Here is a 72,089-nt window from a genome sequence, read left to right on the forward strand (position 1 = left end):
TCTGAGAAGCTGTCAGATTCTCTCTGGCTAACTCACATACTCTGTTGAGCTTAGTACGAAAACTTGACACATACTGTAATAGGTTAACATTGTCACTATCACCAGACACAAACTTTTCCTTGAACAACTGTAGTGGACCACGCACAGTATGGCCAAACACAAGCTCAAATGGACTAAATCCAAGTGACTCTTGTACAGACTCTCTTACAGCAAACATTAACAAAGGTACACCCTCGTCCCAATCTTTCCCTGTCTCAAAGCAGTAAGTTCTTATCATACTTTTCAGTGTCTGATGGAATCTCTCTAGTGCTCCTTGACTTTGTGGGTGATAAGCTGAGGACTTATACTGGCTAATACCTAGCTCATGCATAACTTGTTGGAACACACCAGACATGAAATTTGAACCCTGGTCTCGGTGAATATAATAGGCTCACATCTTCCCGGTTGTGTGAGAGGCAACCGGGGAGCGACCTGTTTGCCGTGGGTTGCAACCCGTAATCTACGAGGACGGGATCCTGGTGGCTGAGGGCGGGTTGGTCTTGCGAGATCCTCACGCCCAACACGCCACTTTGGCCCTTACTTGGAGAGAGACGGGAGGTCGGATGGGCCCGGTCCGATCAATCGGCTTGGTCATGTCTTGCCTCTGCGTGATCCCAGTTGCCTCTATATCAGCACATCATTTAGAGAACAAATGTTATTTTTGAAATATCGTTTGCGGGACTACGTTTTGAGGCGGTGGCTCATGGGTCAATCGAGTAGATTGAATTTAACCTGTTGGTATAAATCAATCTGTTCGAGTATACCTCATATGGAGTCCTTGGTGTCTTTCCTGCTGGGTATTCCCAGGTTCAGGCATCGCCCTTGTTGGCACTTCGTGGTGGGTGGGGAACATATGGGGTGAAATTTACAAATATATGCCATGTCTACTTCAAAACTTTCTTTAAATGCTTCAAATGTATGTAACCGGTCTTCCTCTCAGCCGACTTTGTCTTTAAGTGCTGATAAAAAGAGGAAGTTATCAGACTCGCTTGATAATGAACAGAACAGTTGGCCGGCTTTCATTGTTCTCTCAACTAAGAGTGAACAAAAGCCGGCTTCAAAAATTCATCCGTTTCTGTTGCAAAGGGCTCTCCAGGGTGCAGCTGGAACTCTTAAAAATGTTAAAAAACTGAGATCCGGAGACATTCTCATTGAATGTTTCCGGCAACAACAATCAAAAAATTTACTTAAATAAAATATCTGATATATCTGTTTTCACCTCCCCTCACCATTCCCTGAACAGCTGTCAGGGAATCATTCGTGACAGGGATGGCGATATAACTGACCTAACTGATGAAAAAATCTGCCAAGAACTAAATTCACAGGGTGTTATCAGAGTAAAACGCTTCATTATGAAGAAATCTGGTAACATCCTTAAACTTAATACTTATCTGCTAACATTTAACACTACCTCCCTTCCGTCGCATATTTACGTTGGCCCCTATAGGGTTAATGTGGATTTATATATCCCTAATTCTATACGTTGTTTTAATTGCCAACGATTTGGTCATGGAAAGGGACAATGTAAGAACAAACTCATTTGCTTCAGATGCGGCAGTGAAGGGCATGATGGTTTGGGCTGCAGCAACACAGTTAAGTGTTGGAACTGCAGTGGTGATCACATGGCTTCATCAAGGGATTGTCCGCTTTTCGTGAAGGAAAAACAAATTATCAACCTGAAAATTAAAAACAATATCTCCTATCAGGAAGCCCGGAAATTAGCCTCACTTAGTAATACTTCTCCACAGACTTCGTTTGCCAATGTGGTCAAGCGAGTGGCAAACTGTTGCTACTCAAACCTCTTGGACTTGGCCCATTGGAAACGACAAACTTAGTTATGTTTCTTTGCAAATTTCGTCTCAACCCTCGTTAAATTCTTCCTCAACTCAGACTACTTCAACACACCAAATAAAAACAGTAAACAATACAGAGCATCCTGGTAAACCAGCTGAGCCCAATTCCTCTAAAAATAATGACAAAAACAAATCCAAAAACAAATCTCAAAATAATAATAACCAAACAACTGATAAACCTAGTGGCCCAACAGAGCGTCCCTCTAAGGCCACTAGGGATCCTATCCAAACTTTTAATAAGTTTGGATTCTTGGAGGACGTTGGTCCTTCAACATCAGATGCGGAGGTGATGGATATATCACCCGCACAAGGGAGATCTAACAGCCGATCTCCACGAAAGGGTCGCCCGCGGTCCAAACACAAAGAGAAATCTCCGATACGTCTCCCTCCATAACCCCCGTGGGGTTTCCGGGGTGATAAGAATAGGACCTCAGCCCTCTAGGCAAGCTTGTCGTAAAAGTCGACTAACCTAGAGCTCTCCTGTGTGAGCCCGGTGAGTATAATAGGCTCACATCTTCTCGGTTGTGTGAGAGGCAACCGGGGAGCGACCTGTTTGCCGTGGGTTGCGACCCGTAATCTACGAGGACGGGATCCTGGTGGCTGAGGGTGTGTTGGTCTTGGGAGATCCTCACGCCCAACACTCCGCTTTGGCCCTTACTTGGAGTGAGACGGGAGGTCGGATGGGCCCGGTCCGATCAATCGGCTTGGTCATGTCTTGCCTCTGCGTTGTCCCAGAATTTCTCCATAACACCACTCAATAACGATAAATGTTATTTCTGAAATTTCGTATGTGGGACTACGTTTGGAGGCGGTGGCTCATGGGTCAATCGAGTAGATTGAATTTAACCTGTTGGTAAAAATCAATCTGTTCGAGTATACCTCATATGGAATCCTTGGTGTCTTTCCTGCTGGGTATTCCCAGGTTCAGGCATCGCCCTTGTTGGCACTCCGTGGTGGGTGGGGAACATATGGGGTGAAATTTATATATATATATGCCATGTCTTCAGTATGACTAACAGGCCTTCCTCTCAGCCGATTTCAAGTACTGATAAGAAGAGAAAATTAGAGGTTTTGGCTGACTCAGTTGATAACGGACAGGACAGTTGGCCGGCTTTCATCGTTCTCTCGACAAAGAGTGAACAGAAACCGGCCTCAAAAATTCATCCATTTGTGCTTAAAAGGGCCTTGCAGGGATCAGCAGGTACTTTAAAAAACGTCAAAAAATTACGATCCGGAGACATTCATTCTTATTGAATGTTTTCGGAAACAACAATCCATTAATTTACTAGCTTTGAATAAAATAACTGATATTCCTGTGTATACATCCCCCCATAATTCCCTGAACAGCTGTCAGGGAATTATACGTGACAGGGATCAGGATATCATTGATCTATCAGAAGACGAAATCTGCACAGAACTGAAATCGCAGGGTGTTACCAGAGTAAAACGCTTCACTATGAAGAAATCTGGTAACATCATTAAACTAAATACATATCTTCTAACATTTAACAGTAAATCTATTCCGTCGTATATCTACATTGGCCCCTATAGGGTTACTGTCGAGTTGTATATCCCTAACCCGACACGTTGTTTTAACTGTCAAAAGTTTGGTCATGGCAAGGGCCAATGCAAAAATAAACTGGTCTGTTTTCGGTGCGGCAGTGATGGTCATGATGGTTTCGACTGTAGCAGCAAAGCAAAGTGCTGCAATTGCAGTGGAGATCACATGGCCTCCTCTAAGGACTACCCACTTTTCGTCAAAGAAAAACAAATCAGTATAAAAACTAAAAACAATATATCGTATCAGGAGGCCCGCAAACTAGTCTCGCCTCCTAATACTACACTGCAGACTTCATTTGCCAATGCGGTCAAGCGAGTAGCATCTGTTGCTACTCAAACCTCATTGACTTGGCCCATTGGAAACGACAGACCTACTTCTCTACAACCTGCTGCTCAACCTGCCTGTAATTCCTGCTCTACCCAGACGACTACAGTAACTCAAAACAACCCAGTAAATATTACAAAACAAACTGATAACCCTGAGCCTGATCAAAGCAAAAACAAACCTGCCAGAAATAAATCTGAAAATAAATCTCGTAATGAAAATAATAAACCTAGTGGCTCGTCGATTTCTCAAGTCCAAGAGACGATCTTGTTGGCGGAACTTTGTTTCGGGCATTACATCAAAAACACCCATGCGTAAGGTCTGGAACATGGTTCAGAGACTTAAGGGCAAAAATAATAAAGCAAAAGTTCAGCATTTAAAAGATGGAGATAATATAATAACTTCTCCACCCGATATAGCTAATAAACTAGCTGAAACAATCTCAAAGAAATCTTCTTCTGAGAATTATACTAAAGAATTCCAACATATTAAAAACCAGAAGGAGAAAATTAAATTGCCCTTTTCTTCTAAGAATTTAGAAGATTATAATCATCCTTTTAATATTGATGAACTTAAAACTGCATTAAAAAAGGCCCACGATACTGCTTGTGGTCCTGATAATGTATATTATAAGTTTCTGAACCATTTACCACCAGAGCCACTGGAGACTCTCTTGGACTTGATTAATGATATTTGGATAACTGGTAATTTTCCACCATCATGGAGGGAGGCGTGTATTATCCCGGTTCCCAAACCGGGTAAGGATCATAATGATCCAAATAATTACCGTCCCATAGCTCTTACCAGCTGTGTCTGTAAGACTATGGAACGGATGATTAATGATAGACTTGTTTGGTTTCTTGAAACCAACAAGCTTTTATCTAATATTCAATGTGGTTTTCGGCAAGGTAGATCTACCATGGATCACCTTGTTCGATTTGAAACCTTTATTCGTGATGGCTTCATCAATAACGAACATGTGGTGTCCATATTTTTTGACCTTGAAAAGGCCTACGACACCACATGGAAATATGGTATTTTAAAAGACCTCGCGAACATGGGTCTTAAAGGTCGATTACCTATATTTATATCTCAATTTTTATCTGATCGTCAGTTTAAGGTACGGGTGGGGTCCACTCTTTCTGATTCGCATGAGCAGGAGATGGGTGTTCCCCAGGGCAGTATTCTTTCGCCAACACTGTTCAGCATAAAAATTAATAGCTTAGCTAAAACGTTGACATCTGGCACTGAGGGTTCTTTATACGTAGATGATTTCCTCATATGCTACCGTGCTAAAAATATGAATAACATCGAGCGGCAACTGCAGCTTTGTCTCAACAAGATTGAGAAATGGGCAGTTGCCAACGGTTTTAGATTTTCTACATCTAAAACCGTCGGTATGCATTTTTGTAATAAACGGAAACTTCATCTAGACCCTGAGATTAAATTTTGTGGAGAACCAGTGAAGATTGTTGGGGAAAATAAATTTTTAGGGGTTATATTTGATAAAAAATTATCCTTTATACCTCATATAAAAATGCTTAAAGCTAAATGTACAAAGGCTCTCGATATAATTAAGGTCGTGTCTAGTACCGATTGGGGTGCTGACCGATCAGTTTTACTTAATTTATATCGTTCCCTGGTGAGGTCTAAATTGGACTATGGGTCCATCATTTATGGTTCTGCAAAGATATCCTATCTTAAAATGTTGGATCCCGTCCATCACCAAGGTTTGAGGCTCAGCCTTGGTGCTTTTAGAACTTCACCAGTAGAAAGTTTATACGTCGAAGCTAATGAGCCTTCTTTACATCTCAGACGTATAAAACTATGCCTTCAATATACTACAAAGCTTAAAGCACACCCAACAAACCCTGTATACGACTGTGTTTTCAATCCATTGTATGTAGACAAATATACTAAATGTCCCAACAAGATCCCTTCGTTCGGTCTTCGTATACGGGACCACGTTGTGGGAGCTAACATCAAGCTGGAAGATATAGCTCCGGTTTCTTTTCCGGAGTCTCCTCCATGGCTTCTCCCACAACCTAAACTAATATTTGATCTACGTAAATATAATAAATCGAATATAAATCCTCTTATAATTCAGCAAGGTTTTGCTGAAGTTAAAGCTAATTATATGGATTATAAATTTATATACACTGACGGGTCGAAGGATGGGGACAGGGTTGCGACTGCGGCTGTCATGGAGCAGCGGGTCTCTTCCTTTCGTATTCCATCCTCTTCTTCAATATTCTCTGCCGAGGCCAGAGCTATACTCCTGGCCTTATCATATGTTTCTTCTGGGTGTGCCCAGAGGGCAATGATATGCACCGACTCGTTGTCTTGCTTACTGGCAATACAGAATAATAAATTTAAAAATCCCTTGATCCTTCAAATTTTAGCTATACATAGGAAATTAATTAGAAGAGGTAAAGATATTATATTCTGCTGGATACCAAGTCATATTGGTATCCATGGAAACACAGTCGCAGACAGGGAGGCGAAAGCTGCCCTAAATAAACCCATATCAAAGATAAAAATCCCTTATACTGACATGAAGTCGAATATTCTTAAATATATTTGTTGCCTTTGGCAGGGTGAATGGAACTTGCAGGTCCATAATAAACTGCATGCTATTCATCCGGTCATTGGCTACAACAATTATACTTGCGAAAAGTCTCGTAGAGACCAAGTAGTTTAAACAAGGTGTCGTGTTGGGCATTCTCGTCTAACGCACAATTTCATATTAGATGGGAGCAGTGCTCCCGAGTGCGTTGGATGCGATGCCCAATATAGCATCAAACATATCTTGGTTGACTGTGTGGACTTTGCCCACGTTCGGCAGAGATTCTACACGGTCGACTCTATATATGATTTGTTTGACAACATCTCTGGCGATGTTGTCATCAATTATTTGAAGGCCATTGGCCTTTATCATAAGATATAATTTATTACCATATAAATATTTATCACAAGATATAATTTGTTAATATAAAAATGTTTATCTATAATGTTATGTATACATTTCTTGATATATTATTTTTAAAATATGAGGGTTTTCGAGATTTAACTGTTTTTGGTTATTCTAATCTGGTTTTAAACATGTGCAAACATTTGTTTCCATTTTTAATGTTATCACCACCATATCGGAAACCTCAACCGCCTCGTGTTTCGACCTTGTTCTCGCCACGATATGGCTGAAATACTGCCGATGTGGCGTTAAACCATAATCATTCATTCATTCTCCCTCCATAATGGCGATATACGATAAAATTATACAGTGGAATTGTCGAGGTCTTAAAGTAAATTTTATTGAAATAACACAGCTAGTTCAATTACTAAATCCTATTGCCCTTTGTCTTCAGGAGACTCACCTGAAGACATCTGACAAAGATAAATTATCTCTTAAAAATTATTCTTTATATACTACTAATTCAAATGAAGAAGAGCGAGCTGCAGGCGGCTCCTCAATATTCATAAATAACAATATTATCCACAGCCCTGTTTCTCTGGATACAGAGCTTCAGGCTGTGGCCGTCCGTGTTTCGTTGTCTGAAGCAATCACATTATGTTCCGTTTATATACCTCCAAATACTTCTCTGTCAGCTTCTCAGTTACATAATCTTACAGAACAATTACCTAAACCGTTTATTATTATGGGAGATTTTAATTCCCATAACCCTCTATGGGGCAGTAATAACATAAATAATAAGGGCAAGATAGTCGAAGACTTCTTATCTAACGATGAACTGTGTTATTTCAATGATGGTTCTAATACCTATTTACATCCGGGTAATGGCACTTATTCTGCTATCGATCTCACTATCACAGATCCATCACTTCTTCTTGATTTTTCTTGGAGGGTGCATGACGATCTTTGTGGTAGTGACCATTTTCCTATAATCCTAGAACATATCACTTCTAATTCTTTAGAACGTGTAGCTAGGTGGAAATTCGATAAAGCAGATTGGATCGCATTTGAGATGTTCTGTGAGGCTGACATCACTCCAGAGAATCTCAATGCTGCAGAAGATCCTCTTTTAAAATTTGATGAACTTATATTAACAGCAGCTGATAGAACCATACCTAAGACCTCGACAAATCCAAAATCCAAAAGTAAACCCTGGTACGACGATGACTGTCGCAAAGCCATAAAGGATCGCAAAAAGGCCGAGCGCAGATTTAATCATTGTCCTGATAATAATAATTTAAACCAGGTCCGTATATTCGGAGCTAAGGCTCGCCGATTAATTAAATCTAAGAGACGTACTTGCTGGCGGAACTTTGTTTCAGGTATTACGTCAAAAACACCCATGCGTAAGGTCTGGAACATGGTTCAGAAGCTTAAGGGCAAAAACAACAAAGCCAAAATTCAGCATTTAAAAGATGGCGATACCCTATTAACATCGCCATCTGAAATAGCGAATAAACTAGCTGAAACAATATCTCAGAAATCTTCTTCTGAGAATTACACTTCTGAGTTTCGACGTATTAAAATACATAAGGAGAAAATTAAATTGCCTTTTTCTTCTAAGAGTTTAGAAGATTATAATCGACGTTTTTCAATTGAGGAACTTAAAACTTCTCTTAAAAAGGCCCACGATACTGCGTGTGGCCCTGATAATATATATTATAAGCTTCTGAATCATTTACCATCTGAGCCACTTGAGACTCTCTTAGATTTACTTAATGACATTTGGCAAACTGGTAATTTTCCGCCGACTTGGAGGGAGGCGTGTATTATCCCGGTCCCTAAACCGGGTAAGGATCATACTGATCCAAATAATTACCGTCCCATAGCTCTTACCAGCTGCGTCTGTAAGACTATGGAACGGATGGTAAATGATAGGCTTGTTTGGTTTCTTGAAACCAACAAGCTACTATCTAATATACAATGTGGTTTTCGTCAAGGTCGATCTACTTTAGATCACCTTGTCCGTTTCGGAACTTTTATTCGTGACGGTTTTATTAATAATGAACATGTGGTGTCGATATTTTTTGACCTTGAAAAGGCCTACGACACCACATGGAAATATGGTATTTTAAAGGACCTTTCTGATATGGGTCTTAAAGGCCGCTTACCATCATTTATATCTGAATTTCTATCTGATCGTCAGTTTAAGGTACGGGTGGGGCCCACTCTTTCTGATTCGCATGAGCAGGAGATGGGTGTTCCCCAGGGCAGTATTCTTTCGCCAACACTGTTCAGCATAAAAATTAATAGTTTAGCTAAAACGTTGACATCTGGCACTGAGGGTTCTTTATACGTAGATGATTTCCTGATATGCTACCGTGCTAAAAATATGAATAACATCGAGCGGCAACTGCAGCTTTGTCTCAACAAGATTGAGAAATGGGCAGTTGCCAACGGTTTTAGATTTTCTACATCTGAAACCGTCGGTATGCATTTCTGTAATAAACGGAAACTTCATCTTGACCCTGAGCTTAAATTTTGTGGAGAACCAGTGAAGATTGTTGGGGAAAATAAATTTTTAGGGGTTATATTTGATAAAAAATTATCCTTTATACCTCATATAAAAATGCTTAAAGCTACATGTACAAAGGCTCTCGATATAATTAAGGTCGTGTCTAGCACCGATTGGGGTGCTGACCGATCAGTTTTACTTAATTTATATCGTTCTCTGGTGAGGTCTAAATTGGACTATGGATCCATCATTTACGGTTCCGCTAGGAAGTCGTATATTAAAATGTTGGATCCTGTTCATCACCAAGGTTTGAGGCTCAGCCTTGGTGCTTTTAGAACCTCACCAGTAGAAAGTTTATACGTCGAAGCTAATGAGCCTTCTTTACATCTCAGACGTATAAAACTATGCCTTGAATATACTACAAAGCTTAAAGCACACCCAACAAACCCTGCCTACGACTGTGTTTTCAATCCGTTGCATGTAGACAAATATAACAAATGTCCTAAAAAGATCCCTTCGTTCGGTCTTCGTGTTCGGGACCACGTTGTGGGAGCTGGCATCGAGCTTGAGAATGTAGCTCCGGTTTCTTTTCCGGAGTCCCCTCCTTGGCTTCTCCCCAACCTAAATTGATATTTGATCTACGTAAACATAACAAAAGAAATACGAATCCTCTAATAATTCAGCAAAGTTTTTCTGAGATAAAGGCTAATTATCCAGATTATAAATTTATATATACTGACGGGTCGAAGGATGGGGAGAAGGTTGCGGCTGCGGCTGTCTTAGAACAGCGGGTCACTTCTCTTCGTCTTCCATCCTTATCTTCAATCTTTTCTGCAGAGGCCAGAGCTATACTTCTGGCTTTGTCATATGTTTCTGCTGGGCATGCCCAGAGGGCTGTGATCTGCACGGACTCGCTCTCTTGCCTTTTGGCAATTCAGAATAATAAATTTAAAAATCCTTCCATTCTTGACATATTAGCCGTACATAAAAATCTAATTAAAAGAGGTAAAAATATTGTATTCTGTTGGATACCAAGTCACATTGGTATCCATGGAAACACAGTCGTGGACAGGGAGGCGAAAGCTGCCCTTAATAAACCCATATCGAAGATGAAAATTTGTTACACTGATTTTAGATATCATATTCTTAAATATATTCGTCGCCTTTGGCAGGATGAATGGGATTTGCAGATCCACAACAAACTGCATGCTATTCATCCTGTCATTGGCAATAATTCTTATACTCTTAATAGGTCTCGTAGGGACCAAGTAGTTCTAACAAGGTGCCGTATTGGGCATTCTCGTCTAACACACAATTTTATCCTAGATGGGAGCAGTGCTCCTGAGTGTGTTGGTTGTAATGCCCAGTACGGCATGAAACATATTCTCGTTGACTGTGTGGACTTTGCTCATATTAGGCAAAGATTCTACACAGTCAGCTCTATATTTGATTTATTTGACAGTGTCGCTGGCGATACTGTCATTAATTACTTAAAACATATTGGATTATATCATAAGATATAATTTCATTTTATTTCATAGATATTTCTAGTTCATATATACATATTTGTGGTTTTCAAGTTTTTAAAGAGCTTTGATTGTTTTACCTAGTTTTAAACATGTCTGTTATTTTTCATGTCTTTTGTATGTTCATACTTCAGTCTTGAAAACCATATACTGATTCCTGGTTTTAAACATGTTCTCGCCACGATATGGCTGAAATATTGCCGATGTGGCGTAAAGCCATAATCATTCATTCATTCATTCATTCATTCTCCCTCCATAATGGCGATATACGATAAAATTATACAGTGGAATTGTCGAGGTCTTAAAGTAAATTTTATTGAAATAACACAGCTAGTTCAATTACTAAATCCTATTGCCCTTTGTCTTCAGGAGACTCACCTGAAGACATCTGACAAAGATAAAATAAATCTTAAAAATTATTCTTTATATACTACTAATTCAAATGAAGAAGAGCGAGCTGCAGGCGGCTCCTCAATATTCATAAATAACAATATTATCCACAGCCCTGTTTCTCTGGATACAGAGCTTCAGGCTGTGGCCGTCCGTGTTTCGTTGTCTGAAGCAATCACATTATGTTCCGTTTATATACCTCCAAACACTTCTCTGTCAGCTTCTCAGTTACATAATCTTACAGAACAATTACCTAAACCGTTTATTATTGTGGGAGATTTTAATTCCCATAACCCTCTATGGGGCAGTAATAACATAAATAATCAGGGCAAGATAGTCGAAGACTTCTTATCTAACGAAGAACTGTGTTATTTCAATGATGGTTCTAATACCTATTTACACCCGGGTAATGGCACTTATTCTGCTATCGATCTCACTATCACAGATCCATCACTTCTTCTTGATTTTTCTTGGAAGGTGCATGACGATCTTTGTGGTAGTCACCATTTTCCTATAATCCTAGAACATATCACTTCTAATTCTTTAGAACGTGTAGCTAGGTGGAAATTCGATAAAGCAGATTGGATCGCATTTGAGATGTTCTGTGAGGCTGACATCACTCCAGAGAATCTCAATGCTGCAGAAGATCCTCTTTTAAAATTTAATGAACTTATATTAAAGGAATACTGTCAAGGTCTTATGATCATCGGTATTTATTTAATAATTACCTCATAATCCCTCATTATAACGAACCTGGAACCTGGACTCGCTTCCCACGGCGATAGTCGGCTCTCACGCTAGGGAGCCGTCAGCCAGAGTGGAGTTAATGAGGTGCCCGTCACGTGATCCCAGTGACGTCACCGTAAGAACGGGCCCATACTGAACAACACTGTTTCACATACCACATACGATCTTAGGCGCGAAAATACCAAAATAAAATAATGTCAGACTGTGAAACGGACATACTAGAAATTCCAATGTGTATACCACCTATAGACCCGTACATGTATGATCCTATACGAACGGATTCAGCGCGTGGAACCCATGAATTCAGCCCAGTAAACCGTTCCCCTCACTCATCCGACAGCGAGTCTGACCACGTCGACAGCTGTCAGAAACCAGAAGATTTTCGGACCGACAATTTGACCTGGTGACTACATTTTATCTCAGTTAATTCCTTGCTATTTTCCGATTTGCTGGCACTATATGGCCTTATGCTGGCCGCCGTGGCAGAAATGAAATATTCTTGAGTACGGCTTCAACAGCCTATCAGATAAATTGGTCGCAGGTATCCTGGCATTTTCAAAATATCACGGGAGTTAATACAGACCTTTAAATCACAGCATTTTAAGTGCAAAACTAGGTTTTGTTGAAGTTCACAAACAGAAAACGATAAGCATACTGTAATTTCTGGTTACTAGGCCTATAAGCCGTAGCTCTCAAATTATGGCCCGGTGTTTGTCACTTTTCTTTCCCTTCCTGTGTTATTTATCACTTTGTCCCTGCCGGTGCCTCAAGCAGGTTAGTGCCCTAATATCCTCGGCTTTGAGGTAATGCCTTGATTCAGAGGTCTGTGTTAACCCACATGTCAAATATTACGATTAAATCATAAGATTCAGTCTTTTGAGATTCACGTAAACTTGGTCTAAATGTCCGAATATGTAAGTAAAAATTTATCGAGGTGCATATTTGTACAACAGCAAATATGTTACGCCGACAGCTGAAGCTTTGAATCCGCTTCTCATCGTATCAAGGAATCTGTACCAACATATGTACAGCCCTCGACATAAGGATAATTATGGTGATCGAGAAATCGATCCCCCGACCTAACGTTCAGGTGATCGGACATTTGATCTCCCCCAAATTCTTTGGTAACCGATCGATCCCCTGTATCGATTACGTAGGTTTCGAGAACCAAAATTGTTCCTTGTAATATACAGGTATGCCGTGAAGTTCATGTACACAATGATATATATGTATGCTCTGCATTATTTAATTTTGTTAGAGGGCTTCCCGTCTGTTTTCAGAAGTAACTAGTCCCAGTCTCGCTGCAGTTGCTGGTACGCCGTCCATGAAACCCACTGGCAATCGCAGCGAAGTCCGAGTGGTGGGTTTAACTGGCGAATTGATTGGAGCAATGTCTATGGTGTTTGACGTACTGATCGTGTAAAAAATGAAGAATTTATCATTGTCACTACTGATCACATTATTGTTGTATTTGTATTAGAAATAAACGTACCCAGTACTCCAAGCAGGTAATGAAATAATACAAATCCTGCTCTGGAAGGCATAATGTCTCCAGCACGTTCCCGCGCAAAGCTGACTGCTGCGAGAGGGTCACACGGGGTGGGTAAGTTTTGAAGTTGCGTAAAGAAATGTCTTTCGAAAAGTAATGATACAACTTGTAAATGTTGCTTGAATATTCTCAATTCACTATTTCTACAAAACATGACGTGTCCCGATTGCTGCTACCACAGAAAATCAGCGGAACCAAGCATTAAATAATAATGACATTAGTTCGAGTCGAAAACCCCCTACGCTAGCATGCTTTTGGACTCGCCCACACTTCCAGTCAATCAGTTACAGGCGGGGACTGCCACGGTGAAATTTAACCACTCAAAATTGAAAGTTTCGTATTCCTAACTTGTTATGCGATCTGTCTAAAGCAGACTTATGACTACCAGCCTGCGGTATATACGCATAAGTTATAGAACGTAATTATTGAATTTAAATACAAGGATTGATTGATGCATGTAGATCATGGCGATGTCTACAAACATTTCACTCACGCCATGTGGATTCGCAGTCAGTATTTTGGCAAGATAGGAGGTGAAGGAGAACATTGACTTTTCTACAATGAGGATAAATATGCATGACATATCTACCTGGCGTATCCGTTGCTATACCTATTTTTGCAAAAACTATTTTTCAAATGACTCATATCGGCCGGAGTTTTCGTTACTTCGCGTTGTTACCGTTTGGAGTTGTAATTGTATGTTAACATACCACGAAAGAACCAATGCTGGCGCAAGTCTTTGAAAAATAGCCTTCTGTACGTTTGTCTTTAATACAGGCGCAGTTGAATATGTAACAAAACCACACAATCATACTTAAATGGTTTTAATGTAAAAGACATAACATATAAGACGTTATTGCATTGAAATGCCAGGTCCCCCGAGGTGTATGTCATCACACACACGACTTCGTTACAAACGTTATATATATATATATTATATGCATGTATTTAAGTTTGCGATAAAAGGTAAAAAAATGAGTTTAAATAAGTAATCAATGTGCAAGAATGATACGACGTCCACACACATTATCATATATATTATACATGTATGTTGTAGAAATATTTTAGTTCAAAGCAAAACGTTAAAAATTCAAAACCAAATAAACGAGATCTGCACAAAAGTCATTCTTTCCTGTTGAAGTAATAACGTGTTGACGTGAAAAGTTCAGCCATGATTATGTAACAGTCAATCAACAAAGTCAGTGCAAGGCAAAGAACTAAATTTAATGACACCTAGCTAAAGTTTTACACTTTTATGTAGGCGATCTTGTTTTTAATCACTCAGAATCTCCTCTTCGAATTCCATCGGCATTTCCACTGATTCGACATCGCTTATTTCTGAATCATCAGACACACTGTCTGCGTCACTATCAGTTTCTGAAATATACAGATGACTGTCATCCTCTAACAGAGGATTTCGGCTGGATGAGAATGGAGTGGGCATTATGGCTGGTCCAGGCTCGCTAGAACCTCCAGATTTGGCGACTTGCTTCGCCTTTCCACTTTTTCTTCTTGGTGTTGACAGATACTGTGACACTGCTCTATCCACCAGGCTTGTTTCATACTCGCTGTCCAGTTTTTCGAACGATGGCAGGTTTATCCTGAGTACAAGCAGGTCATCCAGTGTACCCTTGCTCATGGACGTTCTGGCATCTGTCAAGGTCCGGCCGCAAACACTGAAACCGCGTTCCACCGTTGCAGAACTCCAAGCAAAACAAAGGCACAATTCTATCAGCAGTAGGATGTTGGGATACTTAGAGACATAATGCTGAAAGACTGTTTTCCACAGCTGCAAGGGGTTGCGGAATTTTCTGTACTTCGCAGCAACAACGGCCTTCAGCTGTCTGAACTCCGATTGGGCCTTTTTCATGTCGTACTCATGATACCCCAGCGGCTCTTGAAAATGCTCACTCAGCTTCTGGATTTTGTCAAGACCAAATGTCTTTTCTTCGAAGTCCCAGCATCTGTGGTCAGCTATTTGAACAGATGCATAGATTTCTTGTTCAGAGAGGAAAGGAGCAAATCTCGCATCAATAGCTTCAGATATTGCTGGGATCAGAGTCTCTTTAACTCTCCGGACATTTGCTTTTCCTTGGCGCACAAACTTGATGTCGTAGTCCTGTTTCACAATAGTGCAGTATTTTTCGACCTGTCTCTTTCGTTTTTCGTTTAGTTTTTCCTTGAAGGCAAGCGTCGCTGGCAAGTTTGTTGCTTTGGCCGATAGTTTCACACTGTCACTCTCGGCTGTCCCTTCCGTATCGAACGGCAAGTCTTCTTCAGTTGCCGTCAATTCACGAAGGTTGGTTTTTGCCTCTGAAATCGATTCAATGACGTCTGTTATTAGTGACGTTGGGGTTTGCAGGACGTATGACATTTGAGCTGTGACCCTCAGGACTTGCATGTAGAAGTTAAGACTGCTGAGATAGGAGTATGACAAGAACTTTCGTAGGTATCCACGGAGTTTTGCTACCGTTTCTGTCTTGCACGCGCCTGGTGTTTCTATCATATTTTCACAATACAAGCAGAGGGGCAAAAAGTTAATCACCATGGCCTTGCATGCCCTGTACTTGTGATTTTGAAATCTCGTCCCGTGCGCCTTCGTGAAAGCGACGCAAGTAACGCCCAATGCGATTGCTGTCGCTGTGAATATTCGTTTGGCTTTGCCACTGTTTCTGAAGTGATAATACATTTGTGTCATGATTTCGTCCACTTCTTCGAACGATTTGTCAGAGGCAAAGGCATCTTTAATGGCCAACTCCAGACGATGGTTTGAACAATGTACCACGAGCAGCCACTCTCGTTCAGCCTTCAGTTGGGTACATGCGCCATTATATTTCCCCATGTTTACACTGGCGCCGTCAGTGCAGATGCTCACCATCAGTTTGTCATGCCTTTCCTTCGGCACCTCACAGGAATCCAAAAATGCCTGATCGTAGGCCTGCTTTAAACTTCGAGCATCTTCCCCTCCGATCTCGGCCATATCCTGGCACTTTACAAGGAGCTCTACAGTGCATCCGTTCACTGCAATTTTTGCATAGATTAGCTCCTTTTCTGAACCCGTCTTCCTGGCCTGGGAGCCGTCCATAAGGCCCGAGAAGAAGTTGGAGCGGAGCAGCATTTTTGCAATGTCCTGTCGGAGTATTGCGGCCATTATAGAAACGAACTGGCGACAACATTTGTCAGTGTCTTTTCCGCTTAACAGTTTGATTCCATTCTTGCGCTGTAGCGTAACAAGACTACGAAAGTCAGAAAACGGCCTTTCATGCCGGACAATGCAAAGGGCGGTGTTGAATAGGTGCCTATATGCTGTGCTTGAAGTTTGGTCGATAAGAATATCAATGCGGCGTTGACCAGATCCACTGGGAGGCCTTAAACAAAAGGGAGAGAAAATCATTTAGAAACTCGAGCTTAAACATTACAAATTATAATCTATATACGATGAACAACACATGCACACCAGTGTAACTATATGCATACGGCACCTATATTTTAAATATTTTCGTGATTATATTTAACAAGTTATTATTATATTCTACATTATTACATCAGTGTGTATCATTTTCCTATACAGTTACATTTATTTTAAACTTTAAATTTAATGTCTTTAAATGGTACGTACCCTGCCTGTGGAGCACTGCTCGTTGATGCCACGGGTGATTTGCCAAATCTTTGCTTGGCCCAGTCATGCAGTCCACCAGGTTTGATATGACGAGATAAGTTTCCTCGGTGGACGCACTCAACACCGTCTGCCAGGTTCACAATGCCATTAAACGCTGCACCTTTCACATTTCGCCTTGCCGCCTCTGCCCTGATAGCTGCCAAGTTGTCCGCACATATTTTGCACTGCAGTTTAGTGATATTACCATCACTGTCAGTTGCCAAAACTCTGAACTCTTCCTTGAAAGGCCACTTTTCGAAGGTTTTTTGATGGACAGTCTCTGGCTTTTTGGTAGCCATCAAAACATATTTATACACAAATAACGATTAAAATCTAAGCAATATTCGTCAGCTCCTCAAAAGATTCTGCTCGACGTAGCGCCAATATTCCGCTCTGGACTGTGACAAACATCTACAGCGCGGCGCCTCTGTCAATATTCTAATTAGCAGTTAAAACGATTGGCTATTATTTCTGGCGACCGTTGACCCAACGGTGGAATGCCATGGACTTTAACCTTGTTTTGATTACCTTGTTTTGCGATCGAGTAAACGGACACATGTACACATATATTGCATTCTATTAATACATACATGTACATTGTCTTTCCAGCAGAACCGATATCAATAGAATAAGAGATGGACAGATATGAATATGAAGACAAAAACTTAGCTGGCATTGTTTTAATCGCCTGAAAGAGACGCGGCACCAGATTTCTAGACAGCAGCAGAACAAGGGACCTTTGAGTTTAGGTTTGCAAGCCAATTCAAGCAAAATAATCCATGCAATGCATTTTAAGATTGGCCTTGTGATATATGATACAAGTACGTATTCTCTTCAAAGTTTTCATTGACAGTTATGAAATTCCTAGATCGAAGTACAACAGACGCGTATTGGAACAACCTCACCACCCCTTTAGTTTCCAATAATTGGAATCGTCCAGATCACAGCATATGCATGCCTGTCAGTGTTGTTGGACCCTAAACTTCTGGTTGGTAAAGATACATGGGTATCAGTGAACGTTAAACTACACCTTCTGTGCGCCGCGCTTGGACAGTGACCCAATTAACTGTTTTATTTTTGTGATGACCAAATGTCTTTTGCGTCCTGACCCACGGCTCATAGCGCATGCATGCATTTCCCTTCGCGCCGCACTGCGACAAGCTCCCCTTTGACTGAGCGGTTGCATTTTCGGCAGCGGCAGACACTACGTACACGTTCACTCCTAATCTGCCGAAATTATTTATCGGTCCCCTGTGGCTTTTATGGTAACCGACGTTTCGGTCCCCCTTTTTTCGAATGAGGTGATCGACACGTGATCGGTCGGTTCGATCTCCTCTTATGTCGAGGGCTGATGTATGATCTTCTCTGAATATCAAATCTGTTTATTTTCAGGTGTGATTGTGAGAACTGTGATATTATGCCAACTAACGTAGAATGCCTTTGCTGTGAGGAAGTGCCAAGGATAATAGAAATGACTGACGAAGAGCAGCTAGATATAAATTGCATCACAGAACACGAAGGCTTTATTGTAAACTGTACAAACAGACATGTCATCCTAACGTCCATTTATGAGTTTTTGGAAGACTATGGCCCCACCGATGACAATGATCCACCACACAAGTAAGTGACATGGAATAAATTTCTAATTTAATAGCATTTATACGAATGTGTAGTACATAATTGCATGTATTAGACAAGAAAATGAACATCTAGAAATGAATCGAAGCCAGCATGATTTAATTTCAGAGCTCCTGGCAACATTACTCCATGACTGCTGCCCCCGTGGGGTTTCCGGGGTGATAAGAATAGGACCTCAGCCCTCTAGGCAAGCTTGTCGTAAAAGTCGACTAACCTAGAGCTCTCCTGTGTGAGCCCGGTGAATATAATAGGCTCACATCTTCTCGGTTGTGTGAGAGGCAACCGGGGAGCGACCTGTTTGCCGTGGGTTGCGACCCGTAATCTACGAGGACGGGATCCTGGTGGCTGAGGGTTGGTTGGTCTTGCGAGATCCTCACGCCCAACACGCCACTTTGGCCCTTACTTGGAGTGAGACGGGAGGTCGGATGGGCCCGGTCCGATCAATCGGCTTGGTCACGCCTTGCCTCTGCGTAGTCCCAACATTTTTCCATGACACTATTCCTTAGAGAAATTGCTATTTCTGAAATTTCGTTTGTGTGACTACGATTGAGGCGGTGGCTCATGGGTCAATCGAGTGGTGTGTATTTGATGTGCCACCTTCTTCTTTGCTTAGGAGACAGAGGTGCTCGTGGTGGGGAATTGGGTGTGCATGTTAAGGCCACCTATTCGAGTATACCTCATGTGGAGTCCTTGATGCGTTTTCCTGCTGGGTATTCCCGGGTTCAGGCATCGCCCTTGTTGGCACTCCGTGGTGGGTGGGGGACACGTGGGGTGAATTTTTATTGATCTACCATGTCTTCATTAAACCTTTCCCCAAATGTTTCTAAAAAACGAAAAAATGAAGTTTTGATAGATACGGACAGTGGGTCCAATAATTGGCCTGCCTTTATTGTCCTGTCTACAAAAAACAACACAAGACCTGCATGCAAACTGGACCCCTTCTTGCTTAAAAAATGTATAGAAGGATCGGCAGGACAAGTTAAACAAGTTAAAAAGCTTCGGTCGGGCGATGTTCTGATCGAAGTATTTCGTAAACAGCAGGCTCTTAATTTAATGTCCATAAATAAAATTGCTGATTTTACTGTTGTTGTGTCTCCTCACACAACATTAAATTCTAGTCAGGGAGTAATCCGAGATAGAGATCAGGACCTTGCCGACTTCACCGAGGAACAGATATGTTCTGAATTAAAATCGCAAGGAGTTGTTAAAGTCAAGCGATTTACAACAAAAAAAAGGCGATAACATTATAAAACTGAATACTTATTTGCTGACTTTCAACAATCCATCTGTTCCTCAATCGATCTACATTGGCCCGTATAGTGTTCGAGTGGACCTATACATACCTAATCCAACGAGGTGCTTTACATGTCAAAAATTTGGGCATGGCAAGGGCCAATGTAGAAATCAGTTGGTGTGTTTCAGATGTGCAGGAGAAGGCCACGAGGGCTTCGACTGCACTAAAACAATAAAATGTTTCAATTGTGGCGAAGCCCATATGGCCTCCTCTAAGGACTGTTCTCTTTTTATTAAAGAGAAACAGATTATTACATTAAAGGTGCAAAATAACATTACTTACCTAGAAGCACGTCGCCTGATCTCCGCTCAGAGCACTCCCCTGAAAACTTCATTCGCCAATGTAGTCAAGAAAGTGTCCACATCGGTTGGCACTCAAACATCTATAACTTGGCCCATTGGTGATGACAAACCTAAAACAATAACTCTACCACAATTAGTTAAACCTGTAAACCAAGAAATGACTTCTTGTTCTACGCAGACAATACAACCCGATATCGAACGAAAGAACCATAACAGTACATCTGCTCCTGCTGATAAAAATAAATCTAAGGTGGGTCAAAAAGGGTCTAATCAACAAGATCGTAAACCTAGTGGACAATCAAACCGCACGTCTAAGGCCACTAGGGATCCCATTCAAACTTATAATAAGTTTGGATCGTTGGAGGACGTTGGTCCTTTAGCATCAGATGCGGATGTGATGGATACATCACCCGCATCAGGGAGATCTAACAGCGCATCTCCAAGAAAGGGTCGTCCACGGTCCAAACACAAAGATAAATCTCCTATACGTCTCCCTCCATAATGGCGATATACGATAAAATTATACAATGGAATTGTCGAGGTCTTAAGGTAAATTTTATTGAAATAACACAGCTTGTTCAATCTTTAAATCCAGCTGCCCTCTGTCTTCAGGAAACTCACCTGAAGACATCTGACAAAGATAAATTATCTCTTAAAAATTATACACTTTATAGCAATTATTCTGGTGAAGAAGAGCGAGCTTGTGGCGGCTCCTCTATTTTCGTAAATAATAATATAATTCACAGCCCTGTTGATCTCGTTACTGAGTTTCAGGCTGTGGCCGTCCGTGTTTCTTTGTCGGAAACAGTTACTTTATGTTCGATCTATATTCCTCCTCATTCTTCTTTGTCAATCTCTCAATTACATAACTTGAAAGAACAACTCCCATCCCCTTTTATAATAATGGGGGATTTTAATGCCCATAACCCTCTATGGGGCAGTAATAATATAAACGCTAAAGGCAAAACTTTGGAAGATTTTTTATCGAAAGATGAACTGTGTTATTTCAATGATGGTTCTAATACCTATTTACATCCAGGTAATGGCGCTTATTCTGCTATCGATCTCACTATCACGGATCCATCACTTCTCCTTGATTTCTCTTGGAAGGTGCATGACGATCTTTGTGGTAGTGACCATTTTCCTATAATCCTAGAACATATCACTTCTAATTCTTTAGAACGTGTAGCTAGGTGGAAATTCGATAAAGCAGATTGGATCGCATTTGAGATGTTCTGTGAGGCTGATATCACTCCAGAGACTCTCAAAGCAGCAGATGATCCTATATTAAAATTTAATGAGCTTGTTTTACAAGCGGCTGACAGAACTATACCTAAGACCTCGACGAATCCACAATCCAAAAGCAAACCCTGGTACGACAATGACTGTCGTAAAGCCATAAAGGACCGTAAAAAGGCTGAACGAAGATTTAATCATTGTCCTACTGATAACAACTTAAACCAGGTTCGTAATTTTAGAGCTAAGGCTCGTCGGTTACTCAAGTCCAAGAGACGATCTTGTTGGCGGAACTTTGTTTCAGGCATTACGTCAAAAACACCCATGCGTAAGGTCTGGAACATGGTTCAGAAACTTAAGGGCAAAAATAATAAAGCCAAAGTCCAGCATTTAAAAGATGATGAAGATAATATATTAACCTCTCCATCTGATATAGCCAATAAATTAGCTGAGACAATTTCCAACAAATCTTCTTCTGAGAATTACACTAAAAAATTCCAATATATTAAAAACCAGAAGGAGAAAACTAAATTGCCCTTTTCTTCTAAAAATTTAGAAGATTATAATTGTCCATTTAATATCGAGGAACTTAGAACTGCATTAAAAAAGGCCCACGATACTGCTTGTGGTCCTGATAATGTATATTATAAGTTTCTGAACCATTTACCACCTGAGCCACTGGAGACTCTCTTGGACTTGCTTAATGATATTTGGATAACTGGTAATTTTCCACCGTCATGGAGGGAGGCGTGTATTATCCCGGTTCCCAAACCGGGTAAGGATCATACTGATCCAAATAATTACCGTCCCATAGCTCTTACCAGCTGTGTCTGTAAGACTATGGAACGGATGATTAATGATAGACTTGTTTGGTTTCTTGAAACCAACAAGTTACTTTCTAATATTCAGTGCGGTTTTTGTCAAGGTAGATCCACTATGGATCACCTTGTTCGATTTGAAACCTTTATTCGCGATGGCTTCATCAATAACGAACATGTGGTGTCCATATTTTTTGACCTTGAAAAGGCCTACGACACCACATGGAAATATGGTATTTTAAAAGACATCGCGGATATGGGTCTTAAAGGTCGCTTACCTTTATTTATATCTCAATTTTTATCCGATCGTCAGTTTAGGGTACGGGTTGGGTCCACTCTTTCTGACTCTTATGAGCAGGAAATGGGTGTACCCCAGGGCAGCATTCTATCACCAACTCTGTTTAGCATAAAAATAAATAGCCTAGCAAAAACATTAACATCGGGCACAGAGGGTTCTTTATACGTGGATGATTTCCTTATATGCTACCGAGCTAAGAATATGAATAACATCGAACGTCAGTTGCAGCTTTGTCTCAATAAAATCGAGAAATGGGCAACTGAAAACGGTTTTAGATTTTCAACGTCTAAAACCGTCGGTATGCATTTTTGTAATAAACGGAAACTTCATCTTGACCCTGAGCTTAATTTTTGTGGTAAACAGGTTAAAATTGTTGGAGAAACAAAATTTTTAGGTATAATATTTGATAGTAAGCTATCCTTTATACCTCATCTTAAAATGCTTAAGGCTAAATGTACAAAGGCTCTTGATATAATTAAGGTCGTGTCTAGCACCAATTGGGGTGCTGACCGATCAGTTTTACTTAATTTATATCGTTCTCTGGTGAGGTCTAAATTGGACTATGGATCCATCATTTACGGTTCCGCTAGGAAGTCGTACATTAAAATGTTGGATCCTGTTCATCACCAAGGTTTGAGGCTCAGCCTTGGTGCTTTTAGAACCTCACCAGTAGAAAGTTTATACGTGGAGGCTAATGAACCTTCTTTATACAACCGACGTATAAAACTAAGCCTTCAATATAGTACAAAGCTTAAAGCTCATCCAACAAACCCTGCCTACGACTGTGTTTTCAATCCATTATATGTAGACAAATATACTAAATGTCCTAACAAGATCCCTTCGTTCGGTCTTCGTATACAGGACCATATTGTGGGAGGTAACATCAAGCTGGAGGATATAGCTCCGGTGTCTTTTCCGGAGTCTCCTCCATGGCTTCTCCCACAACCAAAACTAATATTTGATCTACGTAAATATAATAAATCGAATATAAATCCTCTTATAATTCAGCAAGGTTTTGCTGAAATTAAAGCTAATTATACGGATTATAAATTTATATATACTGACGGGTCGAAGGATGGGGACAGGGTTGCGACTGCGGCTGTCATGGAGCAGCGGGTCTCTTCCTTTCGTCTTCCATCCTCTTCTTCAATATTCTCTGCCGAGGCCAGAGCTATACTCTTGGCCTTATCATATGTTTCTTCTGGGTGTGCCCAGAGGGCAATGATATGCACTGACTCGTTGTCTTGCTTATTGGCAATACAGAATAATAAATTCAAAAATCCCTTGATCCTTCAAATTTTAGCTATACATAGGAAATTAATTAGAAGAGGTAAAGATATTATATTCTGCTGGATACCAAGTCATATTGGTATCCATGGAAACACAGTCGCAGACAGGGAGGCGAAAGCTGCCCTAAATAAACCCATATCCAAGATAAAAATCCCTTATACTGACATGAAGTCCAATATTCTTAAATATATTCGTTGCCTTTGGCAGGGTGAATGGAACTTGCAGGCCCATAATAAACTGCATGCTATTCATCCGGTCATTGGCTATAATTCATATACACTTAATATGTCTCGTAGAGACCAAGTCGTTTTAACCAGATGCCGTATTGGACATTCTCATCTGACACACAATTTCATCTTGGATGGGAGCAGTGCTCCCGAGTGTGTTGGATGTGATGCTCAATATGGCATCAAACATATTCTGGTTGACTGTGTAGACTTTGCCCATGTTCGGCAGAGATTCTACACGGTCAACTCTATATATGATTTATTTGACAGCATCGCTGGCGATGTTGTCATAAATTATTTGAAGGCCATTGGCCTATATCATAGAATATAAATTTTAATTGTCATCGATATCTATAGATGAACAGTTATATATATTTATACATGTACTCTAACCCTGGTTTTCGAGTTTTAAATCTTATTTTTCTTTTATTCGATTTTAATCACGTCTGTACTTTTTGTTTTACTTTTGGTGTTCATATTGTCATATCGAAAACCTTAACCGTCTCTTGCTTTCACCTTGTTCTCGCCACGGTATGGCTGAAATATTGCCGATGTGGCGTTAAGCCATAATCATTCATTCATTCATTCATTCCATGACTGCTGTATCCGTGTGGGCTAACAATTTGATATCAGCTCAGTTTATTTGCATTGAAAAGTAGTGAGCAACTTTTGCTAAAAAAAAACATAAAAATAAAAAAAAAACTCAAGACAGGGTAATGATGAAAATATTAACACCAGACCTGTATACATGCATAATCAAGTATACAAAATACAACAGATCTGTTTATTTTACCAACTATATCAATTGTCTCATAGCACCAACCCCTTCTCCACCCCACATATACATAGATCTATAAATAAACAATTTTAGCTTTATATCTGCAAACATGTAAGATATTTGTGTCTTTTCTCATCCAGGTTGTACAGGTTTATCGCATACAGGAGATTTACACGATGGATATGGCACAAGCTAGGCAGAGGAAACCGAAAGCCAATACCATTGTGTGCCGTAAAGAAGATTCGGGAAGCCTTCCCCAGCCAGGAGTACTGCGGATTTCAATACCCCAAGTTTCCGTAGATTCATACATCATTGGAGTTTGTTGTCTTCGAAAATCGTGATTTATGTCTCTCTATAAGACAAGCTTTGTCCACAGGTACGAATCCTGACGTAGTAGGGGCAGGTACCGACAGGTAGCTACTGAGAGCCTCTGAAGCAACCTGGTAGGATGGTAGATCTTTTCTTCGCTGGACGAGGTTATGGATCAGCAAGTCCACGTATCCTACCATACATAGAAGGATATAAAAAAATATTTTAATATATTTAAACAGATCATGCTTATTCTGTTTTTCAATATTTCCTCAAGAAACTCCCATAAGAAGGTTGCATCAGACAAATTGTTAAAAATAGCACTGACTAAAAAGATTTCTTTTTTTTTACTTATGTTAACTATTCTTTTACTTTTTTATTTTGCTGATTTTTTCACATGTATGACTTAATTTTTAATTCTAAAATTAATCAATAGCAGCATCTCAAGTCTGTCTCATAACAACCATGAGTGGCAAAAAACAATTCGTAGGTTATCTTGCGCAGACCCCCTACGTAGTAAGCTTTTAATAACCATCTGACTTCCTGTGGGGTTAACAAGCGCCAGCTATTGCAAACCATTTGTCAATCACAGTTGGACCAATTACACTGTGTATTTTGCTTAGTTAGGCTGTGTTACCCGAATTGTTTTAATAAAGTATTCCAAAAAGCCGTACTTGCCTTTATATTTTATGATCACACATTTTAGTTTATTACTAATCATCTCATATCCTGTGTTGTCAACAAAGAACACTTGTTACATCTACGATACTGTCATTGATATACACACATTTTGACTGCTCAACATAAGTGTTCAATTTGTTTGTAAATATTCTAATCTGAAAACCTGTACTTGTCTGTCTACATTAGTTACATGTATATCACAAAACTTACCAAATGACGGACCAGTGCTAATCGGCTTCACTACAGCCTCCAGACCTTTCTTTGCTTTTGGATAGCAAAGCTGCCAACGAACTCTGCCATCTGATGTCGTGTCACGTGGCTTCCTGCTGTTCTCATTGTAATGTAGTCCAGCTAAGTACAATCTGAAAAACATAAATTTCACAGGTGAGTTACGAGCATTAACAAAATGAGTCTCATGTTTTTTAGTTGAGATATTTTATCGTGAGCCTACTGATTGTGTTTTTCTTACTATGTCTTTATTTAGGATATGGTGGGTTTATTTTCGGACAGCCATAATCCCTGTGATTTACTGGGGAATATAAAGCCCTGCACACCTAACATTTTTGCACATTTTGAAAGTCAAAGAAAACCTCATACCTGGCCAGCATGGATTGGAAGAAGAAGTGTGTACTCTTTGGTGCAAAATGGTTGACAATATTGTGGTACACCTCGAGACCATATGTCTGATGGAATGGAGACAACTTCTCGATGTCCTTCATTAGGAATGGGCTGGTGACGACACTACATAGGAGCTTGTATGGGCGGGATCCTGCAAACAATATGTTTATAAGTCAAAACATTCATTACAGATAAATATTTAAACAGGTTCATTAACTGACATTATTCATACCTACAATGATTACAGACATAAAAAAATGTTATCTTTTAAATTAGAAATTTAACAATTTCCAACAACCGACATTTTGCGCTATTACAAATCCCATAAAATTACTCAAGGGTAGATAAATAATTCCAAACCATCAAAACACCAATACCAAAACTACCAATGGAAATACATAAAAATGTATGCAGTTAAAGAATGTCAGTTCTGACATGTACCTTCTTCCATCCAATTTCTTTGGTTATCCTCTAAAGGGCCATGTCTGCACTCCGGATACTTCTCACTAGGGTGTGTGTGGATGTTCCGGATATGGCGGGTAAGCGACTGCCACTTTGCCAGCTTCATCTCGCCATCATTGGCAGAGGTGGACGCCGCCCAGTATAGGTGTGTTGAAACACTTTTTATCCAAGGCTTAATAGCCTCTGCCCCCTTTTCTTTGCCAAACCCTCTAACTTTTTCGATACATCTGGGGAGGTAAAACAGAATATCTAACCAACAATGACTTGTTTGACAACCAACAATGACTTGTTTACAACAAATAGGTTTCACTCTAATAGTTTAATGCCTACCGTCAATCTTAGTACCTGACATTAGGAGCAAGTACAATCAACGCTCACAATAAGTGGCATAGCTGACAGTCTTACCTTTTGCAACATGCCGTACATCGAAGTTGTGAATAATCTCCTCTTCTCCTTTCATAAATTTTTTCACCATGACATGTCTGTCAGTGATGAGTGACTTGATATTCAGTCTTTCTGCTTTCAACTTTAGTAGCCCACGCTTCAGGCCCTCAAGCTCCATATGCGTTGAGCCTTTTACTTCATTACACTGTTGAAGAGAAGAAAAATAATATACATTCAAACCTTTGTGTGAAATGGAGGTATTTATTGAATGAATCTTTTATCAATCACAGGTAAGAATTAGAAACAGAAAAATCATCCGTAATCCGAAAGACACAAAAACAGTGATAAAAATTTAGAATTCTTTGAGGGGTTACCTGTATTACCTGAATGTCCAGAACTGTCTGGGAGTCTAGGTCCATGAGGCTATAAAACCCATACTTTGCACTGTATCCTGGGGAATCACATCGGGCATCACCTCCCAAGATCAGCTGCTTGCCAAGTCTCTCCACAACATTTCGCTCTCTCTCAAAGTTCCAAACTTCCACCACAGAAGGGACAAGGTAAGATTTCTGGATCCGGAAAAATGTCCGTTTGCTGAACGTTTGAAGCTTTAGTATCTCGAAGAGACGAATAACCTGTAGGCAGATGGAAATATGTATGATAAATTATTTCCGGTATTGAATGATATGAGTGTATTCTTAGTACTCATCAATATCTATACTGTGTTGCATTCCTATTGGTATATAACAAATACATATTGCTTTCACATACCTTGGAAGCATTTGATCCACTGAAAAATATGGCAGCAGCCGTAGTTAGGTTTCCCCAAGGAAGGCTGTTGTGGGTTGACTGGCTCTTCCATTCCAACACATGACCAGCAGAACATGTTGACATGGTAGAAACCATCATGCCTTGGCAGTGATGAACCACTGTATCACAGTGTCTTCCACACCTCTGACAGGTCTTCAGCAAAGCACATAAAGCTGACTCAGACACCAGGAACTGTTTTTCGTCTGAGGGCCTTACAACTTCCCCAAGCGGGAAAGCAACTGTTTCGTCATCACTTTCACTGCCGCTGTCGTCTGGGTCACTTTCCACTAAAAAATCTGGATCATTTTGAAAGGTATCAACTTCATCTTCGTCATCGCTCATTTCATCATCACATTCTCTCAGAGGTGGCTTTGCAACCGGTTTGCCTTTCAATAAATCACACTGGATCCCCACTGTTCGCACTTGTGGCTTTGCTTGAATCCGCCGTGTCCTATAGAAATAGGTAAATAATATCACATCATTATTTCCAGTGTGCACTTGTTTTGAATCTTTGCAGCCATAGGTGATACAGTTCAGGTACAATAAAATGCACCTAGATCAACATACAAACTTTATCAAGAGAAGACAAACTTAAATGACACATTATTTACTGACATATATCTTTGGCCTAATAGCAAAAATAAGTTTTACATCATGTTATGTATGTATACACGTCATGAAAGATAGTCACCTCTTAGATATTGTCTTCAAGGGTGCCTTTCCAATTTGGGTTGCCACTGATCTAGTTACAGGTGCTTCTATAACAACCTTCTCTGTCATCACTTGAAAGCTTTCAGCTTCAGAAGGTAAATGGCTATTTTCTCCAGATGTCTCAGGATCAGCATTTTCCTTGTCTTTTTCGAATTCCTCCAGGAGTTCATCCAGTGCCTAAATAGTGAAATAAGTGTTTAAATACAATATACATAAAAAAATAATAATTTTATGAACTAATGCTTATTGATTATGTTAAACCACAGTAAAAAATATTCCACATATGGTAGCATTGTGGTAGCTTTAATACTAGGTAGAAGTGAACTGGTGAATACTATTGTTTCTATAAAAAAAATGTAAAGATGTGACAAACTGTTTATAATTTAACATCTTCAGTCGCAGTTATACAGGGCTAAACTGAAAAACCATACCAAAAGTACATATAACTTTGCAGACACGCCGCAGGATTATTATAAATTAAAAATAACACCGTATACTACTTTTTAATAGTAACTGGACTACATGACAACATAGCTATATATAGGCCTATATATTATCATTATGTACTCTATACTTTGCTCTGAGACTTTTACTGTAGTTTTCAACAGTTTTATTGTTGAAAAAATTAACTGGGAATATTCAGTTTTTTTACAATATTTGCGAAATCATTTTGACACCTACCCTCTTCCTGTTACGTTTTGTGAAAGCTTTTCTGTGGGGTGTGCTGACAGGTCGAACAGACTGTTGTTGTTGTTTCGGTACTTCAGACAAAGGACTCGATATCTCAATTGACAGGGGAATGTCCGGCACAGCACCTGTTGTTAGCCGTGCTACTGCATTTTCATAGCCCAGGCTCGCCAACTACTCTGGGTCTCGATCAAACATGCATTTGGAGAAATGCTTACTGCACAGTTTGTGGTGGTACTTGAGATCGAAGTCCCTCTTGCAATAATGAAGCCAGACTTTCCTCGTGGTCGCATCTTTTGGAAAGGCAAAGAAAGAAATTCCACCTCCCTTGACAAGCTGACTGTTGCATCCGTAAGCTGCACAGATCACAGGCATAACTACCTTTCAAAAATTTCTCAAACAACAGCAAATTTGGGTCGAAATAAATGCCTTTTGGTCGCGTGTTTATATAGTATAATTTATAGCCTTCTATTATAGAACTTCTGCACGCATGGAGCCAGAGTCTTCTTACCGTGACGTCACGGGCTCAGCAGCCTCGCTTTGAAATTCACAATATGCATATTCAGCCGAGCGGTATTCGTCGCCGGTTGCATCAGAACGACTACAAGCAGGCCGTTTGTGGTTACAGGGGCCCAAATACTATCAATATGATCTTTTTAAACAGTTTGGAGGCACAAATAATTTATTTTCTTGACAGTATTCCTTTAACAGCAGCTGATAGAACGATACCTAAGACCTCGACAAATCCAAAATCCAAAAGTAAACCCTGGTACGACGATGACTGTCGCAAAGCCATAAAGGATCGCAAAAAGGCCGAGCGCAGATTTAATCATTGTCCTGATAATAATAATTTAAACCAGGTCCGTATATTCGGAGCTAAGGCTCGCCGATTAATTAAATCTAAGAGACGTTCTTGTTGGCGGAACTTTGTTTCAGGCATTACGTCAAAAACACCCATGCGTAAGGTCTGGAACATGGTTCAGAAGCTTAAGGGCAAAAACAACAAAGCCAAAATTCAGCATTTAAAAGATGGCGATACCCTATTAACATCGCCATCTGAAATAGCGAATAAACTAGCTGAAACAATATCTCAGAAATCTTCTTCTGAGAATTACACTTCTGAGTTTCGACGTATTAAAATACATAAGGAGAAAATTAAATTGCCTTTTTCTTCTAAGAATTTAGAAGATTATAATCGACGTTTTTCAATTGAGGAACTTAAAACTTTTCTTAAAAAGGCACACGATACTGCGTGTGGCCCTGATAATATATATTATAAGCTTCTGAATCATTTACCATCTGAGCCACTTGAGACTCTCTTAGATTTACTTAATGACATTTGGCAAACTGGTAATTTTCCGCGGACTTGGAGGAAGGCGTGTATTATCCCGGTCCCTAAACCGGGTAAGGATCATACTGATCCAAATAATTACCGTCCCATAGCTCTTACCAGCTGCGTCTGTAAGACTATGGAACGGATGGTAAATAATAGGCTTGTTTGGTTTCTTGAAACCAACAAGTTACTATCTAATATACAATGTGGTTTTCGTCAAGGTCTGTCTACTTTAGATCACCTTGTCCGTTTGGAAACTTTTATTCGTGACGGTTTTATTAATAATGAACATGTGGTGTCGATATTTTTTGACCTTGAAAAGGCCTACGACACCACATGGAAATATGGTATTTTAAAGGACCTTTCTGATATGGGTCTTAAAGGCCGCTTACCATCATTTATATCCGAATTTCTATCTGATCGTCAGTTTAAGGTACGGGTGGGGCCCACTCTTTCTGATTCGCATGAGCAGGAGATGGGTGTTCCCCAGGGCAGTATTCTTTCGCCAACACTGTTCAGCATAAAAATTAATAGTTTAGCTAAAACGTTGACATCTGGAACTGAGGGTTCTTTATACGTAGATGATTTCCTCATATGCTACCGTGCTAAAAATATGAATAACATCGAGCGGCAACTGCAGCTTTGTCTCAACAAGATTGAGAAATGGGCAGTTGCCAACGGTTTTAGAATTTCTACATCTAAAACCGTCGGTATGCATTTCTGTAATAAACGGAAACTTCATCTAGACCCTGAGCTTAAATTTTGTGGAGAACCAGTGAAGATTGTTGGAAAATAAATTTTTAGGGGTTATATTTGATAAAAAATTATCCTTTATACCTCATATAAAAATGCTTAAAGCTAAATGTACAAAGGCTCTCGATATAATTAAGGTCGTGTCTAGCACCGATTGGGGTGCTGACCGATCAGTTTTACTTAATTTATATCGTTCTCTGGTGAGGTCTAAATTGGACTATGGGTCCATCATTTATGGTTCTGCAAAGAAATCCTATCTTAAAATGTTGGATCCCGTCCATCACCAAGGTTTGAGGCTCAGCCTTGGTGCATTTAGAACCTCACCAGTAGAAAGTTTATACGTCGAAGCTAATGAGCCTTCTTTACATCTCAGGCGTATAAAACTATGCCTTCAATATACTACAAAGCTTAAAGCACACCCAACAAACCCTGCCTACGACTGTGTTTTCAATCCGTTATATGTAGACAAATATAACAAATGTCCTAATAAGATCCCTTCGTTCGGTCTTCGTGTTCGGGACCACGTTGTGGGAGCTGGCATCGAGCTTGAGAATATAGCTCCGGTTTCTTTTCCGGACTCCTCTCCCTGGCTTCTCCCACAACCTAAATTGATATTTGATCTACGTAAACATAACAAAAGAAATACGAATCCTCTAATAATTCAGCAAAGTTTTTCTGAGATAAAGGCTAATTATCCAGATTATAAATTTATATATACTGACGGGTGGAAGGATGGGGAGAAGGTTGCGGCTGCGGCTGTCTTAGAACAGCGGGTCACTTCTCTTCGTCTTCCATCCTCATCTTCAATCTTTTCTGCAGAGGCCAGAGCTATACTTCTGGCTTTGTCATATGTTTCTGCTGGGCATGCCCAGAGGGCTGTGATCTGCACGGACTCGCTCTCTTGCCTTTTGGCAATTCAGAATAATAAATTTAAAAATCCTTCCAGATATTAGCCGTACATAAAAATCTAATTAAAAGAGGTAAAAATATTGTATTCTGTTGGATACCAAGTCACATTGGTATCCATGGAAACACAGTCGTGGACAGGGAGGCGAAAGCTGCCCTTAATAAACCCATATCGAAGATGAAAATTTGTTACATTGATTTTAGATATCATATTCTTAAATATATTCGTCGCCTTTGGCAGGATGAATGGGATTTGCAGATCCACAACAAACTGCATGCTATTCATCCTGTCATTGGCAATAATTCTTATACTCTTAATAGGTCTCGTAGGGACCAAGTAGTTCTAACAAGGTGCCGTATTGGGCATTCTCGTCTAACACACAATTTTATCCTAGATGGGAGCAGTGCTCCTGAGTGTGTTGGTTGTAATGCCCAGTACGGCATGAAACATATTCTCGTTGACTGTGTGGACTTTGCTCATATTAGGCAAAGATTCTACACAGTCAGCTCTATATTTGATTTATTTGACAGTGTCGCTGGCGATACTGTCATTAATTACTTAAAACATATTGGATTATATCATAAGATATAATTTCATTTTATTTCACATACATATTTCTAGTTCATATATACATATTAAATTTCAAAAGCTTTGTGGTTTTTCAAGTTTTTAAAGAGCTTTGATTGTTTTACCTAGTTTTAAACATGTCTGTCATTTTTCATTTGTTTTGTATGTTCATACTTCAGTCTTGAAAACCATATACTGATTCCTGGTTTTAAACATGTTTGTCGCCACGATATGGCTGAAATATTGCCGATGTGGCGGTAAAGCCATAATCATTCATTCATTCATTTGAACCCTGGTCTGACTGTACTGACTTAGGCAGACCAACATGGTGAAGAACTTAACTAAAGCCTTAATTACAGTCTTGGCAGTAATATTCCTTAATAGAATTGCCTCAGGGAAACGAGTTGAAGTACACATTATAGTTAACATATACTGATTTCCAGACTTTGTCTTAGGTAGGGGACCAACACAATCTATTAAGATTCTACTGAATGGCTCACCAATTGCAGGAATAGGTCTCAAGGCTGCCTTGGGGATTGTCTGATTAGGTTTCCCACTAACTGACATGCATGACAAGACCTGCAAAATTCAGTAACATCTTTCCTTATTCCTGCCAATAAAAATAACTGAGAATCTTATGATAGGTCTTATTAACACTTAAATGACCTGCTAACGGCGTTTCATGCGCCATGGTCAGTATTTCTTTACGATAAGACTTGGGCACAACTACCTGATGCTTAACTGCCCATTCATCCTCCAACGAAACATCGGGAGGCCTCACTGCCGCATCAATATGCAGACTTGACATAGTAGTAGCATGGGTCAGGTAAAGATTCACCATCTTTAGCTGCATCATTAAACACGCAAGAAATACTTGGATCACTGTGTTGTTCAGCAATCAACTCAGTCCTACAAAATGGCTGATCACCACTAACAAAATTAGTATCTACTTCCTGCTGGCTGTCTAATTTGGAAGAATCTCCATCCAACATGTTGTTGAGAAAAGTCTCGCTCAAATCAACAGTATTACCCTGGTCTGTACTGACTTTTCTAGACATAGCTCTTGTAACAACACAGGACGGATATAAACCCGCTATCTCGCTTTCAACTGGCTCTGTGACTGAATTCAGAGAAGGCTTATCACCATTAAGGAATCAACAGTAACCTTATCATGCGCTAAGTCATTTCCCAACAACAAATGAATACCCTCAAAAGGTAATGAAGACTTAATGCCTACCCTGACAGGTCCAGATATCAAATCTGATGACAAATAAATATCATGAAGGGGAACCCTGACAAAGTCACTAGACTCTACACCTCTAATAAGGGCACGAACCCCAGAGTATGACTCTTCAGAAAAGGGCAGAGTATTCATCAACAGAGACTGAGATGCCCCAGTATCCCTTAATATCTTTATAGGGGTAGCACAAGACATGTCGCTTCTAAGCGACACTGAACCAGAATTGATAAACGGAGCGAAGCTATCCATAGAGCATTTGGGAATCTTATCCTATCCCGTATCAGCTAACTCAGATCTGCTTTTAACTGCTGATGTAACTTCCGGCAATGTTTTGTGCATTGTAACACAAAGACCTGTGGCAGGGTTCGCACAGTCCTGAATGTCCTGGAAAGTCCTGGAAAATTAAAAATGTATTTTCCAGTACTTGAATGTCCTGGATAATCAGCCATTGTCCTGGAATGTCCTAGAATTTCGTTATTCTTGGTGCTAAAAAAATTTCTAATGCTTTGTCCACGAGCCAATGGAAGGAATAGGCTGTTGTTTGTGTCAACACTCGCAGTATATAGGTCACTTCATTCATAAAATCAGTGGAGTAAAAGCGTAGTAAAACACCCACCAATCAAATCTCTACACAAGCCGCATCCGTCAGGCGGAAATTGACGGAAACTATCGACCTAGAGGAAGTTGACTTTTGTATGCGCACGCGCAGCCCTCATGTGGCATGTTTTGTGGAATTTGGCGGGAGGCGAAAGAATGTCACGTCTTTGTTATTTTAATCTATCCTGGCTCAGCCAACCAGGTTATCAGGATTGCTGGAGAAAGACTCCGCTCACAGAGCACGGTGTTCGCTTTGCAAGAAAAGCTTTGACATTGGAAATATGGGTGAAAGTGCGGTTAAGAGCCACTCAAAGGGAACCAAGCACATGCAGTTGCTCCAAGCGCTGAAGGAACATCACCGTTCGAACACCAATATTACCGAGTATTTTGGAAGGTCCTCGTCATCGACGACAGGTAGGCTATTTCACTCCCTATGAACCCCACGTATGCGTGTATTAATGTGACTGTGTACTTTCTATTTAGTGATAGCACATGGGCAGTGTTACCGCAGTGTTTTTAGAGAAACAAATTACAAATCAAATCAAATCAAATACATGTACTTTTATTGCATAACTATGCCAGTATTGGCTAAAGGTCCCTATGACTTATTAACCGTCCGATAGGACCTGCGGTGTAGGCTTATTATTATTAATTTTTTTTTGGATTCACTGAAATCATGAAAAGGTGAATTTCAGAATATAGTAGTGTGTGGAAAACGGACCATGGCCGTTTTGGAATGTCCTGGAATGTTTTAACCCTCTAGTGCCCGTCGTATCATATATGATACGCCCATAAGGGGAGGTAACCATGAACAATTTTATAAAATCATAACATGGCTAAGTTGCTTCCCTTACAATGACTTATGGGGGCGCTGTGTGTGACAACAAATGTTAGATGTTTTGATTGGCTGACAACTTCCTTTCCATTTCCTGCCGTCTGCTCAAGTTGGCTTCGTTACCACGTGGTGTCAAATCCATCATCATCCAGTCAAGGTATGCATACTATTTTATTATTTCAGTTTTATCTGTTAAAATACAGCCCATTGTGCTAGTAAATACCTGTTTAGAGAAAATTAGTGAAGAGTGTATTTATAAGAGGTGATTGAATTTGAGTGTATCATATCCTCCTCAGGCCCTTCGTCCACATATGTGGACATACAATATTTGGTTCCCTAAATTTTTATGGTTTATCATTTCTGTGCTTGAAACCCAATGGCCATTTCTGTGGACAAACAACCTAGGTCAACCAAGTGCACAGGACCATCCTTCGGAACTCTTCTGTGTGGAGGAGAGAAAATAAATGGCGGATTCCAGAGGAAGTGGTGACACACAAACTGCAAAAAGTAAGCCAAGATTTACCACACCCTTTGATTTTTTTAAAGATGAGTGATAATGCCTTTTGATTTGTTATGTAGCACAGTTTAATTCTACATAGTTATTTGAATGAAGGAATTTTTATTAGCCGTTTCGAGCAAGGCCAAGAAAGTGTCCACCTCTGTGGACATTGGGTTCCAATAAAGTATATTTTAGTCCACATCTGGGGACATTGGGATTCAATTCATACTTATGCTACATTGAAAAGCGAATGACTGAGCTATACTCGTGCTTTAATAATACATTGATTTCTCTGATTTTTAGATGCACGTCAGCGCATGACTACAGAAGAGGTCTTAGACCTTCTCGATAACTCAGATATTGACTTATCAGATGGAGAAGTTGATGATGAAATGTATGAGGATACAGATGGGGATCCAGATTTTGAGGCAAATGAGGACGACCTTGCAGCTGAGAGCAGTTCTGAATCGGACGAAAGCCTGGCAATGGATGATGGGGAGGCAGAGCCAGTTCCCTCTACTAGTAGAGGACCGCCGACTAGAGGTCGCCCACGAAGCAGACGTGGAGTTGGCGGACGCGGTAGAAGTAATGCTCCGGCACGTAACACTGGATTTAAAATGGACAAATGATAAATTTCAACCTCAGAAAGTCACACAAGATGCACAAAGTGACCAGCAGTCCGGTACAGATCGACGGGACGATTGGGCCCCTAAAGACTACTTTGTTCAGTACATAGACAATGAACTGTATGAAATGATGGCAGAAGCAACTAATCAAACAGCAGTTTTGAACACGGAAGGTCTTTAGATGTGACTGCTGAGGAGATGGCGAAATTTTTCGGCATTAATATTATGATGGGGTGCTTGAAATATCCTCGAATTCGAATGTATTGGGCCACCAGCACAGGCGTACTGGCAATTAAACAGGCGATGAGCAGAAATCGCTTTTTCAAAATACGCTCTAATCTGAAGGTAGTTGTAGACATCAATGTTGCAGAAAACGAGAAACAGCGTGACAAATTATGGAAAGTTCGTCCATTTCTGGATAAAATCAAACAAACTTGCCAAACACTCCCCAGGCCTCAGAATGTGTGTGTCGATGAACAGATGATACCATTCACTGGCCATGTAGGCATAAGGCAGCACATTCGTGGGAAACCATATCCAACTGGCTTGAAAAATTTTGTTCTGGCAGCACCATCCGGGATGGTGTTGGACTTCGAAATATTTCAGGGAAAAAGGTTTTTTCCCGACGCTGACACATCCACTTTATCACTGGGAGGGCTTGCAGTCCTTAGACTTACACAAACCATCAACCCCAATACATCAGTCTTTGTTGACAGATATTTCACCAGCATGCCACTTTTGGATTGTTTACTGGACAAGGGAATAACTGTTACTGGGACAATTACGAAAAACCTGGTACCACGTAATGCCAAAAATTGCCTGAAAAATGACACTGATCTGAAACGACAAGGCAGAGGGTCAATTAATGAAATTGTTCGGGAGGACAACAAAGCATGCATTATTCAGTGGTACGATAATAAAACTGTGCTATGTATGTCCAGTGAATTTGGCGCTGATCCAACCAACACTTGTAGAAGGTGGTCCAAGGATGATAAAGCATACATCAATGTACCACGACCGTCAATTATAAAGGAATATACGACAAAATGGGTGGCGTCGATCTCAGTGACCGGATGATCTCGTATTACCGCATCAATGCTGGCACCAAGAAATGGACTGTGCGAACTGTGTTGCACATGACTGACATGTCATTGGTAAATGCTTGGCTTCAAGAGCGAGAGGATCTTCTGGAAAAAGGCACCACAACTAAGCATCTCAGGGAGTTCTTAGACTTCCGCCTTGCTGTCAGTGAACATTTACTGTATCCCCAGGGAAATACAAATGCTGATCCGGAAGATGGACCTCCCCGAAAGCGGATTGCCCTGCCACCAGAGGCTGCACGCAAATCTCAAGCGCTTCACATGCCAAGGTTCATTGACTTAAAGAATGCGGCGAGATGTCGCAATCCTGAATGCAAGCGTGGTAAAAGCCGTATAATGTGCACATCGTGTCAAGTTTTCCTTTGCATTCAAGGCTGCTTTGAAAACTTCCACAAATAGTTCACAGGACTAGTAATGTCTAAATCGGGCTTCTGGGCGTTCCGTATGAAAACAAAACCGGTTACTAATAACAGATAGTTCGTTTCATGTGACACTTTCAAAGAGTTTGTTTCAGTTTAAATACTTTTGAAAAAAATCCAGATGCATATTCTTACAAGAGTACTGAGCAAATACTGTCAAAGTTGTCTAAGTTACATGACTATTAAAAGCTTTTAAGCGTAAAATGTGTTTGCTTTAGTTCTTTAGTTGATGTCCACGTACGTGGACATTGAATTCCATTATAAAAGGCTGGAACCCAATGTCCACAAATGAGGACGTTAAGAGAAGTTAGTTGGAGGTGGAGTTGTTAAACAGACACCATGTTTGCGCAAAATAGTCTAAAAGAAGTGTTCATAGCAGGTAGCATGCGAATTTTCCAAGAAAAACATGTCCTGGGTCTGAGGAGGATATAGGAAAACTTTATCTGCAGAAATAATATTGGTAGATAGCTTAATAAAGCATAAAAATCCCAGTTCTGTGGGCTCTCTATTTTTTTGTAATTCAGGTTTGAATGATGGAAATGGGCCCTTTTCACTGTGTCACAACTCTGGGTCGCCCCATTGCAAGGTTTCTTTTGCATGCTAAATTCAATGCTAACAAGGCATTGAAACATTTTTATTATTCAATATCACAGTGGAATTGATATTCAAAAGCTTAAATATCTCTCCATGCCCCAAATTGTGAAAAAAAATTAATTTTGTTGCTGTCACAAAAAACTGGCTCCACTCCGTTACCACACTGATCAGTGTCTCCATCTATGAACTGAAAGGGGAGGCAACAAGTTAGCCCCTGCTAAAATGTATCTTGTGTAACCCCCATAGATAAAACAATGGAGCATGTGGAGCAAGTCCACACTCAAGTCCAGATTTTGCTGAAATAGTTGAGAAATCAGGTGAGTATGCTTTTTTCTTTCCACTCCGTTACCAGCATTCATATCCATGGAAACCAGAGAACAACTTTTTGAAGTAAATTTTTAAAAAGGCAATGGAGGACTTGAAAGATTGCAACAGGAACCTTTGAGCTGTACCTCATTGTGTTATGGCTGTGACCCACTTTCAGGTTTACCATTCCACTCCGTTACTCTACTCCTTTACTCAAATATGGTAACGGGGTGGAGTGATTGGTAACGGAGTGGAAATTTTCGCCAATTCTATCATCTGACTGGTAGAATGAGGTGTCATTCAAGAAATAATAATGTACACTAGCCATTAGATGATTGGTACTTGAATCAGGGATGTGATTTTTCCGCGAATTCGTGGATTTACGCATTTTTGTGGTCCAACAGATTCGTTTTACAACAACAACAACAACGACCTTAACCAGTGGAAAACAATTAAACTCCTTGGATTTTTTCAACTTTTTCTGAACAGAAATCAGCCAAACATATTTGATTTCATAAATTTCATAAAATCTTGTGATCCCTGATTGCTATGAACTGAGCATTTTTTATTCTCTGTCTTTTTATTCCACTTCTTCTTTAGCCATGCCTCCCAAGAAGAAACAAATGACATCAGCAGAAAAGCAGAGGGCTTATAGGAATCGTATAAATGCAGACCCAGAAAAGAGGGAAGCAGCCAAGGAGAAGGAGAGATTAAGGTGGAAAGCTAGAAGGGAAAAGAAGAAAGTAAAATACGTAGCAGATATGACCAAACGGGAGGTTAGAGCCACGCGGAGAAAATGGAGGATAGCCTATCATAAACGCAGGGCTGAAAAAGATCATTTGGCTTGGTTGGAAAAACAAGAAGCAGCAGTGTTGACTGGAACTCCACCGACAAGTCCACCTCATAATCTGCCACAGCAAGAGCCACAGCGACAGCCTGAACCCCAACCAGGTACCTCCGCGAATCCCACTTCGTCACAGAAAAAGAGAGGTCGGAAGAATGTTCGTAGGGACCGCACGGCCTGTTATAGGATTAATAGAAAGTTAACAGAAAAGCTTGAGAATGAAAAGCGGAAAAACCAGAAATTACGCAAACAGCTCTCTCGGACAAAACTGAAAATCAAAGTCCCATTTGGACAGAACTGCAAGGAAGGCGATGTATGTGCTACCCATTATGCTTCACCACGGAAGAGGGCTCGACAAACGATAAATGCTGGACAGGGCTTTATAAGAAAGGAACTGATTTTCCATTATGCTCTCACTCAACAAATAAAACAGGGCAAAGACACCTGTGAAAAAAATCCGAAGCGGGCACAACTCTTCGCAAAGCTTTTTGGTTTTGGAAACATCTTGTCAAAATATCGATTGCTGACCAAAGCACAGAACACTGGTCTCTTGTCCAAAAAGCTGCTGAAGACAAATGCTAAGCAAAGAAATGAAAATCTGCTAGTTTATGAGAGAGCTAAGAAACGCAACTGTGTCACAGATGCTGTAAAACAAAAGATTCAAAAGTTCTTTGAAAGGGATGATGTCAGTTGGTGTGCTGCTGGTAAAAAGCAAGTCATCACACGCAACAAAGTTAAGAAGCAGAAGCGTTTCCTTTTGGAATCGTTGAGAAGCACTTATAGAAAGTATGTGCATCTACATCCCGTGAGACCAGTGTCTTTCAGCCAATTCTGGAAACTGAAGCCGTTCTGGGTAGTGAAACCTAAATTCGCTGACAGGGAAACATGCCTCTGTAAAGTACATGAGAATGTCCACCTCTTGCATAACAAGCTAAAAAACTTGGGGTATTTAGCCGAAGGGTCCGCTGACGAGACAATAAACCAGATTGTCTGCAGCAGAGACAACAAGGGATGTATGTACAGGGACTGTGCAAAGTGCAAGCATGCTGAGGTTGTTTTCAATCAGACAAAGTACAGGCCAGGATGAAAGCCAGACCTGGTGGTGGCAGTGGAAATCAGCAGACCACACATACAAGGACAGAGAGGGAGAGCTAAAAACAACAAAGAAGACAATCAAGGAGAAAGTTGAAGGAACTGTCGCTGAGATGAAAGAAGAATACAATAAGCAGATTCAGAAGTTCAGTACCCATGTTTACAACATCTTGCACCAATTTGAGGTGTGCAGAGTGAACAAAAGTCAGTTAGGAGGGGACGAGGTCCTACTTCACATAGATTTTGCTGAAAATTGGACGATGAAAAGCCTGCGTCAGATCCAGTCGGCCCATTATGGTGCATCCAATTCGCAAATAACACTACACACAGGTGTAGCCTACATAGGTGGTGAGGCAACAACAACCACACTCCCATTCTGTAGCTTGAGTGACAACAATAGCCATACACCAGCAATGGTCTGGTGCCATTTGATACCGATTCTGCGATTCCTGAGGGAGAACCATCCGACAGTAACTAAACTGCACTTCATGAGCGATGGCCCTGTAACCCAATACAGGGGTAGACACAATCTCCACCTGCTGTGCAACATACCCTTCCACATGGGTTTCAAAGAAATTTGGTGGAACTTTAGCGAAGCAGGACACGGGAAAGGAGCCTGTGATGGAGTGGGAGCAACCATCAAACGCCTGGCAGATGAGGTGACCATGACTGGCACAGACATTCATGATGCAGAGAGCTTGGTAAAACATCTGGAAGATAAGACAAGCATCAAATTATGTCTGATTCCTGAAGATGTGCAGATACATGTGTCAACAGCGGTACCAGCAGTCAGGGGAGTGATGAAAGTACACCAGATCTATTCACAGAGGCCTGGTATCATCCTTACAAGAGACGTAAGCTGCTACTGTGGACCACAGTGTGATTGCTACTCTCCAGTGGAACATGATGTACTGCAGTCTAACTATGATCAACATATCCCCAAACTAGGATGTGAGGTTGGCCAAATCTTAAAGCAACCCAGCATCCAGCAAGCAGAGGCCCTGGTGATCCATCCTGATGATGATACCCAAGACACCAACAGTAACAAGTCTGATCCAAAGGTAAGAGCTTCAGAGACTCCTGTTACTAACCTAAATTTATCATATTTTCTGTTAGTAGAACTAGAATTATCAACAAGGTATTCCCATACATTATAAATTACTTTATCTTTATTTTCAGCATGACAACTCTTGGCCTAAGATTGGATGTTACGCTGTTGTAAGGTGTGGAGAAAAATATTACCCCGGGACGGTGATATCGGTAGAAGGTGATTGCTTTGAAATGAAGTATTTGAAACGAACAACAACAGGTAAGCTTGTTTGATTCTAAACACATGAAATAACAATTTGTAACATGATTTCAAGTCTCTTAGAAATTTTAAAAGTCTGTACTCTTATCAATTTAGCATCATATTTTATTCTTTTAATCAACAGGATCCTATCATGACTGGATGAGCGGGTTTTCGTCATCTTCATGGCAGCCACGAGAAGACCTTCTTGAGCCACTCCACGTGCCCGACATGGACAGAAGAGGTCATGTTATATTCACGAAGAATGACTTAGAGACAATAAAAAAGTACACAAAGTGAATAGTCGGCAGCTGTGAATCGTGAATCTTGTTTGCTACATTAAGATTCAGTAAATGGAACTCGAAATTGAGCTGATTTTATGTCAGTGCAATTGAATTGTCAACTCCAGAGAAAGGCAGTTCTTTTGACCAGGTGTCATTCTGTTGATTTTTTTTAAATTTTAATTTTGATAGTGTTAATGTTATAAAATGTTCATTACAGGTATTCACATTTTATGTTTACTTATTGCAGGTAAGCCAGACTTCAAATACCTGTATGTTAGTTGAACTGTTTCTGAGTTTAAGTTGTTCATTGAATGTATTGACTCATTGACTTCTTTGTTCACTGTATTAAAAGTTAATAAAAAATCAGAACTCTAAAATTATACTTGTGTCATGATTAACATTGGTACACTCTACTCCGTTACAAAATGTTCCACTCCGTTACCAAATGTTCCACTCCGTTACCAGTTCTTCAATAAAATTTATTATTGTCCTTCTAGTAAACTTTAAATTCCATTTGCTAGTTGTCATCCAATCTTAATACAGGCGAAATTATCATAAACTTCAAAAGCACAAAATATTGGCACTGTTAAGTGTGGCAACATCACAAAATTAGGTAATGTAATGAAAAGGTAACGGAGTGGAGAGGCTTAAATATTTCAAACCCCCATAAAAAAATTTGTGGAGGACAATCAGCTCTGCTGCTATGCTGGCTATATAGAACATGACCCCTATGACCAGCATGGAAGGTTAGGTGAGTTTTCTACAACCTCTTTGGTCTGTGACTTTCAACACTCAATATGTGCCCGTATTGAAAAATCCACCCTTATATGTATTTTAGGCCAAAATTCATGATTAATACTCAATAATAATCGTATCTAGCTTATTTGTTTTTTGTTGAACAGGTCATGAAAAATAAGATATTAACTATCAATGGCTCAAAATCAAGAAAGAAAATAAAAGCTGACTTTTGCCTCGCTTTGCATGTGTATTTTTAATTAAATGTATTAACACAATTGAACCAGTTACATTATCATTGTTTGAGCACATGGGACAGCTTTAGTATTTGGTGCTAGCCTTGCATGTGTTGCTCATCATGATACGAAAATAAATCTTTTGATATATGATGATTTATTTAAGTTTAATCCTTTTCTCTTTTCAGGTTGGCACCCATTACTTCACCTCTCTATTCATGGGACATGCCACAGCTGAGGACATGATCGAACACTTTGAAACTGGCACGGACGGGCTCAATATGAGAAGACTTCTACAGCTGTCCATGGATGGACCTTCTGTCAACTGGAAATTTCATCGCATGTTCCAAACCAAGATCTCTTCCACTTATGACCACTTTCTTCTGAATGTTGGGAGCTGTGAGCTTCATATCGTACATGGAGCATTTAAGGATGGTGCAAGTGCATCTTGTTGGCAGATTCAGGATGTGTTGAGAGGCCTTTACACGTTATTCAAGGACACGCCTGCACGAAGGGAAGATTTCATTAAATGTACAGAATCAACCACTTTCCCAATGAAATTTTGCCCCCACAGATGGGTGGAGAATGTTCCTGTGGTTGAACGAGCACTCTCCATATGGCTTAACATTCAGAAGTATGTGAAACAGGTTAATAAAGGACATTGTGACAACCCAAAGACAGTTTCATACAAGACTGTATCAGATGCAACCAAAGACAAGATTATTGTTGTAAAACTTTTGTCATTTTTGTCTATTGCCAAAACTATTCAGCCATTTTTGACACAATACCAAACTGACAAACCAATGCTACCATTCCTGGCTGAGGATTTGTTTCGTCTGATACGATCTTTAATGAAAAGGTTCCTCAAAGAAGATGTGGACATAAGCACGGTAAACAAACTTGTTAAGGTCAATCTTGAAGACAAAGATCTTCACAAGAGCTACACTGATGTTGATCTCGGGTTTGTGGCAGAAAAGGAGCTCAAGAAAATCAAGAGCTCTTCCTCTGGGCCTAAAGTTAGTGACAGAGAGATCCTTGAGCTACGCATGCAATGCAAAGGGTTTCTTATCAAACTTGTTAGCAAGCTCCTTGAAAAATCTCCTCTTAAATACCCCCTTACTTTGCAAATTTCTTGTTTGGACCCAAGACAAATGGCAACAAACAAAACCGTGTGCATCACTAACATGAAAAAACTGTTGGCCACATTACTGGACGCCAACCAAATGCGTGGAGGAGCATCTGCATGCGACACTGTACTCCTACAGTTTGAAGAATTTCTGGAAACAACTGTTATTGGTAACATGTCAACATTTTCCAACTTTGACCCACATAAACCTGAGAGTAGACTAGATGCCCTGATGTTTGAATCTGTTGCCCTAAATCAGCGAATGGCACCTTTGTGGAATGTTATGAAAAACCTTCTTCTCCTGTCGCATGGACAAGCGACGGTCGAAAGAGGCTTCTCAGTGAACCGACAGATTGAAACAGAAAACATGATTGAACAAACTGTTGTATCTGAACGACTTGTGTGTGATCACCTCAAGGGAATCGGCGGATTGAAAAACATTGAAGTAACAAAGGAAATGTTGACGTACTGTTCTTCTGCTAGACAGAAGTATTCCTTGTACTTAGATTCCAAGAGGGAAGAGAAACTTAATGCAGAAAAACTTGCCAAAAGAAAGCATGTTCTGGACACAATAGATGAACTGAAAACAAAGCGTAAGCGCATTGAAAGAGACATTGAATCCTTGACACAATCTGCAGATAAATTTGCAGAAAAAGCAGAAGATACAGGGCAGTTGGACTTTGTTACAAAGTCCAACAGTTTGCGAAGAACAGCGAAGCAGAAGAAACAAGAACTTGCCACCATTGCTTCTACCTTGGATGAGAGACTGCAAGAGTTAAAAAAGTGACTGCTGTTGGACATCTTGTCATGATCAGGGAAATCAGTTTGACTGTCTCTGTCATGTACTCCTACTTTTTATGATGCAAAACAATATTGTTGCATGAATAAAGTATCATAAACTTGTGAGATTGTCTCCCTTGTAAAAATACTAAACAGCCAGGGCAGTTAAATATACTATCACTACTTGACTTCAAATTCAAATGTAGATATCAAAATTTCACAGTTTATAATTTTGTGATTTGGGATCACAAAAACGTTTTGATGCCTGGATTGGGTCCTGGCTGTTATAAGTTTTGAAATAGACCGGTTCAGTTTAAGAATTCAGACTTGCGCATTGGTTGGGTTGGAGAGCTCTGTGAAATGTGACATCATTCAACAGGTTAGGGAGATCCACCTCTTTTGAAATGGTGGTAGAAAAGGTATGTGTTGTCAAACCATACATATGTTTACCATGCAGGGGCATTACTGCCTTCCCCTTACATAGTATTATTGTGCAAATGAGAAGGGAATGATAGGCAATGATTTCTTGAAAGAATGTAATTTGGTGTTTGACTGACAGGTCAAATAGTGTTGAAGATAAATATCATTTTTTACCTCCAATTTATAAGGGGTTAATCTCCCTAAACTGTTCTATGCACAGCAGTGTTTTGTTATATAAGTGAATTTCACAATCCTTCATTCTTAAACTGAACTGGTCTGTGGAAGTCCTTTTGATGATGAAGGCATAACTCCGGACAACTAACTGAAATGTGGTTTGGTTTGACTTCGGCCAAAGTGAACAATTATCACTCCTGGAAAATTACTGTGACACACCTGGAAAACTCCTGGAATTTCATCTGTGAATGAGTGTATGAACCCTGTACATGACATATCTGGAAGATCAGAGAAGAGAGAAGGAACAGCAAGATGCAGGTAGAAAGAGAAAGGCATTTCTTGATGAACTGGAATTGTTAAAGGCTAAGAAAAGACGCATTGAGAAAGACATTGAAGAACTTGAAAGATCAGCAGATAAATATTCTGAGAAAGCTGAAGCTTGCAGCCAGCTGACATTCGTAGCGAAGTCAAATAGTTTACGCAGAACGGCAAAACAAAAGAGAGAAGAACTTTCTACTCTAATTACTGAAATAGACGAAAAAGTAAATGAACTGAAAGGGTGATTTATTCTTGACATTTATTGTCGTAACCGCTTGTTTGAACCTCCAAAATAAGGTACAGTAAATTTCTGAAACTTGACTAATGGTGTTGTGTAATTATTATTTACCGATAACACATTATATGTACAGGCATGTGATCTTTCTGATATTTATCTGATACATGTATCTGTAAATATTGGTGCAGTATTGGCTTTTTACAAATTTGCAATAGTTACATTTTATTATTTCATCTTTGATGGATTCTCGGCGTAACTTCATACACGTATGTTATTCTGTTGGATCCATTGCCTGTACATCTGGCTGGAGTTAAGTTTACTCTGGGCCTCAAGCCTTGTTCAATTAGCGGTACATGTACTACAATGTTAGTGTACTGATGCAGCATGGAGATGTTTCATTAGGAGTTTCCCTGACTTGTGACAACTTCTGAGTGATATCCCTTTCCTATATGCTGTAGGTTTACATGTACTTCACATGTTTGCTACATGTACTTTCCTATCCTTTTACATGGGAGTTCATCTTGTTTAGAGAAACCTATTTTTAAATTTTCAGTATTTTTAAAATTTCATTTTAAGTGACAACCTAAAGCACTTTGAATCATAATCCATTAGAGTGGTTCTTTTGTTCTTTTGTAATTTTCATATATACTACCAAGGTTAAAATATCCGGATTGACCCTGGCATGCCATAAAGTGGCAGAGTCAAAAAACAAGGGGACATCACTCTGATATCCTGTTGTCACAATCTGAAGACTGCATTATATACACTGAACCAGTTGTAGCTGTAATGGGCTATGTGTACATGTACCTGATTAGGGGAAGCTACTAATCCACGGGTGTCTCATAATCAAAACATTGTCACAAGCTGCACACCTAACTGCCATCGTACCCTCCTGGAATGTCCTGGAAAATGACACAAAAAAGTCCTGAAATGTCCTGGAAATTTGAGCCAAGATAAGTGTATGAACCCTGTGTGGGCTTAGACTCATTCTGAGCTTCCCGTATCCTTTTCAACTTGTAACATTCACTCATCACGTGACCTACCCGCTTGCAAAAATTACAAGTGACCCTTTTTCGAGGACTACCATTCCAATCTGAACTACGTGAACCATGAGATGTAGAACCATTGGAGCCTGGTGTAGAACTCTTCTGTGTAGAGCTACCTCTACCTGTTGCATGTGACTGGGTATTCCTACGTGTAAATGAACTAAATGGCTTACCCGTGTATGTAACCTTATGTGTCAAGGAATAATCATCAGCTAAACTGGCTGCCTCTTCAAGTGTACTCGCCTTCTGCTCATCAACGAACACCTTCACATCATTATGAATACAACGCTTGAACTCCTCTACCAGCACAAGCTGACGCAAACTTTCAAAATCCTTGCCTATTTTATTGGCTGTACACCAGCGATCAAACTGCACCTTAGCTCGACCAAACTCAACGTATGTCTGATCTTTACCTTTTTCATAGTTACGAAATTTCTGGCGGTAAGCTTCAGGCACCAATTCATAACCCTTCAAAAGTACCTCTTTCACATAGTCATAATTGGAAGCATTCTCTACACTTAACTGAGTGTAAATTTCCCTGGCCTTTCCAATTAGCACACTCTGTAATAACATAGTCCAGAACTCTTTAGGCCACTTCAAACTATTTGCAATTTTCTCAAAATGCAGAAAATACTTATCCACCTCTTTTTCCTGAAAGGATGGAACTAACCGAATGTATTTGGTCACATCAAATCCTGAACCCTGTCTACCGGAAGGACCCGGTTTCTCATGTCTCTATTTTGAACTTTTCGCCCCGTTCAAAATCACGTGACCCAAACTTTTTTTTGGCCCGCTCTGTGATAGTAGTTACCTCCCCTTGCAGTATGAGATTGGAACTTATTGCGTGATCATAACATTCATATATTCATATCGCCATAATGACGTTCTAATATATTGCGTCATGCCTTGCTTCATCTTCCTATGTAATAAATTATGTAATATATTGCGTAATGCGTTGCATAATCATAAGACTTCTAGTGTAGCCCTATTACTACTAACAGTGTGTCAGCTGATTTTGTGGTTTTTGTCACGTGATATGGCAGATACAACCATTCTGCACTTAATCATTTATGAAAACCAATCGCTTTCAAAGGTTGTAACTGAATGCATAAGTCGACTTTCCGCAAGATATAAATGTATAAACAAATAAATCAACTCACAACGTCAATATTTGTTTTTATTTCACTTCTGTTTACTTTTCCAGTTTTCTTCATGGAATCATTTTAACAGTAAGACAATTTGTTTGATTAGTGTTTTACGACGTATTCAATAATTTTTCACTGATATGATGGCTGCACGATTAATTAGAAAAGGTGATTAAAACAGTCTGCAGCTTGCAAATGTTTTCATCTATTGTTCATTATTTTAGTAGATTTCAGGTACTGTAGGCCCCTATACTTGGGAAATTTTCCTTGGACTCCAATTCGTCCTCCGCAAATTATGTCAAGCACTTGAGAAAATTTGACATAATGTTTGGACATCAAATAAACTAGTAAAATAGAAACAAACTATTATACATATCATGCGTTGTACACATGTAAATTATCGAAGAACACCGGTCTGTAACTGCAAACGACTTTTACTAGTCACTCATAACTATACAGTCTATATCATGCATCTCTATAGTCCGTTTCACATATAGATGTAACCACATTATATGACATCTCCCCTCTTAAGTCCATCAAACGTTTGTCAACTACTAAAATCTATTAACTGAAGTTAACTAAAGTCTTTGAGTATATAATTTCAAACTTAAACTAGCAAACTGCATGGAAGAAATCTAAATTCAATGTTGCCTATTAACTTTTAAATGTATTGTCCTTTGACTACACTATGTACAGCAACATTGCTAACTACTGCTAAACTGTAAACTTATTCAGAACTTCTAGAAACGAATGTCAATCAAATCCGTTTTGGAGGTCGGACCACTCGTCCAGAGCGCGTGACTTTACGTCCACTATGCTGATTTGCTTGAGGCTGATTTCCTACAATAGGGGTTTCCTGCATGTAGTCATCAAGTGGGTCAACTTCCGGTGGGGTCATCTCGTAAGTAATACCTGGAGCTGGCTTTAAATGCTTACGGTTACGACGGTATTTGCCTCTGCTCGTTTCGATATTATAAGATCGCGGTGTTGGGAGCTTATCTGTGACAATTCCCGTTGTCACCCAACCCTTCTCATTGTCTAGTTTTACACGAACCGTGTCGCCTGGTTTCAGTTCAGGAAGTTCTCGTACACCATGACGATCGTTGAAGTAGCGTTCATTTAACGATTTGGCTCTATCATCATTCTCTCTCACCCTCTCAAAGTTCGGCCACCTTGGAGTTAAGTTTTCGGTGAGAATGGGGAGGGTTGTTTTTAATGGTCTTCCCATTAGAAGTTCCGCCGGACTACATCCTGTAGGCTGCGTCGGCGTAGAACGGTAAGTCATTAGGCCAAGAAAGTGATCTTTCTGTCCTAATATTTTCTTCGCGGTCGCGACGGCTCTCTCAACTTCACCATTTGCCTGATGATGATGATGAGGGCTCACTGTCGTATGCTGAAAGCAATACGCGGTTTGGAATTCTCTAAATTCTCGCGAGACAAAGTTGGTACCATTGTCAGTAATAAGTTGTTCGGGCGTTCCGAATCGCGCGAAAATCTCTTTCATCTTGAGAATAGTAACATTACTGGTTAATCGCGGGACGTGTTTTAACTCAAAGTATCGCGAAAAGTAGTCGATTACAAGTAAGTAATGTTTACTTTTGAATTCCAGTATATCTGCGGCTAACTGTTGCCAAGGACGCGAAGGTAACGGCGTTGATTTTAGCGGTTCCTTGCGTAAACTAGGTCTGTTTATCTGGCAGTAGGAACACTGGGCAACTTTAGTCTGGATCTGCTTTGTTAATCCTGGCCACCATACTGATTGGTTGGCCCGTTGCAGGCCTCGTCGTTTGAAAATCCCAGGAGTGCTATTTTCAGTCCTCCTTATTTCAGCAAGGAGTGTGAAAAGCTCTCCTGGATATAGTCCTCCTAAATTACTTTAGGAGAGCTATTTCATAAAATATACAAAAACTGAAAATCTATATAAACATGGCTGCCATAGTTTTGGTAAGTTAAATGGCTTTGACCTGGACTATTTTACTGAGGGCCTGCATGGTCATGGGTGGATAACAGGTGTGTTAATGAGGGTAAATTCAATACCAGAAGACAGCACAAGTCAGAAGTGTCATTGTCAGAAGTGTCATTGAATGCTGTGAAAAAAAATAATAATAATAAAAAAAATAACAGCATATAATTCCAAAAGATATGAGAAGTCATCATTGTTGCCCAATAAAGATGTAATTAGCTGCTGAAAGCATGTGTTTTGTGTTCGTTTTTTCTTCAGGATTAATTGTAATTTGCAGTGTTGGGTTAAATTAAGTCATTGATGGTGAACTCCTATTATAGTCATAGTTTAAATATTGATGTCTCGACAGGGAAGGGATATAGGAATCAATATGGTTCTGAGAAAAAATGTGTAATAATTCTAACAATTGATCAGTTTCAAACTGAATGGAAACTTTGATACTACCTGCATGGCTAAGTTTCAACAAAATTTTAAGATCTTGTACTTAATGCAAAGCGGCAAAATTTGATCAACTTTATTTACTTGAAAATATAGACCAATTGCACCAACTATATTAGAAGTTGCATATACTTGCCTATATAATTGTATGATACCAGCTTTGCCTAAATGAAACTGGATCCTCCTTTAATTTTGTACCAAAAGATTTGGCCCCAAGGTAATAAAATGACTAAATTTCTGTACTGATACTATAAAAATGTACATATGACATACTTCACAGTATAACAGACGGAAAACACTGGCCCCATGAGGTTTGATATATCCAAGTTCTACTGTAACTTAATATTATGGTATGGAATCCGGTCTCAGACTGCAATTTTAGATTTTGATTTTGGTGCAATTTTATAATTCTTATTTTAAGTAAACTCGACCAAATACATGGACAATAAGTCAGCATTTTAATTTTGAAACAGCAAATCACAAAACAATTAAAAAAAATGAATGACATGAATCAATGTTCACTGTTCACCAGCTTGGACGGATATGAATCAATGTTCATTGTTCATTCTATGACTCTATATTACAGTCCATGTACTCAGAAGAAGAGTCAGAGTCTGATAAATGAACAACACTCCCAGGTAAGTTCACAACGGAGTGAGTCTCAGAGCCTTGGATTTCTGTCTCAGTATCACAATCAACCTTGCTTTTACGCCTTTTCTCCATGAATTTTTCCAGTGAACGTTCAATAACTTGTGATTTTTCTGACTGACTGAAGACCAAGTCATTCAGTTTTATTAGCAAGAGGTTTTCCATGGTATCATGATTCATTGACAGTCGAGTGTCTGGCAGCATTCTTGTCAAGTGGGAAAAGCCCCCCTCCACCACGCTGTTGCTCATACCAAGGCACATAACCAGCTCAACAATCAAGAGAATATTTGGGAAGCGATCTCTTCTGTAGGTGATCATCTTTTTCCACATTGCCAGGGCTTCTACCTTTCTATAGAACGTTTCTACAGTTTCTTTCAAGTGTTTCCATTCAGACCAGATGTGTTTTTTTTTCAAAGTTTCGAGCTTGTAAGGGCACTTCAAAGTGAGTTACAAGGTGATGAATTTCTCTCAGTTCATCTTCTTCGGAAGCCCAGTTGGCCGGGTCCATCCAATCTCAGTGTTGAAAGAGGTCACTTTGAAACGACTCGAAGCGTTGACTCAGACACGTAGCCACGGCTGGAAGTGCATGAGCCTTAAGCAAGTTCACACTGTCGCTAGCTCCATCAGTGTGTGTCATTTCATTCAAGGACAGAACTACAGTCTCTCTGTTTTCTGGTTTCTTTCTTTTGTGTCCGTCCTTTAAAACAGGACAAGTTATTTTGTTCTCATGAAGGGTAAAACCAGATTGCTTTAGAAAATCATCTGGATTTTGCTCTTGTAGGTCTCTGAGCTCCCGATGAGTCCTCTTGATCTCTGGCTCTATTTCAAACACTTGCAGACTACCCTTTTCAAACTGCAGTGACAGTGAGGCAACTTTCTCCAGAACAGCCTGATACACACAACAGTGAGAAAGAAAGGTGAAGTTTTTCAACTTCCTCCTGTATCCCAGAAGTTTGGCGTCCTGTTTTTTTTTGTGATGCCAGAGTGTTTTCAATTGTTTCTAACAGAATTATCCAGTTGTGTAGAAGCACGTTCACTCCATGTCTTTGGTGGTTCACAAAGCGTGTACCATGGACTTTTGGAAACTTGTACATCTTTGTACCGAGTGCCTCCGCTGTTGCCTGCAAGTGGTGTACGAACTTGCCTGAACGCTTTGTGTAATAAAACAAATCAACCATAAAGTCCTTCACTGCTTCAAACTGGGGCTGTTTACATATTGAGTCCTTTATAGCAAGTTCCACGCGATGGGACACACAGTGCATGGTAACAAGCCATGGCCGTTCCTCCTTTAACTGCGTCAAGACACCATTGTATGTACCGGTATTTACCGAAGCTCCATCAGCTGTGGCACAGATCAGCATGTTTTTGTAATGTCCATCAGGGATTTTCAATTTGTTCTGAAAGACATTGTCTAGGGAACACTTTACATTATGCGCAGTTGCATCGCCATAGTCCGAGATGTTCTCGAGTCCTACACAGTGGTATACAGGTACGCCATCCCTGACCACCCGCACCATAACCAACTCTTTTTCAGAGTTTGTTTTCCTGGCTTGTGATCCATCTGAAAGCATAGAGAAGTAGCTTGATTGCAGGATGACTTCCTTAACTGTTGTTTGTACTGTAGAGGCAATGATGTTGACAAGCTCAGTCGCTCTCTTTCCAGAGTCTGCACCTGACGAACAGAAAGTTATATTTGATAACACACTCTGTATCATGGCACTTTATGTGCAACATGTTCTAAATATTACACAATTTCAACATCACACTATTTGCCTGATTTATTGAAAATAGAAGTTCATGATTAAGATTTCAAAATTTTATTATCTGCTGCACAATTTACCAAACAGACATAAGATGGGATAAAAGTTTTGTAACGCACAACACCATCTGCAAACCTACTCGAGTCAAAGTAAATTTAAAAAAAAAATCAGTAATTTACCAGAAATTAGCTGAACACCATTAGCTTTCTGCATTTCCACACTTGTTCGGAATGATGACATTGGTTGTCCTCTGGCTGCTAACAAGTAAGCAGTTCTAATCAGCTTTCTGAAAAAGAAATAAAGAATGATGATTAACCAGTGAACACCTCATTAATTTTCACATGACAGATAAATAACCTGTATCATTGAATACTCAATGCTTTCATAAACAGACAATGTACAATACATGCAGTTTGTTTAATAATTTTTACACGTGGAGCCATTTGAGGGCTGAGCAACATTGAAAACTGCATGCCTGTGTTTAAAAAAAATAACAAATAAAAAAAAAAATTTGAAAAAAATTTAAAATTAATCATTTGTAGGCATCTTTTGCTGCATTGTTGATTGAAGTGTCAATTTTCGACTGTGTACTAGTGACAGTAGTCTTAGAAGCCACCGGGCCCGGTTTCTGGTTACTCTCACTCTGATAAGTTTCATCTCCGAGGCGTTTCTGACCAGTCTTCAGTGCCTGACCTAAAGCAGTCTCAGCCAACTTTTCAAGTTCGACACCCATATGATGCTCATCCTGTCATTGGCTATAATTCATATACACTTGATATGTCTCGTAGAGACCAAGTCGTTTTAACCAGATGCCGTATTGGACATTCTCGTCTAACACACAATTTCATCTTGGATGGCAGCAGTGCTCCCGAGTGTGTTGGATGTGATGCTCAATATGGCATCAAACATATTCTGGTTGACTGTGTAGACTTTGCCCATGTTCGGCAAAGGTTCTACACAGTCAACTCTATATATGATTTATTTGACAGCATCGCTGGCGATGTTGTCATAAATTATTTAAAGGCCATTGGCCTATATCATAAAATATAAATTTTAATCGTCATAAATATCTATATATAAACAGTTATATACATATAGATTTATACATGTAATATATAACCCTGGTTTTCGAGTTTTAACTCTTATTTTTTCTTTTATGCGATTTTAAACATGTCTGTACTTTTTGTTTTACTTTTGATGTTCATATTATCATATCGAAAACCTTAACCGTCTCTTGTTTTCACCTTGTTCTCGCCACGATATGGCTGAAATATTGCCGATGTGGCGTAAAGCCATAATCATTCATTCATTCATTCCCATAAGATGCACTTTAGATTCAAGGTGCCGCATGACGGTGTGTTTTGTTATAAAGCTGGTTCCCGTTGTATACTTCATGAAGTCAGCGACAGCTCTTCCACTCGAGAAGAGGATATTATCCTCTTCTCGAGTGCTTACCGCATCGACATTGGCATCAGCCTGAGAACCAGCCACTGTATCATTCCTTGAATCCTGAGTTTCAATAACTCGTAAACAATCGGAAACTTCGTTCACCTCCCCAACAAGCTGTGAATCACTGACACTAGTAAGTGCATCACGTTCCTCTAGTTTTCGCTTTTTCTGTTCCGGTCCTGACTGCAGAGGAGAAACTGCACTTACCCCAGCTTTGGTGAACGCCACGGTGCAGTCAGCCTGCACTGCCTCCTGCTCTGCCTCAGTCTCTCTGCCTGCCGCTATCAGACAGCCTTCTCGCTCACCGTCCTTGTCGGATAAGCTTTCAGCCGAGTCAGTGTCAACACTGTCCCCCTCCTCCTCTCCCCCCTCGGACTCACTGGTAACGGACTCCCCCTCCACATCTACCTCGCCCTCCTGATCGCCGTTATGCTCCATGCGAACAACAGTAGCCTGTGACACTGCTACGTTGTCACCCTTCACCCGTGCTGCATACGAGCACGCACAACACTCACTGATGGTATGGGCTGCAGAGCCGCACGAGCGGCACAAATCGTCACAGTCTTTTTCCCCGTGTGGATTTTCATGAGGAGAAAATCCATTGCAGTTCTCACACCACACCGATTTACACTCGGCAATCTTGTGATTCTTTTGCCCACATCTCCTACATTCATAAATCTGGCCAGGGTATGTGAACATCACCACATCACCAGCAAAACTTATGAAGTTCGGCACGTACCTGGTCTTATGGCACCGAAACCTGGTACACTCGTATGCCAGTCCTTACATGAGCGATCTCAGCTTGGGAAAACTTAGGTTTGTTTACACTGAGGCATGTCCCGTAAGGCTGTAACGCCGCCGCTATTATGTCATCGGACATTTCGTCTGGGCCCAGTGCACAGTTAAATTCATGTAGATCGAGCTCGCCGGCACAATGCTCCACATAGTATTCCCCATAACAAAATTCCCTTTACTCAACAACCTGCTATGAGCTGCCTGGGTGGCCACACGAACGTAAAACATTTTTTTTTCAAATAATTCTTCTGGAAGCTGACTTATTCTGCCTTAATGTCAATCAAGTCAGACAACACACCAATAAAGTCTCTCTGAACAGCGCTAGAAAAACTGTCATTACTCTGCGTGGAAATCGCTACGGGCAAGGTTCGATCAGGTTTGGCTGCAGGGTTGTACGACGCAGGTTTCGACATCCTTACAGAATTAGGGCTACGCCCAAAACAATCTTTACCTTTAACAAGCTCAGTACAATTCCGGCACACTACAGCTGCTCCGAACGAAATTCCTCACGTTGTTGTTGTACTCAGTATTTGCCAGGGGCTCGTGAAACACGTCTGCACTCTCCGGACACCAAGTTACTCTCCCCCGCGTGGATTCTTTGTGTCTATTCTCTGCTGGTCATCCGCAGAGGTAGATTCGCCCCTGTTGGCACTCCGTGGCGGGTGGGGGACACGTGAGGTGAAAATAATAAAAATATATCATGGCTTCCCCTGAAATTATCGCAGTGGCTGCTAAAAAAAGAAAAAATGATGTTCCCTTAGATATTGAAGGAGGAAATAATTATTTTCCTGCCTTCTTAGTAATATCTAATAAAAATGAGAATCACGGAAAAATGAAAATCAATCCATTTGTATTAAAAAAAAACAATAGAAAGTTATACTGGAACGTTAAAATAGTTACGAAAATGAAATCTGGAAACAAAAATATCTAAATTTACTAAAAATTCAAAATATAGGAGAGCAGCCTGTTTCTGTTTCTCCTCATAATACATTGAACTCCTGTCATGGTATAATTCGTGACAGAGACCAGGACCTTACCGAAATGAATGAACAACAAATAACTGAAGAACTAAAACACCAAGGAGTAAGGTAAAACGCTTCCTAATTAGAAGAGAAGGGAATCTAGTAAAAACGAACACTTATATGTTAACATTCAATAAAACATCCCTTCCGTCATTATAGTGTAAGGGTGGAGTTATTTATACCTAATCCCACCCGGTGTTTCTCCTGTCAGAGGTTTGGCCATGGCAGGAGTCAATGCCGCAACACACTGGTCTGCTTTAGATGTGCGGGAGCAGGTCATGAGGGCTTCGACTGCACAAAAACAGTAAAATGTGTGAATTGTAGTGGAGCCCACATGGCCTCATCCAAGGACTGCCCTCTCTTCAAAAAAGAAAAGGAAATCATAACCTTAAAATGTAAAAATAATATATCATATCAGGAAGCGAAGCGTCTGGTCTCTGCCACGAATGTTCTTACTACCTCTACATATGCAAATGTTGTCAGAAAAACCACTGTTTCTGTGGGGGTCCAAACGAATTTTACTTGGCCTATTGGCAAAGAACCACAGAAACTGGTCGTAAAACCCCTAAATAACGCAGCTAGCTCATCATCACAAACTGATACAAACCTTTCTAAAATACCCGATACTTTACCTGACTATCCAGCACTTTCTTTGTATGAAAGCACATCATATGATAAATCCAAGTCTTGTAAACCCATTGATTGTTCACAGAAAACAAAGGGTGACAAAAATAAATGTGAGAAAAATCATAAAAGGGATAAACCTAGTGGCCCCCTGGAGCGTCCCTCTAAGGCCACTACAAACCCTATCCAAACTTTTAATAGGTTTGGATCGTTGGAGGACATTGATCCTTCGACATCGTGTGTAGACATGATGGATACGTCATCTGCACCTGGGAGGTTTCCTAGTAGATCTCCCAAAAAGAGTCGTCCGCGGTCCAAACATAAATCCCCAATACGCCTACCTCCATGTCTTCTTTAGACAAAATTATACAGAGGAATTGTCGAGGTCTTAAGGTAAATCTTTTTGAAATAACACACCTAGTTCAATCTTTAAATCCAGTAGCCCTGTGTCTTCAGGAAACTCACCTGAAGACATCTGACAAAGATAAATTATCTCTTAAAAATTATACAGTTTATAGCAATTATTCTAATGAAGAAGAGCGAGCTTGTGGCGGCTCCTCTATTTTCGTAAATAATAATATAAATAACAGTCCTGTTGATCTCGTTACTGAGTTTCAGGCTGTTGCCGTCCGTGTTTCTTTGTCGGAAACAGTTACTTTATGTTCGATCTATATTACTCCTCATTCTTCTTTGTCAATCTCTCAGTTACATAACTTAAAAGAACAACTCCCATCCCCTTTTATAATTATGGGGGATTTTAATGCCCATAACCAGTTATGGGGCAGTAATAATATAAACGGTAAAAGCAAAACTTATTCTGCTATCGACCTCACTATCGCGGATCCATCATTTTTCTCGGATTTTTCTTGGAGGGTGCATGACGATCTTTGTGGTAGTGACCATCTTCCTATAATCCTAGAACATATCACTTCTAATTCTTTAGAACGTGTAGCTAGGTGGAAATTCGATAAAGCAGATTGGGTCGCATTTGAGATGTTCTGTGAGGCTGATATCACTCCAGAGACTCTCAATGCAGCAGATGACCCTATGTTAACATTTAATGATCTTGTTTTACGAGCTGCCGTTAGAGCTATTCCTAAGACCTCGACAAATCCAAAAGTAAACCCTGGTATGATAAGGACTGTCACAAAGCCATTAAAGACCGCAAAAGGGCTGAGCGAAATTTTAATATATGTCCTGATGATAATAATTTAAACCAGGTTCGTATTTTTAGAGCTAAGGCTCGTCGATTACTCAAGTCCAAGAGACGATCTTGTTGGCGGAACTTTGTTTCGGGCATTACGTCAAATACACCCATGCGTAAGGTCTGGAACATGGTTCAGAAACTTAAGGGCAAAAATAATAAAGAAAAAGTTCAGCATTTAAAAGATGACGATAATACATTAACCTCTCCATCTAATATAGCCAATAAATTAGCTGAAACAATTTGAATGAAATCTTCTTCTGACAACTATACTAAAGAATTCCAACATATTAAAAACCAGAAGGAGAAAACTAAATTGCCCTTTTCTTCTAAGAATTTAGAAGATTATAATTGTCCTTTTAATATTGAGGAACTTAAAACTGCACTAAAAAAGGCCCACGATACTGCTTGTGGTCCTGATCACGTATACTATAAGTTTCTGAACCATTTACCACCAGAGTCATTGCAGCCTCTCTTGGACTTGCTTAATGATATTTGGATAACTGGTAATTTTCCAGCCTCATGGAGGGAGGCGTGTATCATCCCGGTTCCTAAACCGGGTAAGGATCATACTGATCCAAATAATTACCGTCCCATAGCTCTTACCAGCTGTGTCTGTAAGACTGTGGAATGGATGATTAATGATAGACTTGTTTGGTTTCTTGAAACCAACAAGTTACTTTCTGATATTCAATGCGGTTTTCGTCAAGGTAGATCCACTATGGATCACCTTGTTCGATTTGAAATTTTTATTCGAGATGGCTTCATCAACAGACCTGTTTACCTCTAAATTTTACTTGGAGTAATCTCAGTAACAAAAATTAGTAATCTGAACCAAAAATTAGTAGTTTCAACACAATGCTTTATTTTGAAGTGATGAACACCTACAGCATCTATCTGTGGAAGTGTTCCTGTTTTTGATGTATTGGAATATCATTTAAAACTGAGCAAAACTTTCATTACCAACCATTTCAACCACAATACATCGATTCATATCAACACCCTCAACTATGAAATTATGCATTTACTTTTTTCAGTTATTTAACATGGCAAGCTTTGATTTAAGAAAGTGAACGAGCAAGGAATTGTCATTCATTACAACAAAATTTCTGACCATAAATACTGAATCATAATAGCCATTCGAAATGTTTCAAATTTGTGATAAATCACAAGACTGGGAGATTGCCACTGGCATTAATTACGTGGTCATAGAAATGTAATATGCAGACTTAAAGCGATCTAATTCAGAGGAAGTGTAGGCTCTCCTGTCAAATCTTCCAGGGCGTGATTTCAGGAGGAGCAGGCTCTCAATGGTACTGTCTGACAAACAAGACCGTTGATCAGTCCGATTTTTGCGAACACAAGAGAAAACTCTTTCACAATGTGCACTAGAATGAGGGATTGTCAGAATCCCACACATGACAACTGATAACTCCTTGAAACACAACTCGTCGTTTTCGTTGCGAATGTTGCCAATTGCAACCCATGTAGTATCCATTCTGTCTGACATACATCGATTTATGTCACTTTCATTCCAACTCTGGTAGGCTGCAAACTGACGCAGGATTGTCTGGCGTTGCACATCTCTTGGGAGAAGGCATGGAAATCTATCAACAAAAAATCTAATGCTTTTGTCATCTATGCTGGACCTTACGGCTGGATCTGCCACCTTAGCGTGATTCAGTAAGCCATCTGAAAGAGGTAGTTTTTCCAAAAGGTACTTTGTTAAGACCTGATAATACTTCTTAATATATTTGTAGAAATCATTGATCCTCTCCTCTCTTAGATGATTAGCCTCTCTGTTGTTGAGGAAAGTTTCAGCAGCATCACCAATTAGTATACTCTGGTTGTCTTTTAAGTTGTAAGACTGTAAGTACTGAACTTCATGCAACAATTTCCCAGTCAATGCTGAAGGCTTCAGGTAACACTCAAATATTGTCCTCACTAGTCGTTGAAGAGATCTGCCAAGGATGTGAATTTTTGGTTCTTCAGCTTGGAAGGCAACAAGGACTGTATCAAACAATGAATGTACATAGAGCAGGAAGTGAGCAAATAAACAGTTTGTTGGTGAGCGAACAAAAGTTAATATGCTTTCGATCTTCTTTCCTGCATAGGATCCATCCCTTTTTGGCCCCTTGGCCAGCTCCTGCTTTTCATGAGTGAAGTAGAGTTTGAGTGCGTCCCAGTTTTGTACCATACGAGCAACACACCTGAAACAAAATCAAAGTTGTGGTTACTTCCAAGGCTTGACTATTCAATGAGCATAAGTCATAGCTACATTAGCAAATCATTGTATATAAAGTCAACATCTTGATCTCCTAAAATGTAGTCTGTGTTTTATTTAGTATGTGTGTGTTTTGTGTTCAACACCCTAGTCAACAATTTTGCAGTCATATGAAGGAGATGTCAGTTTTATGGGTGGAGAAAACCAGGTTTTATTTAGTAAGACAATCTGGTCACATAATATTAAATGTGGACGGCAGTGCAAAATAAGTCAAATGACACTTTTATGAAAATGGGGGTGGGTGGGGAGTTTGTTTTAATTTTCTATCTTTGTGCACTTTTTTGAGTGTGTGTGTGTGGGAGGGGGGCAGTGGTATTAGAGAAGCATTTTAAAAACTTTTTAGTCAAACTACCTGCTTATACTGAGCCATCTGGTACACACATGCTTGAGCATTTTCCTCTGTTCGCTTCCACAGAAGTCTTGTTCAGCTTTAAATTTATCAAGTCTTGTTGAACTTTTCTGGAAGAAGTAGTATATATCAGTCAAGGCATCTTCAAAGGGAGGCAAACACTCTGTTCCAGCTTTCCTAGCCCCATTGTGGATGGTATGTAAAGTGTAACCAGCCAGGAATACACTTTCATGTGCTCCTTTAACATATGCATACACTCCTTTGTGCTGACCAACCATGACGCTTGCATTATCACAGCCCAAAGTAAGGCAATTTGTCCAGCTTAACCCAGCAGATTTCACTTCAGCATCCACTAACTTGAATATATTTTCACCTGTAAACATTCAAATAAACATTTTTTTTTAGATTTTAAATCAACTATATGTAGCATGAACATAGCAAGTTAATAACAGAAATGAGAATATGGTTTCTAAAACTTGTCATATTGTTTCAAGTACACTCGTCAATAATATAAAATTAATATATTTCTATACAGCAATATATAATACAATATAGCCTTAATACGGTTACCTGTGGCAGATCCATTGCAGATTGCAAGACTGAGCAATTCAGACGTGGCTTCGTTTGTTTCTGGATTCAAACACCTCACCACTATTGGGTACTGCTTGCTATTACTGTCATTACTTCCATCAGTAGAAATTGTATACGGCTGGGATTTCATCCTCTGAACAAGGGACTCTTTAGCTGTTTTTGCTACTTCTTTAATTACAGCTGTCGCTTTATTCCTGCAACGATTCATTCCTGTAATAAAATATAAAAAAAAATCTAAAAATTCCAATGAAAGTATTAGGTCTACACTACATATCTACTAGCAGATCTAAAAGTGCCATCAAAATCCCCCGACCAAAGCTAGATTTGAACCCTCGACTCGTGTATGGCCCTAAAGAAAATGCTCATCAGTTTTGATCAACATATCCAGTACTACTAGCCTTTGTAGTCCTATTTCCCGCCCCAATTTTAAAATAAGAGTTTAGTGTTAATGTAACATAGCAGGCCTATATATCGTCTGCCTTGACGAGAATTGTTGTTAATTGTATGATACAAAGATAAAACAAAGAAGAAGCGCATACCTTTAGCTATTTCAGAGTCGGGAAACATTTTCTGGAAGCACTGGGTTAAAGAATCAGCTGTGGCCAGGGACAAATTTAGCTCAGCTATCATTTCGCACATCATAACTTCGGCTGCTATAATTTGTTGTTGTAGTTTTGTTTGGTTGTTTTTCTCACTCCTCACGAGATAGCTGGCCATGCTGTTTGATGAAGAAGCTCTCGAAACGATGTTTTTGTGATATAACGAGTTGATATGTTTCCTGCAATCATCTTGTCCGCCATGTGAACAGCTGAAATCCTTTCTACACAACTTGCAATGCACATAATGTTCTCCTTTACCAGATGCAACGAGGCATGGCCAGATGTTATTATACGCCTTCCGAAATCTCTGTTTTGAAGCCTTGTCCCGCTTTTTCTTTCGACTTTCGTCGTCGTCTGACTCATGAGCTCGCTTCGAGTCCGACATGGTTGACTGACTTGGCGGTAAAACACAGAATTCTCCACGGCGCGGTGCAGCGCTCGTCTACAACCGGTTTTCAGTACATATATAACATGAACACCCCTGAGCGGAGACTTAGATGCAAAGGGAGATTACTCACGATGCTGGTTTTTTGAGAAAGAGTTGTTTCCCGTGCTTTGAATCTAGTTGACACGTTCATTTATATCGCATAATATTTTACACAATCTATTCGTAAAATTCGTGGTATCAACACTTTACAAATCGTAATTATTTCGACAGCAGCGTAGTGGCGTAGTTTACAGGTAAAATTCGTAAAAACTACGCCAAATTCGTAAGAGTAAACAGGTCTGTATCAATAACAAACATGTGGTGTCCTTATTTTTCGACCTTGAAAAGGCCTACGACACCACATGGAAATATGGTATTTTAAAAGACCTCGCAGATATGGGTCTTAAAGGTCGCTTACCTATATTTATATCTCAATTTTTATCTGATCGTCAGTTTAAGGTACGGGTTGGGTCCATTTTTTCTGACTCTTATGAGCAGGAAATGGGTGTACCCCAGGGCGGCATTCTATCACCAACTCTGTTAAGCATAAAAATAAATAACCTAGCAAAAACATTAACATCTGGCATACAGGGTTCTTTATACGTGGATGATTTCCTTATATGCTACCGAGCTAAAAATATGAATAATATCGAACGTCAGTTGCAGCTTTGTCTCAATAAGATCGAGAAATGGGCAACTGAAAACGGTTTTAGATTTTCAACGTCTAAAACCGTCGGTATGCATTTTTGTAATAAACGGAAACTTCATCTTGACCCCGAGCTTAATTTTTGTGGTGAACAGATTAAAATTGTTGGAGAAACAAAATTTGTAGGTATAATATTTGATAGTAAGCTATCTTTTATACCTCATATTAAAATGCTTAAAGCTAAATGTACAAAGGCTCTCAATATAATTAAGGACGTGTCTAGCACCGATTGGGGTGCTGACCGATCAGTTTTACTTAACTTGTATCGCTCTCTGGCGAGGTCTAAATTGGACTATGGATGCATCATTTACGGCTCCGCTAGGAAGTCGTACATGAAAATGTTGGATCCTGTCCATCATCAAGGCTTGAGGCTCAGCCTTGGTGCTTTTAGAACTTCCCCAGTAGAAAGTTTATACGTGGAGGCTAATGAGCCTTCTTTATATCACCGACGTATAAAACTGAGCCTTCAATATGCTACTAAGCTTAAAGCTCATCCAACAAACCCTGCCTACGACTGTGTTTTCAATCCATTATATGTAGACAAATATACTAAATGTCCTAACAAGATCCCTTCGTTCGGTGTTCGTGTTAAGGACCGTAGTGTGGAAACCAACATTAAACTTGGGGACATAGCTCCGGTTTCTTTTCCGGAGTCGCCTCCATGGCTTCTTACACAACCTAAATTCATATTTGATCTACGTAAATATAATAAATCCAATACAAATTCTCTTATAATTCAGCAAGGTTTTGCTGAAATTAAGGCTAAATATTCGGATTATAAATTTATATATACTGATGTTTCAAAAGATGGGGACAGAGTTGCAGCTGCAGCTGTTTTAGAGCAGCGAGTTGCTTCTCTTCGTCTTCCATCCTCTTCGTCAATCTTTTCTGCAGAGGCCAGAGCTATACTCCTGGCCTTATCATATGTTTCTTCTGGGCATGCCCAGAGGGCAGCGATATGCAGCGACTCGCTTTCTTGCCTTTTGGCAATTCAGAATAAGTTTAAAAATCCGTTGATCCTCGAAATATTAGCCATACATAGAAAACAAATTAAAAGAGGTAAAGATATCATATTCTGCTGGATACCAAGTCATACTGGTATCCATGGAAACACAGTCGTAGACAGGGAGGCAAAGGCTGCCCTAAATCAATCCATATCAAAAGTTAAAATCCCTTATACTGACGTGAAGTCAAATATTCTTAAATATATTCGTCGCCTTTGGCAGGGTGAATGGGACTTGCAGATCCATAATAAACTGCATGCTATTCATCCGGTCATTGGCTACAATGACTATACTTACCAAATGTCTCGTAGAGACCAAGTAGTTTTAACTAGGTGACGTATTGGGCATTCTCATCTGACACACAATTTCATCTTAGATGGGAGGAGTGCTCCCGAGTGTGTTGGATGTGATGCTGAATACGGCATCAAACATATCCTGGTTGACTGCGTAGACTTTACTCATGTTCGGAAAGATTCTAGACAGTCAACTCTATATATGATTTATTTGACAGCATCGCTGGCGATGTTGTCATAAATTATTTGAAGGCCATTGGCCTATATCATAAAATATAAATTGTAATTGTCATAAATATCCAGAGATAAACAGTTATATACATATAGATTCATACATATACTATAACCCTGGTTTTCGAGTTTTAACTCTTATTTTTCTTTTATACGATTTTAAACATGTCTGTATTTTTGTTTTACTTTGGATGTTCATATTATCATATCGAAAACCTTTACCGTCTCGCGTTTTCACCTTGTTCTCGCTACGATATGGCTGAAATATTGCCGATGTGGCGTTAAACCATAATCGTTCATTCATTCATTCTTCCAGTGTTGCATTCTCCACAACATTATCTGTCTGTCTATGCAACACAAACACGGCGGTTCATCCCCACATGGACACGCAAAGTCTATATATACGCCGTCTTCAGTTTCCAAATAATAATAATATTCTTCTTCATAATTATTACTACTATCATTAAATTCATCGCTAGCGTGTTGGTATTGGTCCATATTATTTGGATTCTGTTGTTGCATCGCATGTTCGTCTCTTTCTATGAAGCTCAATCTTGTACACACTGCATCGAGAATTTCTCTAATTCTTTATTTGTTTACTGAGGATATCCCACAACCCATGGGTCACTAGGGGGTCTCCTCAAACTTATATACATCATACATTTATATAATCAAAAACTTGATAGTGAAGAATAACATATTTACAATACACATCGGCGTCCAATACTGCACACACTCATATACTTCATTAAGTACCGATTATATAACAGATTTAAGAATGGGTTTCAGTCTTAGCACTTTGTACCTTAAAAGGAGCTTGTTTCAACTACTTGGTGAGTACGATGGATAAATCTTCGAGTATCTTGAATGAATTTGCGCACAGAACAGAATATGGTTTTATTGTCTTCAAGAGATAGGTCATTTGATCCAAAAAGTAAAATATTTGAGATATGTTTTGAGCAATGCGGAAGGAAAATAGATAAGTGAGCATTTGGAGAAATCGTTTTAGTAAACCTGTCGAACATGTGCTTCCTTTGAGTGGCATATGCGGGACATTCAATAAGAAAATGATGAGAGTTTTCACATTTGTAATTACATTTATGACAAGAGTGGTCATCTGAAAGGCCATTGGTAAATAAGTCTGCGTGAAGAGCGCTCAGTCCCATCCGCATCCTACAATGCAGTATCGAGGAAAATGTTACAAAAGAATCGTACAGTAAGGAAATAGTAATGCTGTCAACAAAACTAGGTTTGAGATAGGATTTAAGCTTTTCTAGAGAGTCGTGATGAAAGTGGAGAGGTATTGAATTCCAATCTTTAATTGTTTGGGGAATAAATGACGACATGTACAACTGGATACGACCTTTGGGAAGACGGATGTTGTGCTTATTTCGTAGATTGTATGTACTGGCGACAGCTTCATTTCCGCATGGTAGTAATTTTTTCAAATAAGGAGGCGATAGCCCATTTATAATTTTATGGAAGAGAAGAATTCTGTGGGATCTACGTCTCACATAAAGCGGTTCCCATCTTAGTTCGTTTAATAATTTACTATACGATGTCCGACGTAGGCCCCCAGAACAGAGAAGAGCAGCTCTTTGCTGAATTGTTTTAAGTTTTTGAGACAACACTATACCGCAATTGTCAAACAGGATGTCACCATATTCGATGGTAGATCTTATTTGACTGAAGTATAGAGTTTTCAAACATTTTCGGGTAAGGCATTTCTTACATCGGTTGAGAATACTCAGTTTTTTGTTACATTTATTAACTAAGTTTCTAATGTGTTCGTCCCATTTCCCATTATGTTGTAAAAAGATCCCAAGGTGTTTGTGGGATGAACGCTCTTCACCTCCGTGCCTTTAAGATACAGTTTGGGATAGGAAGGATTTCCCTTTAATGATACAAGTAAATAAACTGTCTTAAGAGCATTGAATGTGACACACCATTGATTTGCCCACGATGCTAACTTGTTAAGGTCGGTTCAGTCTAGTTTCTGAGGCTGGTAGTTCTTTAATTTCTTCTAACAAGGATGTGTCGTCAGCAAATATATTTATGTCACATTCAATATTAGTATTTATATCATTTATGAAGATAAGAAACAACAAAGGACCAAGTACAGAGCCCTGGGGAACTCCCGAGTACGTAGGATTCGAGCTAGATTCTTTACCGTTGAGGCAAACAGAGATTGATGGATCAGATAAGTAATCATTTATCCACGCCAGTAACATTCCTCCAATACCCATCTGCCTCAACTTAAATAGTAAACCTGTGTGCCAAACCTTGTCAAAGGCTTTGCTCACATCCAAGAATACCAAACACATATCATTACCGTTGTCTAAACCTTTATAAATATTATGGACGATTTTAGTTAGTTGACAGATAGTTGAATCACCACTTTTGAATCCTGCATTGTGAGGAATAAGAATATTGTTTATCGTAAGATATTGATATAAATGTTTATAGACGACTTTTTCAAATACTTTGGATATCGATGGTTGAAGACATACTGGTCTGTAGTTAGAAATACAATGTCGATCACCTTTTTTTAAATACTGGGCAAACACGGCACCTTTTCCACGCGGACGGAAAGACGCCGTTTTGTAATGAAGAGTTAAATAGTTTAGTAAGCGAGGTACTATACTTCCTGCTGCACTCTGCAACATAAAATTACTGATCCCATCCGGACCTGATGCCTTCCTTGTATTTAACGAACTGAGACACTGACCAACTTCTTTTTCAGTTATTTGTATACTGTTTAAACGAGTTGTAGTAACGAAGGAGAAGTCCGGCAAGTCGGGGACAGGAGATGGAAGGTCAGAATGTGATGCAAAGAAAGCACAGAAAGCACTGGCCTTATCAATATCACTGGACACATTTTTAACATTTACAAGTAGCGGTGGTATTGGAGGTTTTGCTTTACAACCCAACAGTGATTTCATTGAAGACCAGTAAGTCTTGGTATCTAGATTAGGGTCAGATAGTTTGGTCTTCAGACGTGTAGCGTAGCGACGAATTGCCTCTCTTTTGGCTGTGTTGGCCTCCCTTCTGGCTATATAAAAGCGAAATTTATCCTTTTCATTTTTAGATCTTTTATACATTTTAAAGCATGTATTTCGAATTCGTAACTTATATCGCACATCATTGGTCACCCAGGGCTTTGTCGCGAGGTCTCACGGTAATTTCTTTATTTGGGATAGCTTCCTTACAGCATGACAGAAAAAGATTTGACCATGCATACACTTTGTCATTTGTATCAGTGAAAACGTCACATATATCCCAGGGTGAGACAGACAGTAAGTTACGTAGACGGTCTATATCAGCACATTTAAGGTCCCATACATGTCTTTTAAAAGATTTAGGTTTATCATGGCACAGAACATCCAGTTTACAATAGATCGTGCAGTGGTCAAGATTAGCCATGGGACAAGCCACTCCGTAATCTATTACATATCTCATGTTGTCAGTGATTATTAAATCTAATAAATAAGCACTATCTTCCGTATATCTTGTCGGCTCATTCAGTATTTGAAATAAATTTTTTCCAGCCAAAAGGTCGAAAAGTTTCATTTTTAATTCACTCTTATCATGGTATTTATTCCAGTCAGTGCAGCGATCGTTAAAATCACCAAATATTAGTAAAGCATGTGGGTTTTCTGATATAACAGAAGTGAGAGTAGAATCAAAGTTATCAATAAAAAGATCCCGTGATTCCGTTGATTGGTTAGGAGGTCGGTAACATACAGCAACTAATACACTTCTATTGAACAATTCAATTGTAATCCATAGCATTTCATTTTCATTTTCAAGATCTAATCTGCGTGTGATATTCAATGATGACTTACAATAAATGGCAACACCCCACCATGCCTATCTCTGTCTTTCCTTATAATGTAGTACCCTTCTATATTAACTCTTTCATCTGGTATGGCAGAACTAAGCCAAGTTTCTGTTACACAAATAATATCGTAATCATGTTCATTTACAAGTACGGTTGAGACTTCGTCTAACTTAGAATATGATGACATTTGATCATCAGACTGAGCCAGAAGGCTCCTAGCATTACAATGACAACATCTTAAGTTATGCGAGCTTGGTGGTCGCGGATTTTTATGTATATCTCCGCATCGCAGCAGTAATGCGATATTGACAAAACGTAATTCAAATTGTTTAACATACAAAGAATACCTGTAATAACACAAAATAGTAGAGTCAGTAGCATTACAAATCACTGTTAATTCATTCAGCAAGTTTATAAGTTTGATTAAGTGTACCCTACTTTTACAGCACACAAAGTTATACCAAGTCCCGATTGCCACACGATATTGACTCAGGTAATCCATGACGTAACAACATTTAAGAACTAAAGAAGCACATGAAGAGATTAAATTCAAAAACAGATATATCCATTTCTTTTGTTTTGAGTAAAATCAAGTTTTTTTCTCTGATGAACTCTTTTTCAAATAACCCAATGAACTTTACATTATCTAATAATTAGACAAAATTCAAACAAACTGGTATTGTAATTTAAAATGTTTCATTTAATGGAGCAGATAATTAGAATCAATAAAATTAACTTTAGGCACAAAAACAGATATACGCCACTTTTGGCGCAAAAGCAGACAAATCCTGCGCTGTATTTTCGTAAAATGAAATGATTTCTTCTCGCAAATTATAGCGATCTTTGATGTAAGACATTGTTGTTTTGTTCCTCTTTACTTTATTTTGTTCCATAATGTTACCATAACATAACATTAAATCAGAAGTTTCAATGAACGAGACATTTTGCGTGTGACAACCATAATTTTAACAGAAAGGAACATTGTGGTGAACGACTTTGTTCTTTGCTACTGACCCCCCGTGGGGTTTCCGGGGTGATAAGAATAGGACCTCAGCCCTCTAGGCAAGCTTGTCGTAAAAGTCGACTAACCTAGAGCTCTCCTGTGTGAGCCCGGTGAATATAATAGGCTCACATCTTCTCGGTTGTGTGAGAGGCAACCGGGGAGCGACCTGTTTGCCGTGGGTTGCGACCCGTAATCTACGAGGACGGGATCCTGGTGGCTGAGGGTGGGTTGGTCTTGCGAGATCCTCACGCCCAACACGCCACTTTGGCCCTTACTTGGAGAGAGACGGGAGGTCGGATGGGCCCGGTCCGATCAATCGGCTGGTCACGTCAAGCCCTACAGATGATCTCGTTGGTCATTTCTTTCACTTACTGTGATGTGAAATTGGTATTTCCCCAAATGCTCTTCTCTGGGATCGATGTAGAAGGCGGTGGCTAATGGGTCAATCGAGTAGATTGGGTTTAACCTTGTCGGTATAACTCAATTTGTTCGAGTATACCTTGCGTGGATTCCCTGTTTCTAATTTCTGCTGGACATCCGCAGAGGTAGATTCGCCCTTGTTGGCACTCCGTGGCGGGTGGGGGACACGTAAGGTGAATTCTTACTATATCAATTATGTCTTCCTCACAAACTATTTCAAATGCTCCAGTAAACATCGCAAAAAAACGTAAAAATGAGGAATTTCTGGAAATAGGCAATGGAGCGGACAGTTGGCCGGCTTTCATTGTTTTATCAACGAAAAACGACCAACGTCCTGCGTCTAAACTTGATCCATTCGCTCTAAAAAAAACAATAGAAGGTTCAGCTGGTAAAGTTAAAAATGTTAAAAAATTAAGATCTGGCGATATCCTTATTGAATGTTTCCGAAAACAGCAGGCATTCAATTTATTATCATTGAATTCCGTTTTGGACGTGCCTGTTTTTGCATCGCCACATAAATCCCTAAATAGTTGCAAGGGCATCATACGGGACAGGGATCGGGATCTGATTGACCTGTCTGAAGAACAAATTTGTGCTGAATTAAAGTCTGAGGGTGTTACCAATGTTAAACGTTTCGTTACGAAAAAATCTGGCAACATCATTAAACTCAACACTTACTTATTAACATTTAACAGCACATCACTTCCGTCATCCATTTACATTGGCCCGTACAGGGTTCGCGTTGACCTGTACATTCCCAACCCGACAAGGTGTTTTACGTGCCAAAAATTTGGTCACGGCAAGGGCCAATGTATAAATAAATTGATTTGTTTCCGATGCGGGAAGGAAGGTCATGAGGGTTTCGGCTGCAGTGACGCATTTAAATGTTGTAATTGCAGTGGAGATCATATGGCCTCCTCTAAAGACTGTCCATTATTCCTAAAAGAAAAACAGATAGTTACTTTAAAAGTTAAAAATAATATCCCATACCAGGAAGCACGCAAATTAGTGTGCAATACATCACAGGCTTTGTTTTCAAATGTGGTCAAGCGAGTTACAACATCTGTTGCTACTCAGACATCACTCACTTGGCCAATTGGAAACGATCAGCCCCAAACCATATCCGCTCAAACTTCTGTTAAACCTGCAGCCCAGCCTAAATATAGTTCTTGTTCTACACAAACTATATCAACAAGTTCCGAAACTCCCAAAAATATAGAACAACGTAAAACAGCTGAACCTAATAAATTCCCAGACAAAAAGCCAAGCAAAGCAACTAATAATATGAATAATAATAAACCTAGTGGTCCTGTGGAACGT

At 39.7% G+C, this 72,089-nt stretch overlaps 5 protein-coding genes across 5 annotated transcripts; 2 read left to right on the forward strand and 3 right to left on the reverse strand.

Moving 5' to 3' along the window:
- Window positions 1-14,688: 14,688 nt before the first annotated feature.
- Window positions 14,689-17,372, reverse strand: LOC135478186 (zinc finger protein 862-like). The gene is made up of 2 exons (XM_064758458.1): window positions 17,035-17,372; window positions 14,689-16,783 (listed from the first exon to the last, which is right to left on the reverse strand). Exons 1-2 carry the CDS (start codon window positions 17,370-17,372, stop codon window positions 14,689-14,691), a joined length of 2,433 nt encoding a protein of 810 aa, XP_064614528.1.
- Window positions 17,373-24,991: 7,619 nt separating this feature from the next.
- LOC135477701 (uncharacterized) lies at window positions 24,992-27,166 on the reverse strand. The gene is made up of 4 exons (XM_064757893.1): window positions 27,004-27,166; window positions 26,542-26,713; window positions 26,155-26,306; window positions 24,992-25,456 (listed from the first exon to the last, which is right to left on the reverse strand). The coding sequence occupies exons 1-4, from the start codon at window positions 27,128-27,130 to the stop codon at window positions 25,257-25,259; spliced, it is 651 nt and encodes a 216-aa protein (XP_064613963.1). The 5' UTR covers window positions 27,131-27,166; the 3' UTR covers window positions 24,992-25,256.
- A 20-nt stretch (window positions 27,167-27,186) lies between these two features.
- Window positions 27,187-30,040, reverse strand: LOC135478187 (uncharacterized). Its single transcript, XM_064758459.1, has 6 exons — window positions 29,611-30,040; window positions 28,910-29,106; window positions 28,180-28,669; window positions 27,792-28,043; window positions 27,430-27,613; window positions 27,187-27,251 (listed from the first exon to the last, which is right to left on the reverse strand). Exons 2-6 carry the CDS (start codon window positions 28,996-28,998, stop codon window positions 27,187-27,189), a joined length of 1,080 nt encoding a protein of 359 aa, XP_064614529.1. The 5' UTR covers window positions 28,999-29,106; window positions 29,611-30,040.
- Window positions 30,041-39,364: 9,324 nt separating this feature from the next.
- LOC135478188 (uncharacterized) lies at window positions 39,365-41,323 on the forward strand. The gene is made up of 2 exons (XM_064758460.1): window positions 39,365-39,403; window positions 39,993-41,323. Exon 2 carries the CDS (start codon window positions 39,995-39,997, stop codon window positions 41,321-41,323), a length of 1,329 nt encoding a protein of 442 aa, XP_064614530.1. The 5' UTR covers window positions 39,365-39,403; window positions 39,993-39,994.
- Window positions 41,324-41,779: 456 nt separating this feature from the next.
- On the forward strand, window positions 41,780-43,534 carry LOC135478031 (uncharacterized). The gene is made up of 3 exons (XM_064758291.1): window positions 41,780-42,389; window positions 42,508-42,637; window positions 42,762-43,534. Exons 1-3 carry the CDS (start codon window positions 41,817-41,819, stop codon window positions 42,914-42,916), a joined length of 858 nt encoding a protein of 285 aa, XP_064614361.1. The 5' UTR covers window positions 41,780-41,816; the 3' UTR covers window positions 42,917-43,534.
- The last annotated feature ends 28,555 nt before the right edge of the window (window positions 43,535-72,089 follow it).

The sequence above is a fragment of the Liolophura sinensis genome, chromosome 11, assembly GCF_032854445.1.
Source record: "Liolophura sinensis isolate JHLJ2023 chromosome 11, CUHK_Ljap_v2, whole genome shotgun sequence".
Classification (NCBI taxonomy): domain Eukaryota; kingdom Metazoa; phylum Mollusca; class Polyplacophora; order Chitonida; family Chitonidae; genus Liolophura; species Liolophura sinensis.

Bases quoted from the DNA above. Each gene is read 5' to 3' on its own strand.
- LOC135478186 (XM_064758458.1), bottom strand. From the start codon at position 17,372: ATGGCTACCAAAAAGCCAGAGACTGTCCATCAAAAAACCTTCGAAAAG. The intron at 16,784-17,034 runs GTACGTACCATT...CTTTTGTTTAAG, and splicing joins AGCAGTGCTCCACAGGCAGG to GCCTCCCAGTGGATCTGGTC.
- LOC135478188 (XM_064758460.1), top strand. From the start codon at position 39,995: ATGCCTCCCAAGAAGAAACAAATGACATCAGCAGAAAAGCAGAGGGCT.
- LOC135478031 (XM_064758291.1), top strand. From the start codon at position 41,817: ATGAGCGATGGCCCTGTAACCCAATACAGGGGTAGACACAATCTCCAC. The intron at 42,390-42,507 runs GTAAGAGCTTCA...CTTTATTTTCAG, and splicing joins GTAACAAGTCTGATCCAAAG to CATGACAACTCTTGGCCTAA. The intron at 42,638-42,761 runs GTAAGCTTGTTT...TTTAATCAACAG, and splicing joins TTTGAAACGAACAACAACAG to GATCCTATCATGACTGGATG.
- LOC135477701 (XM_064757893.1), bottom strand. From the start codon at position 27,130: ATGAAGCTGGCAAAGTGGCAGTCGCTTACCCGCCATATCCGGAACATC. The intron at 26,307-26,541 runs GTATGAGGTTTT...TATGTTTTTCAG, and splicing joins TTCCAATCCATGCTGGCCAG to ATTGTACTTAGCTGGACTAC. The intron at 25,457-26,154 runs GTAAGTTTTGTG...TATGTATGGTAG, and splicing joins TAGCACTGGTCCGTCATTTG to GATACGTGGACTTGCTGATC.
- LOC135478187 (XM_064758459.1), bottom strand. From the start codon at position 28,998: ATGACAGAGAAGGTTGTTATAGAAGCACCTGTAACTAGATCAGTGGCA. The intron at 28,670-28,909 runs GTGACTATCTTT...CTATTTCTATAG, and splicing joins TTGAAGACAATATCTAAGAG to GACACGGCGGATTCAAGCAA. The intron at 28,044-28,179 runs GTATGTGAAAGC...ATCTGCCTACAG, and splicing joins GTGGATCAAATGCTTCCAAG to GTTATTCGTCTCTTCGAGAT.